The following is a 72,089-nucleotide window of genomic DNA, read 5'->3' on the forward strand; positions in this document are numbered from 1 at the left end:
CACGGCAAACCGGGAAGTGGTTAGTGTCATTTTATTGTCAACTTGATCGAGGTACTCTACGTCAAGCTAATAACGTAAAAGAAGCGCTTCTTGGGAGGCAACCCAATATTTGTGACTATAGGAATCCTTAGAAGTTAGTAACCTATCCAAAACCACAAAAAAATCAGAAAAATTGGGCAAGAAAAAATAGATGGGCGGCCGCTCAGGATGTTGGGCGCCCGCGCAGCTTTGCTGAGTGGCCGCTCAGCCCCCGACTGTTGAAAGAAAATTTTGCCTTCTAAAAAATCCAAAAAAATCAGAAAAATTCAAAAACAAAAATACAAGCCATAACCCACGATTACTTTTCCCATAACCCACATTTTTCTCCTCACAACCCCACTTCTATTCAATTTTTAACCCTAATTCCTACCCTATATATACATACAACTCCTCCATATACACTCCCACATATTTTCAACTTTAAAACTCTCTCCTACACTCAAAACACAACTCTTAAACACTTTTTCTCAGTTTCAATGGCACCCAAGTGATCCCGAACTATTGATAGCAGCATCACCGTTCCTACTGCTGATTCTTCGAGGGGAACTGCTGCGAGACCTCGTTTGTTTGATAGGGCTGCTGAGGAGGAGTATACTAGGCTTCTGGCTAAGCCGATTCTGAAGGAGAGGGGATTTTTACCATCGGGGAGGGATGGTGAGTTGTTGCCGATGATTTCTGAAAAGGGGTGGATTTCGTTTTGTGAATCGCCGGAGGCGGTTCCGATGAGCGTGGTTCACGAGTTTTATGTGAACGCAAAGGCTGAAAAGAATGGGTTTACTGTTGTTCATAGGCTTACAGTTGATTATCAGGCCACGGCGATTCGTCGTGTGATTGGACAGCGACAGCGGAAGTCCACGAAGGAGAATTGGAATGAGAAGACCCCCGGGGACTTTGATTTGGATTTGATTTGTGCTACTCTCTGTCAGCCGGTCATGGTTTAAAAGTTCAAGACTAAACTAACGAGTATCGTTCTTTTCCGGTGATTGTGATGAATAGGTATGCCCGTGCATAGAATACCTTTATTTGTGCTAATATTCTACCTACTTCACATGTACATGAGGTTATAGTTGAGCGAGCAAGGTTGTTATGGGATATTTTGAATGGGGAGTATTATGTGGACCTTGGTGAGTTCATCTACCAAGGGATTTTGAAGTTTTAATCCAACAAGTTTAGCAGCAGCAACTACTGTTACAGCAGCAATAACAAGGAGTGAACCAAAGTGTTAATCTCAACCTTGTCCAAGTAAGCAATAATTTTAAGACTGATTACACAAGCTATTTACTAAAGAATGAAGCGAATTACAGATGGCAGTTAACCAGAGCATTAGAATGAGAAGGCCCTGTTCTATAGGCTAGGTTTACCGAGTTGTTTTTGGAAAAAAATATTTCCCTCACTGTGTGTGGAATCAAGTGGAGATTGAGTTTCTAAAATTAAAGCTAGGCGATAGAAGTGTAGCTGAGTATGAGGCCAAGTTTACATAATTGGCCCGATTAGTTCCTGGGAATGTAGGTACGAAGATCCAAAAGGCAAGAAGGTTTCAACAGGGGTTGAATCCTAAGATTCGCAGTGGAGTTGTGGCATTGCAACTCAAGATGTATCCTTCCGTAGTTCTGGCCGCCTTAGTAATTGAAATTGATCAGAAGTTAGCCGTTAGGGAAAAAGAAGATAAGAAGCGAAAGATAGATGATGTGGAAGAAGCATCAGGTCAAGAAGGAAGCACCTAAGATGGAAGAAATCCAGATAGCAAGTGAAGTTCCAAAGGTTTCCCGAATGACTTAACAGGGTTACCTCGGAGCATGAGATAGAATCTCTCATTGGTTACTGTGCAGAGTCGGGCTGGTGTCAAAAACCCTGTATCATATAGCACAGTAGAAATTAAGTAATTAGTAAAGAAACTTCAGGATTGTAGGATGAAGGAATAATGAGACAAGGTGTATTCCGTGTTGTGCACTAATGTGGTTGATAGAAAAGAAGAAAAGGATGGATGTATGAAGTTACATACTGATTATCAGAAGTTTAAACAGTTGACGAATAGGAATAAGTAACCCCTGCACAAAATTGATTATTTATATGATTCAATTAAAGGGATGTGTTGGTTCTTGAAGGATGACCTAAGATCAGGCTACAATCGGCTAAAGGTAAGTCTGAGGTCATACTAAGGACTGTGTTTAGAGTAAGGTATGGACATTATGAGTTCTGGAGATACTAGTTGGATTAGCAAATACACCAGTCGTGTTTAAAGATTTATTGAACAAAGTGTATAAAGAGTACTAGTAAAAGTATAATTGTATTTATTGATAATATCCTCAGCAATTTAGAATGAAGAGAATCCATGTAGAACGCCCAAGGATTTCCCTACGAAGGTTGAAAAGGGAGCAACTGTAGGTTAAGATTTCAAGGTATGAGTTTTGGTTGAGATTACCAAAAGATTTTGGTTATCCTATTAACGAACACTCTAGAAAAGCCAGTGTAGTAAAAGATATATAATTAAGATCCCTGAGGAATTAGCAAAAGAATCGAAAAGAATGGAAAAGGAAGTTCAAATACCTGAAGGTGATAAGAAATGAGTATATGAGATTACTTTCCAGCCTTAACTGATGGAAATGAGTAAGAGGTGTTCGAATATTTGGAAACTAAGTTGAAAATGAATACCGCCTATCATCCATAGACGAAGGGCCAAAGCGAGTGAACAATTTAGACAATATAAGTTATCATGCTAGTAGGCGAACGTTACTTGACGAAGCCTTGTAAGGCCGTAAACATAAAACTCCGCTTTGTGGAGATAAAGTGGGAAAAAAGAAATTGCCAATCCTAAGTTAATTCAGCACACCAAGGTCACAGTGGTGTTGGTTTGAAAAAGAGTTGAAGCAGCTCAGAATAGACATAGAAAGAACGCGGACTTCTATCGAAAGGATATGAAGGATAGAAATAGAATTGGGGGTTTGTTAAAGGCGTTACTTTAAAAGGATTGATTAGGGTTGAACAAAAGGACAGCTGGGTCCTAAATATATTGAACCGTTCGAGCTATTGAGAAAGATAGGTAAAGTTGCCCATGAGTTGGTGTTGCCACCGCAGTTTCAGCAAATATATAGCGTGTTCCACGTGTCAATGTTAAAGTGATATATTCCTGATTCGAACCAAGTCGTTGATTAGGAGCCAATGGGCTCTCAGCCAGATTTGTTCAGCATGGAAATCCAAATCCTAGATCATAAAGAGCGAGCCTTTAGGAATAAGTTTATTCATATTAATAAAGTACTTGGAGAAGTCTTTTGATGGAAGAGTCTACTTAAGAGTTATAATAAGATATGCTTGACAAATGTCCTCACTTGTTTAGTTAGATCAGATTCCGAGGACAGAATCTTTTTAAGGGGTGAAGGATATAACGACTCTTATATTTTTACTATTTAAATGTATAATTATTGAATAATTAATTAAATAAAATATATTTATTGGTTTTGACCGCTATGTGTTATTTTATTATTATCTATGTGTGATTTTTGCTGTACAGGATTGTTCCAGTAATTAATTATTAGGCCGTATTATTTTTGTTTCACTTTTAAAAGTGGTTTTATGGAAGATTTGTTTTCATAAATATTTGCATTATTTCTAAAAAAATTGTATGGTTTTATAATTACAATAATTATTTTTGGGATTTTAAAAAATTTAGAAATCAATATTTCATCAATTATTTAGCCTTGTATGATTTTTTAATTATATTTAAGTATAAATTCCATATTAAATTCAGAAATATCTCAAAAATTACGAAACTCATATTTTATTAAGTTTGGAATATTTTTAGAATTTGAAAATTATTTTGGAAGTTTTTTGGATTAATTTCATCGCGCGTCGATTCGTTTAATTGATAAAAGCATGTATAAACTGCGTTTAAGAAATTGTTTTAAAATTTCAAAATTTACGTTTTTATTAACTTCAGGATATTTATAACATTTTAAGACTGTTTTCATGATTTTTTGAAACCGTTTTAAGTGCACCTAGGTTCGTATATGTCGAAACACGGAATAAAAAGCAAGGCTTGCAGTTAGAAACATGACACGTGTCATACCCCGGTAAATCCTTGAAAACGTGGCAATAGTTTAGTCTATTTGTATGCTATGTGTTAATTAATAAATAACTAAAAAAGAAGATAAATAACAAAAATATGCACAGGCATTTGTTTGTGCCCTGTGTCTTAATCTCTATATATCTTCGTCATCTGCCCTCTTCGCTTTCCTCTCTGTTTTCAGGTGAGCTCGGCCGCTGTGAACTCCGGCCATCATCATTGTTCTGGTTATTATCCCGATTGATTAGACTGAGTGTATATATATATGCTTGTGTGTATGATTATATGTCGTTTAATTAGTAGGGATGTGATGTTGTGGTGCGTTTATGTCCCTTTTCCTGTTCGTTGTTGCCGCCTCTCACCGGATTCCGGCAAGATGGTGGTGGTTCCGTGGGTGTGCATGTGTGGCGCGTGTGTGCACCTGTGTGTGCGGTAGTTCTGTTAACTCCAGTGTTTTTTCTTTGTTGCTTTGATTGAGTGTTCAGTTTATTCGAATACTCTGTGATGGTTTGAATTAATTGTTGTTATATTGCATATGGTTACGATGATTTACTGTGATTTTAATGAATTATGCGATGGATTAAATTATCTAGATTTGAAAATTTTGGCGAAACTCCGACAGAAAACCCGTACGGGCATCGACAGAGTTATGCCGCCGTCAGCGATGAACTCGCTGAGCTGAAGGATAAATGGCAATGATGATTCTTGAGCCAAATAACAATTTATATAATTATTCTACAATTTTTGAAATGTTAATAGTCAGATATAATTGTTAAAGTCAAAACTGGAATTGTGAATTGGCGTAGTCGGGTTGTGATTGTGGGTTTGTGAATTGTAATTGGGTTGCGTCGATTATGTTTCGTTGGGATAGTCCGATGAATAAAGGAAGGGCTGCCCGATTTCTGGGAAATCAAACTACGGAAATACGGGAGCGTATCCGGTAATTACCGGGACGTTGAGTGAATATATAAATATATTTATATATATTTATATATATATTTTATACGGAACTTGATTGTATGTTCTGGTGAAATATTTTTCCAAACCAATAACCCTAATTTCGTAAAATGACGAGTATACGTGTTTTCTGAAAACGAACACCGAACCGATTTTCGAGAACGTGAACCCTAATTGTTGCATGTGTTATTATAATATGTATAATTATGAGTCAGGATTTGATATCGAATGGGTAGGTTTGTCAGCGAGGATATGTCAAGCATTATCGAATGTCTAAATTAGGGTATTTCGACTTTGTAGGTTATAGTCAGAAGGCCCGAAAGTTGACATTGGACTAAAGATAATCTATCGATCAGTCGACAAGCTCAGTAAGGTTCCAAGCGAAGGACCTGAGTGTCGAGGATGTATCCAGGATAGTCTGATAGTAAGGCGATAAAGCCGAGCGTCCAAGTCAGTCCAAGGTCAATCAGAGTTAATTGTAAGCTCTGCAAGGCAAGTACCCCTGACCATTCTTTTATGGTTCAGTACATATGAATAGACTATTGTTTTATTCTCATAATGAAACAGAAACGTTTTAAGTTACGTATCCCTTGTAGTTATAAATCACAGTTTTAAACCTGTTTTGGGGAAAAGTAACTTCGAAAGGTACCTATCTCGAATGAAAATGATTTGTGAATCGGTTTTACGTGTGTTGTTAAAATGAATGGTTTTGAAAGTAGATAGGTACAAATGTTTTGAAAACTGGATAAAACGATCAGATATGGGTTACATAGGGGCCAGATTAGGCCTATTGAGGTGCCGTAAGAGGCTAATTCGGTTGCGTGCAATTCATAACCGATTAGTCCAGCAGGTCAGAAACCTACCTAGTCTCTGAGTTCCGGAACAGGTTAATAGGATGGCAGATGGAGCCGTCTGGTGTTGATAGCCTGATCAGCTGTCTTCACATATCCATTATGTACCTGATTTGGTTTTGTGGTTCCCGTAACGGAACAAGTAACTTATATAGTGGATTGGAAATTAAAATAGCATGCTAAAATTGGACTTTGGTATATATACACAGCACACAACTGATGTTATTATTTTACAGAGCATGCTAGTTGTTGATATCCAATTTATATATGTTTTAACTTGTTTTGTAACAAGTTATAATTTCTGTTCCGATAACTGTTTTATCATAAATTATTTTACTTGTTATTCATATAGTGGTACTACTGAGCAATTGATTGTTCACCCTTGCAGAATGTTTTGTATATATGTATTGCAGATTCCTAGAGGAATCTTTCGTCAGAGTCAGGACAAAGTTCTAGTTCCTTCTGTACCAGGCTCCTCTGAGATAGTTGTGTCAGACCAAAGATGGTCTCTTGAGTTGCTGTATAGATAGTATTGTTCAGAGTGTTTGTCGTAATTTGGTTTTGTAATAGTTGTAACATAAGTTATACTTAAACCTGGAAAAGGTCTTGGTAAAGGGGTCATGGTTATGCATTATTAATGATTTGGATTATATTATGTTTGTTATTATTGTTGTTGGTGACGTCAACTCCTGACCCCGGGGTTGAGGCCGTCACAGTTGGTATCAGAGCTACAGGTTTGAGTCCCTGATTTAGGTTAGGAGTAGAGTTAAAAGAGTGCAGGAAGGTTTATATATAGATGTAAGTTAGCAACTCAATCAGAGGAGCGAGTCTATGAGTTCAGTCAAGGGTTCAGAGGCTTAACCCTGACGTCTATCGAGGATTGGCTGGAACTATCGTAGCTTAGAGTACGTCTCCTTCCTATATGTATTATTGGTAAGCTCTGATATAGATTTCCAGTTCTCCCTTTTAAGAAGACGAATCTGATAGTGAAAGTTCAGTTTTGAGCGGACCCTTGATGTGTCAGCTGAAGAGACGCCAATGTTATTCCTAATGTCACATCTTTTGTGTCTAAGTATTGTTGCTGGACCGAGTGTGTAACCTCGGTGAGTTCGGATAGGACAATAATAGTCGGTGGATGTTATGCCGGCCAAGTTTTGTGGAGTATGTGGATTAGTATTATTGTTATATCTTAAACTCTTGTATGTGTTTCTTGAGACACATCTTATTTCCCAGAATGATTGTCTATGGATTAATAAGTAGCATGTTTTTCCCGTAAGAAAGTCAAAGCTTGAATTAAGCAACTTAAGGTTCTGTTGATCTCATCATAAATCAGATTTTCTCTCTCCCTATTTGTGAATTTTCTATCTAAACATTGTTTCTTTCCACGTTGATTCTATCGGATGATTGGGGCAAACAATGCATATGAGTTGACTATTTATCTGTGTGACAAAAGGGTCTGGTGGGATGCCACCAAAATATGTGTTATGAACTATGCGGTACTAAGACTGGCCATCTTATATACTTGTATGGTTGCTCTCAGTCATACCTACATCTTCTTCACTGTTCCTTCTTATTCGATTCCCTTGATTTTGAAATTTCATTTGGTATTCTATGATAATGAATTTCTTCAGTGATCTCTAAAATTAGACAGTCCTAATTATTGAAGCAAACAAAAGTTGACTGTCAGGAAGAATGAAAGTCCTATATCCAAATGTTATTTAAGAATAAGGGTAGCAGCGAGGGTTTAGTATCTAACGGTGGAGTTATAGCCTCGGGAAAAGTAATTCAGTGGTTGGTGAATTACTTGCAGGTGATAAGATATCATCCTTAGAAGAATGGTTGGTTGAAATTTGGACTACGGTGCCTAGTAGAGTCAGTGTTCCTTAGGTTTGACTTGAGTTACCAGTTTGCTCTATGTGATTGTGGCTAATATAGTCAGCCAAGTCTTGTTGCATATAAGATTAGTTTAGCGGTTGTAATTGAGTAGTGATGGGAAGTTAGTCAGTTGTTGTTGTATGGAGGAGCCATGCTACGATGTTTAGTTTCTATATAGTTCGGTTTTCCTATACTGTTGTTGATTCTGCTACTGTCAGTGTTGCTATTGTTGAAAGTGTTGTTAATCTAAATCTCTTTTATAAATGGACCCTGATATTAAAGACATGGGTATTTTGATTGGGCAACATTTTCCTGATATAGGTGCACCGTTTAAACTGGGATATTTTCTATCAATTATTCTTGTTATGTTTTGAATAAACTAATCTTTATATTTCGGGAAGATGCCACCCAAGCAAGCTACCCTGTCTTAAGAAAATAGTAGTAGTGTTTTTGTGGGTCCAGTTATAAATAAAATTCTGGATTTGTTGCGCCAGCAGCAACAACAACAGCAGCAGATAATCCAACAGGTTCAGCAGCAGCAACTACTATTACAGCAGCAACAACAAGGAGTGTACCAAAGTTTTAATTTAAAATCCTTCCAGAGTGGTAAACCTCCTGAGTTTAAAGGTGAGCCTGATCCCGTAGCTGCTGGAGCATGGTTAAAAGCGATGGAGAAAGCTCTCAACCTGGTCCAAGTAAGTGATAATTTTAAGACTGATTACGCAAGCTATATCCTAAAGAATGAAGTGAATTACTGATGGGAGTCAACCAGAGCATTATAAGGAGAAGGCTTTGTTCTATGGGATAGGTTTACCGAGTTATTTTCGGAAAAAAATATTTCCCTCACTGTGTGTGGAATCAAGTGGAGATTGAGTTTCTAAAATTGAGGCAAGGCGATAGAAGTGTAGCTGAATATGAGGCCAAGTTTACAGAATTGGCCCGATTAGTTCCTGAGTATGTAAGTACGAAGATCCAAAAGGCAAGGAGGTTTCAGTAGGGGTAGAAGCCTAAGATTCGCAGTGGAGTTGTGGCATTGCAACTCAAGCGTATCCTTCCGTAGTTCAGGCCGCCTTAGTAATTGAAATTGATTAGAAGTTAGCCGCTTGGGAAAAAATAGATAAGAAGCAAAAGATAGATGATGTGGAAGAAGCATTAGGTCAAGAAGGAATCACCTAAGATGGAAGAAATCTAGATAGCAAGTGAAGTTCCAAAGGTTTACCGGATGAATTAACAGGGTTACCTCGGAGCATGAGATAGAATCTCTCATTGGTTACTGTGTAGAGTCGGGCTGGTGTCAAAAGCCCCGTATCATATAGCTCAGTAGAAATTAAGTAATTAGTAAAGAAACTTCAGGATTGTGGGATGAAGGAATAATGAAACAAGGTGTATTCCGTGTTGTGCACTAATGTGGTTGATAGAAAAGAAGAAAAGGATGGATGTATGAAGTTACGTACTGATTATCAGAAGTTTAAAAAGTTGATGAATAGGAATAAGTAACCCCTGCATAAAATTCATTATTTATATGATTCAATTAAAGGGACGTGTTGGTTATTGAAGGATGACCTAAGATCAGGCTACTATCAGCTAAAGGTAAGCCTGAGGTCATACTAAGGACTGTGTTTAGAGTAAGGTATGGACATTACGAGTTCTGGCGATACTAGTTGGATTAGCAAATGCACCAGTCGCGTTTAAAGATTTATTGAACAAAGTGTATAAAGAGTACTAGTAAAAGTGTAATTGTATTTATTGATAACATCCTCAGCTATTTAGAATTAAGAGAATCCATATAGAATGCTCAAGGATTTCCCTACGAAGGTTGAAAAGAGAGCAACTGTAGGTTAAGATTTCAAGGTATGAGTTTTGGTTGAGATTAGCAAAAGATTTTGGTTATCCTATTAATGACCACTCTAGCAAATCCAGTGTAGGAAAATATATGTAATTAAGATCCCTGAGGAATTAGCAAAAGAATTGGAAAGAATGGAAGTGGAATTTCAAATACCTGAAGGTGATAAGAAATGAGTGTATGAGATTACTTTCCAGCCTTAATTGATGGAAATAAGTAAGAAGTGTTCGAATATTTGGAAACTAAGTTGAAAATGAATACTACCTATCATCCATAGATGAAGGGCCAAAGCGAGTGAACGATTCAGATAATATAAGTTATCATGCTAGTAGGCGAACGTTACTTGACGAAGCCTTGTAAGGACGTAAACATAGAACTCCGCTTTGTGGAGATGAAGTGGGAAAAAAGAAATTTTCAATCCTAAATTAATTTAGCACAACAAGGTCGCAGGGGTGTTGGTTTGGAAAAGAGTTGAAGCAGCTCAGAAGAGACAGAATAGACAGAGAAAGAACACGGAATTCTATCAAAAGGATATGAAGGATAGAAATATAATTGGGGGTATTGTTAAAGGCGTTTCTTTAAAAAGGATTTATTAGGGTTGAACAAAAGGACAGATGGGTCCTAAATATATTAAACCGTTCGAGGTATTGAGAAAGATAGGTAAAGTTGCCCATAAGTTGGTCTTGCCGCCGCAGTTGCAGCAAATATATAATGTGTTCCACGTGTCAATGTTAAAGCGATATGTTCCTGATTCGAACCAAGTCATTGATTAGGAGCCAATGGGCTCTCAGCCCGATTTGTTCTGCATGGAAATCCAAATCCTAGATCGTAAAGAGCGAGTCTTTAGGAATAAGTTTATTCATATAAATAAAGTACTTGGAGAAGTCTTTGGATAAAAGAGTCTACTTGAGAGTTAGAAAAAAATATACTTGACAAATTTCCTCACTTGTTTAGTTAGATCAGATTCTGAGGACATAATCTTTTTAAGGGGGGAAGGTATAATATATACCTTCCCCCCTTAAAAACTATATTTTTAAAAACTCGTATATTTTTACTATTTAAATGTATAATTATTGAATAATTAATTAAATAAAATAGGTGTATTGGTTTTGACCACTATGTGTGATTTTTGGCGTACAAGATTGTTCGCGTAATTAATGATTAAGCCGTATTATTTTTGTTTCACTTTTAAAAGTGGTTTTATGGCAGATTTATTTTTATAAATATTTGGATTATTTCTAAAAAATATTTTTATGGTTTTATATTTAAAATAATTATTTTTTGGATTTTATAAAATTTAGATATCAATATTTCATCAATTAATTAGCCTTGTATGATTTTATGATTATATTTAAGTGTAAATTCCATATTAAATTTAGAAATATCTCAAAAATTACGAAACCCGTATTTTATTAAGTTTGGAATACTTTGAGAATTTTAAAATTATTTTGGAAATTTTTGGGATTAATTTCACCGCGCGTCGATTCATTTAATTGATAAAAACGACTATAAACTGCGTTTCAGAAATTGTTTTAAAATTTTAAAATTTACGGTTTTATTAACTTCGGGATATTTAAAACATTTTAAGAGTGTTTTCATGATTTTCTGAAACCGTATTAAGTGCACCTTGGTTCGTATATGTCGAAACACGGAATAGAAAATAAGGCTTGCAGTTAGAAACAAGACATGTGTCACACCCCGATAAATCCTTGGAAACGTGGCAATAGTTTAGCCTATTTGTATGTTATGTGTTAGTTAATAAATAATTAATAAAATAAAATAAAAATAAAATAAAAAAATATGCACAGGCACTTGTTTGTGCCCTGTGTTTTAATCTCTTCGGCCTCTGCCCTCTTCGTTTCCCTCTCTGTTTTCAGGTGAGCTCCGACCGCCTTGAACTCCAGCCATCATCGTTGTTATGGTTATTATCCCGATTGATTAAACTGGGTGTGTATATATATATATGGTTGTGTGTATGATTATATGTCGTTTAATTAGTAGGGATGTGATGTTATGGTGCATTTCTGTCCATTTTCCCGTTCGTTGCTGCCGCCTCTCGCCGAATTCCGGCGAGATGGTGGTGGTTCCGTGGTGTGCACGTATAGCACGTGTGTGTGTGGCGCGTATGTGCACCTCTGTGTTCGATAGTTCTGTTAACTCCTGTGCTTTTGCTGTGTTCTTTTGATTGAGTGTTCGGTTTATTCGAATACTCTGTGATGGTTTGAATTAATTGTTGTTATATTGCATATGGTTACGATGATTTTCTGTGATTTTAATGAATTATGCGATTGATTAAATTATCCAGATTTGAAAATTTTGGCGAAACTCCGACAGGAAATCCGTACGGGCACGCAGAGTTATACCACCGTCAGCGATGAACTCACTGAGCTGACGGATAAATGGAAACGATGATTCTTGAGCTAAATAGAAATTTATAAATTTATTCTACAATTTTCGAAATGTTAATAGTTGGATATAATTATTAAGGTCAAAATTGAATTTGTGAATTGGCATAGTCGGGCTGTGATTGTGGGTTTGTGAATTGTAATTGGGTTGCGTCGATTATGTTTCGACGAGATAGTCCGATAAATAAAGGAAATGCTGCCCGATTTCCGGGAAATCAACCTACGAAAATACGGAAGTGTATCCGGTAATTATCGGGAGGTCGATCGAATATATATATATATATATATATATATATATATATAAATTACGAAACTTGATTGTATATTGTGGTGAAATATTTTGCCAAAACCAATAACCCTAATTTCGTAGAATGACGAGTATACGTGTTTTCTGAAATGAACACTGAACCAATTTTCGAGAACGTGAACCGTAATTATTGCGTGTGTTATTATAATATATATAATTACGAGTCGGGATTTGATTTTGAATGGGTAGGTTTGTTAGTGAGGATATGTCAAGCATAATCGAATGTCTAAATTAGAGTATTTCGACTCTGTAGGTTATAAACAGAAGGCCCGAGAGTTGAATTGGACTAAAGATAATCTATTGATCAGTCGACAAGATCAGCAAGGTTCCAAGCAAAGGACCTGAGTATCAAGGACGAATCCAGGATAGTCTGATAGTAAGGCGATAAGCCGAGCGTCTAAGTTAGTCCAAGGTCAATGATAGATAATTGTAAGCTCTGCAAGGCAAGTACCCCTGACCATTATTTTATGGTTCAGTACTTATGAATAGACTATTATTTTATTCTCGTAATGGAACATAAACGTCTTAAGTTATGTATCCCCTGTAGTTATAAATCACTGTTTTAAACCTGTTTTGGGGAAAAGTAACTTCGAAAGGTACCTATCTCGAATGAAAATGATTTGTGAACCGGTTTTACGTGTGCTGTTAAAATGAATGGTTTTGAAATAAGATAGGTACAAGTGTTTTAAAAACTGGATAAATTGATCAGATATGAGATACATAAAATGATCACTGTTTTAAAAATAGCATGCTAAAATTGGACTCTGGTATTTATACATAGCACACAACTGATGTTATTATTTTACAGAGAATGCTAGTTGTTGATATCCAGTTTATATATGTTTTTACTTATTTTGTAACAAGTTATAATTTCCGTTCCGATAATTATTTTATCATAAATTGTTTTACTTGTTATTCATATAGTGGTACTGCTGAGCAATTGATTGTTCACCCTTGTAGAATGTTTTGTATATATGTATTGCAGATGCCTAGTAGATTCTTTCGTCATAGTCAGGGCAGAGTTCCAGTTCCTTCCGTACCAGGCTCCTCTGAGATAGTTGTGTCAGACCAAAGATAGTCTCTTGAGTTGTTGTATTAAGATAGTATTGTTTAGAGTGTTTGTCGTAAGTTGGTTTTGTAATAGTTGTAACCTAAGTCATACTTAAACCTGGAAAAGGTCTTGGTAAAGGGATCGTGGTTATGCATTATTAATGATTTGGATTATATTATTTTTGTTATTATTATTGTTGGTGACATCAACTCTTGACCCCGGGGTTGAGGTCGCCACATTAGTTGCCTCTCTATAGAGGTTATTTATCTTTGTTTCCACTTACTTTGTGCAAGGTTATTCTTATATCTGTTTTCTTTCCTTCTTGTTTCAGCTGCTGAGGCTCTCGATGCTAAAGCCAAAGCAAGTGATGTTGTTACGGGAAGGATGGCCAGAGATGCTGCTAAGAAGGCCAACCATATTCCTAAGATTCCTGCCTTCCTTGAGGTGTTGGGATCTGGACAGAAGAGGAATAAAGATTTTTACGGGAGTGCTAGGACCCCTTATGGGCCAGGCTAGGGTATCTCTTCCAACGATTCCGTATTCGGTAGCCCGGGCATTGCCCTTGAGTGGTCAAGGAACTGCATCACTCCTCCTAACCTCCTATTCGTCTCTTCCGGTGAGACGCTTCTCGAGGACGAGATGCTGGGGGCTCACGCCCTCTATCAGGTATACTTCTCCTTGTGTAAATTTTCGTTTAAGCTCTCCTTTTCTTAGAACTTGGAAAGTATTATAGGAATCACTCTTTGGGGGCTCGGCCCTTCATACTTAAACTTTTTATAACTATACTCATATTTTCTTTGTCAGGACAATGCCTACTTCGCGGCGTCCTCCACTCAAGCTGTCAAGATGAGAGCTGACTATGCTGCATTACAGACTTCCATTAACCAGATGACTATCTCTGCGGGGGAGTGGGAGTCCAAGGCTCATGAGGTAGAGGGTAAGCTCGCTATCATGGAGAGGAAATATGCTAGCTCGGAGGAGAAGAGGAAGAAGGAATGGAAGACCTCGATGGAGCTTATCACAGATCCTCTAGGTTTACCATAATGATTGACGAGCATGGTGATGAGATGCGCCCTGTTAACCTGGAAACAGGTTGGAATAGGGGAATAAAAGATGCTCAGGGCGTATGGCCGGATGTGGTTGATCCAAGCCTTCTATCTTGCCCCTGAAAGCTACCTGTTATGGATCCATCAGGGAAAGCTTTTGGATCTGTGCCCTCGATACTCACATGTGGTCCCAATCGAGTTCCAGTCATAGGGGTTCCGGTTTCGGTTCTAAGGGTAAGGCCTCCTCCGGTAGCCCTAACTCTAGGGCAGCCCTTCGCGGGAAGATTACGGAGCCGATTCCAGGGAGCAATGGTTCTTCTTCTGAGGAAGGCTTGGACGGCGAGGGGGAGGATTCCTCTGATGAGTGAATGATGTGGCCTTGCATGGCTTTGAGTGCCGTATATGGCTTTGATTTTTAGAACTTGTTTATTTAAAAATTATCGGTCTATAACCTATTGGTCCTTCAGGATCTTTATTTATGTACTTTATTTGATTTCATTTCATGCTTGTCTTTTATTTTCGGTATTTGGTAATTCGGGACTTGCATTCTTTAGATGCTCATACTTAAATAAATTGGTAGACAAGATTATAGAAATAAACTTGCATAAATAGACAATATCTCTAAGAAACGGGTTCAACCCTTACATAAGATGGTTTCGTCGACCTTATTTATAAACTTAATACTAAGTACTATGAAGATGTAGTGAATTTCTTAAATAAAATAAACCTTCAGGTTTGAAGCATGCCAAGTGCAAGAAACTTCATCACCATTCAGGGTCTCTAACTTGTAGGATCCTCGTCCTAGTGTCTTCCTGACCTTATAAGGTCCTTACTAGTTTGGGGATAGCTTTCCTCTCTCCCCTACTCCTGATGCCTCAATCTTCCTTAGAACCAAATTTACATGTTGAAAGAACCTTTCTTTAACCCGTATATTATAATAGAGGGAGGCTCTTCGTTGATGCTCTGTATTGCGGGCGTTGGCCCCATCCCTGACCTCATCAATAAGATTTAGAGCGAGCCTCATGCCAACTTCGTTGGTCTCTGGCTCGTAAGCTTCGATCCTAGGGGATCATTGAGTGATTTCAAGGGGCACCACTGCCTCGGCTCCGTAAGCCAGCATGAATGGGGTAGCTTCAGTTGTCACTTTGTAGGTGGTACGATCTGCCCATAGTATAGGCATGTTAGGTCACACACACTGTAGAGGGGGGTGAATACAGTGTATAGCATAATCAAATCGAATTCTAATAACACAAGTAACAGAAAACAGACTTTATTCAAAGCAATAAATTCTGTTACAGTATGGAACTGTCCTCTCTCAGTGATGAACAAATATCACGAGAGCTGCTAGGGTTACAATGAATAATCTTCTCGATAATGATAACACTTATAGTATAAACCCTATGTCTGTGTTTATATACTACACAATTACAAGATAATCGCTAATTGATATGGAATATAATTCTGCTTCCTAAAATATATCAATCAGATATCTTTTCTTTCAAGTATTCTATTCTTCATAGAATTCCTTCTTCATGCATATCTCTTCTTACGTTTGTCTTGATCTTCTTTTCCTTTCAATCAGCCGCCTTGCTTATCTGAACGTTTCCTTTAAGTCCTGATATTATCTTCTGATAAATATCTCCTGAACCTTAAGTACTGATGACTTAAGTTCTGACTTCTGTATAAGTGCTAATTTCCGTTAAGTACTGATTTGTCCTGTTTAAGTAAGATCTGAAAACTAAACATAAATCATATTAGACATGACATTATCAAATATATCTAACAATCTCCCCCAACTTGTAAATTAGCATAATATACAAGTTAACAGATATTTGATGATGTCAAAAACATTAAGTACAAATGTATGAGAATTTGACTAGATAACTACAACTTACAGTCCTTAAAGCTTTACCAACTTTAACTTCTGATAACAACTTCAGTCTGTATTCATATCAGAATTTGAGCAGTTGTAGATCTTCACTTGGCTTCACTTTCTGATCTCTCTGATGTCAGGAGTTGTTCTGAGATAGTTCTTTAACAAACATCTTTTAACATATCTGAGTTCATCAATTATCCTCCTTTTAGCATCTTTAAGCTCTGCAGAATCTTCACCAGTTTGAAAGATTGCAGCCCTGAGATCATTAATTTTAGCTTTCCTTATGTCCTGATCCAGTCTGATCAAATACGCCTTGTCAGACTCAAGATTGAATTCCACAGCCTTGTAACCCAGAAAGGTAGTTATAATCTTAGCAAAGTTAGGCTTCATCTCAACAAAATCACCCTTGTGATCTCTGTACTTTGGAAGATATGTGCTGTCAGATTTACAGAATAAAGCCTTTTCTGTCTCTGAATTTGACTCTTCAAATAGTTTGCAGCACTTTCTGTTATTTTGTCATTCACTTGAAGTAAGAATAATACATGTTCCAATTCTTCAAAATACTTCAGTGGAATGGCATTTTCCCTTATGTGATAAACCCTACCATCTGTCATGAAGTACAACAAGATGTGTTCTCTCAAGTAGGTATGGTAAACCATCTGTATAGATTCTAGTTGATTCAATTCTTCAGGAGTTGCTCCAATACCTGGTTCACTTAAGGAAGTTGGATCATTGGTTGTGTACTATATTCTTCTTTCATCAGCACTACCCAATCCAGATTTATCTCTTTCTTCCTTTCCAATAACAACTCTTGCTTCAAAACCACTTACAGCAGTCTTCAAAGGTTGAGTCTGTTTGGCTTTGGTCAATCCTGGTAGGAGTAACTTTGAAGGTTTAACATGAGCAATGTCAGAGGTTTCCTTTGATTTATCTTCTGATATCAAGTTAACTTGAGCTATGTCAGAGGTTACTTACTTCTTTGAGATATCAGAACTAACTATATCTTGACTCTGAACAACTTGAGCCATGTCAGAGGTTGTCTTAGAAATTTTTCTTGAAGTCAGAGCAAGATCAGCATCTTCAACAGTAAATTCTTCATCCACAGGAGGCACATAAACCTTGATAGGTTCACCAACTTTCTCTTTGCCCTTAGACCTTGGATCTATCTGCAATTGTGATTTAGCCTTGGTTGCTTCAGGATTTGTTCTTTCTTTTGTCACAATGCCTTTGGCCTTTGGAAGTTTCTTTTTACCAACAGAAGCTTCAGATTTAGATTTGACTTTTTCTGACTTAAGTCTAGCTTCTTCTTCCATCATACTCTCAAAGTCCATTCCTGGATTTACTTTCAGAAATAGCTGTCTTGATATTTCTTCATCAAGATTCAAAAGTTCATCAGAACTTATCCTTTTACCAGTAGCAGAAGTAATTCTTTTTCCAGTATCAGAACTTGTCCTGTGACTTGTAATTTCAGCTCTTCTTGATGAGAAACTTTTACCTTGACCATGACCTCCACCCATTCCAGAGTTTCCCTGGTCATCTTTTTCATCATCCTTCCCCTTCAGTGTCTTAACAGTTTTGCATTTGGACTTAATTACTTTCTCCCCCTTTTTGGCATCAGCAGGTAAGAGAAGAGAGACAAGCAATTCCACTGAGGCTTGGATTTCATCGAGTTGAGATTGCTGAGAAGCTTGATTTTTCAAAATATCATTAATCTGAGACTGTTGCTTCTCTTGGGTCTTCTCAATGTAAGCAACTCTGTCAAAGGTAGGTTGGAAGAATTTTTTTTCTTATCAATTTTATGAGTCGTTTCTTGCTTGAGCAATTCTTCCTGAATTTTATGTAACTCTGCATGAGTTGTTGAATGGAGACCTTGAAGATGTCTAGTACTCAATGCAGTGACTCGAAGCTGTATCTTGAAATCATCATTAAATAACATTTCATCAGCTTTTGCCAAGTGCTCAGTAAGAATCTTTTCATATGGAACAAAGGTAATTGAGTTCCATTCCTTATTCCACTCCTGTCCTCTAGGAGTTTCACTCCAAGGTACTGGTGCTGCTCTTGTAACAAAGATCTTAACTAGTTCAGATTTATGAATAGTTTGTTAAGGTGCATGTCCTGAAGGACCAGCTTCATCAGCATCTGCATTAATAGCAGCATCACCAGTAGTATCAGCATTTGAAGCATCAGAACTGACAGAATCAGCATCTTCTGATAAAACAACAGTATGAGAAGCAATTGAGGCTTCAGCATCATCCTCTAAGTGCTGATCTATTTCCAAGTTCGGATCAACAGCCATATCCTGATGCTCACCTATATTCTGATCATCAACATCTAGATGCAGAGAAGGTGTTGTAGACAATTCTGGAGTTTGAGTAGCATCAGTAAAAGGTGTTGTTGATGGATTAATTGTTGTTGGAACTTCTAAGTAGAGAACCTCAGGAATAACCAGGTTGTGAATATAAATTTCAGCACTTGTGCCCGGGTCTATAGGAGATACAGTTTCATGTACAGGAGACACAGATGGTGTGTTTTCCTTGTCTGTAGCAGCTTCCTGAGTTGGGGACAATGGAGAGGGAGATGCAGTAGCTTCAGCAAATTCTGGTTCTTTTGAGATCGGAGATTCCTGATCTCCTTCCTTAGCTGCTTCCTCATCATCTGAAGCTGGCCTTTTAGCTCTCTGTTTCTTGTATCTCTTTGAAGGTGGGGATTCCTTGGGAAGTTCAGCATAAGTCATTCTTCTAAGCCTTTTGAGAAGCTTAGATCCCCAAATTCCAGAATCCTTATGAGAAGGGACCTTCTCAGCTTCTTTAACAACAGGTTCTGATGCAGAAACCTATTCCTCACTATCAGACTCATCTCTCAGAACAATCCTCCTTCTCTTATGTGGTGTCTGAGGGACAGTCTTTGTCCTCTTGGGCTTGGAAGATGAAGGCTTCACAGTATATGCTGATGATGAAGGTTGAGCTATCTGTGAAGGTTTGAGATGTGTTCTGATAGAGGATTGAGGTATAGATGTATGAGTGATATGTTCTGATGGTTGTTGTGGTGTTTGGGATGTGGTGGTAGGTTGTACATCAGGATAAACAGATCTATAGGTTTGAGGATCAGCATTTACCAGGATCTGTTTTACAGACTGAGGAATCTGTAAAGGTCTAACCACCGTTTTCTTAAGGTCAGCATTTACCAAGTCATTAAAAGCCCGTTTTGCAAGTTTAAAAGGTGGAAATAAAGAACTGGCTAGTTGAGGGTCATCAGCACAGCAAAAGGTATATATAAGCTGACATAATCTAGCAAAGTAAACTACATTTCTATCCTCTATCATCATATCCCCAATAAAGCCTAGCACAACACTTGCAAAATCAAAATGAGTTTGGTTAATAATAGCATACCCGATGTGCTGACTCATTATTGGAATGGCATCAAAGTTGGAACACTTATTCCCGAAGGCTTTAGTGATGCAGTCGAAGAAAAAGCTCCATTCCTTTCTGATATGTGCTCGTTTCAACTGTCCAAGCTTAGCCAAACTCTTCTCATACCCCAAATTGGCCATGAGCTGCTGTAGAACTGGTTCCTCCGGTGTTGAGAAAATGCAGCCTTCTGGTAAGTGTAGAGCTTTCCGAACTGTTCCAGGAGTTACCACATGTTCAATATTATTGACTTCAAAAACAATGTTGGGAGTACCAGTAGCACCACCATTATCAAAATGCCCAGTCCGCCAAAACGTCAGAATTTGTTGGCTGGAAATGACTTGAGGCTGGGTCAATGCATACCCAATTTCACTGTGTGCCAGAAGATCTTACACAAAGTGCAACTCAGATGGAGCTTCATCATGATTTAGGATTGCAGCATAGTTGTTGGGAACGAACTTGGCTCCATCTATAATCAAATCCTTAGGTGCCATGAGAAAGAAAAATTGAGAATTAAGGTTGCCTGTAAGGTATTTGATAAAATGTCTGTATGAAAACCAACGTCAGGAGATGAGAGAGAGTAAAAGTAAAGAAAGAGAGATAAAGTGTAAAAGTAAATAAAAGATTATATAATCTTCTCTCTCTCTTACTTATACATGGTTAAAAAAAATAACCGTTGGACACCTGTCAGACATGCAGCAATAATGAATAGTTAATGGGCACGGGAATACAGTAATCATTACTTATCACATGTAGTTTTTCAAGGAAAAACCGTTCCACTTACCAAGTAATCCCATTAATTGAGGTAAGTCAGTTTTAATTCAAAATTTAAACTGTTCCCACTTATTTAATCATTTTCACTACAAAACCAATATTCTATAAAAATATTCAAGTGTGAGAATGACCAAAAAAATAAATCAAGTAAACAAGTACTGATATTTTAAAATCAGAACTTAATTTATATCAGTAATTAAAATGGTCATCACAATATGGATATATCAGGATTTAAAAATGTAGCAGGATTTAAAACATCTCAGAGACAAAATCTTGCAAATATATAAAATTCCATTAATATATTAAGAGAATACATTCATGAAATTGAAATTTACATCAGAACATTACAAGACTGTCCTAAGCTACAAACTCTAACATCAACAGCTTTTGTCCTTGGCTAAGAAGCCGGACAAAGCTGACGATGAAGAAAAATAGGAAGAAGAAAACAAATTATTTCTTCTTCCGACTCTCTATAAAAAGAATAGCGAGTCGAATGATTCGCTCTTGTTGGCGAAGAGCTTCCAGCCTTTCTTCTTCCAATCGCTCCAGATGGCGATGGTAGTCCATGTAAAAGAACAGGAGGTGTATGAGAACCTCCTGGGGAACCGAGTCCAAAATCTCATCAGGAATGACAGTTACGTGCCATTCCTGCTGCCAGTCCTCACAGCTCAACTCCATGTTGAAGGTCTCATAGTTTAAAAACATATTGTAGTTGACCATGATTGTGTTGGTATGAAGGAAAAGAGAGTGAGTATGTGAGAAAAGAAATGATGTGTAGGCTGATTTGAGGTGTTGGTTTATATAGGCAATAGAATGCCAGGAGACGCAAAGAAATTTAATGCTGACATGTAGAAATAATTCTACCTCGTCTCCCTAGACTGGGAAGAAGAAAAACAGTAATTGGAAGTGTAAAACATGGTTTAATGCGCACAAGAAACAAGTAAATATTACTGTGCATGTATGTGTTCCACTAACCCTAACTGTATTGACTGTTAATATCTCACCCGTACATATTCTAATTTAAAATAAGACTGTTTCAGATTTTAACCACAAATAAGTCAAATAGAGGATCAGAATTTAATATCAGTACTTAGACTTATATCAGAACTTAACAGTCATCAGAACATGATTTCTTAACTCGAAAAATGAATGCCTATCTCTGTGATTCTTCACACAAATTCTGATTTCGGTTCTTCAGAACTTATTTATCAGAACTTCCATCAGAACTTGTCCTCAGAATTTATGCAATCTGACACATAAACTATTCATCTAAACCAATATTGAACGCCACAGTAATTTTCATCATTCATATGAAGTGTAAGTGTGTGCATTAAGCAAAATATCAGACAAAGAGTAAAGTCTGATTCACTTCAGTACATCTTAGAAATAAGGCATAGCTAAGAACTTTACTAAAAATCTGTCATTATTCTGAAGTTTACTTTTGAATGAGTTCATGCACGAGTCCACCTCAACTGTTTTGTGCTTATTTTATGCATCTTTTAAAATTCCATTTTATAGTGGCTTCTCAGTGTAAGTGAGTCACGACTGCTTATCAGAATTTATGCTATTATCAGAGTATTTCTCCAGTAATCATAGAGTGTGAAAAGTCACCAAGAAAATATTTTTATTTGCTTTTCTGATGCATATTACTTAATACCAGCAATGCACTTGGGTCGTCCCTTCCACATTTTTACTCTAGATCTCAAAGGAGTACCTGATTTTTATTCCCTTTTCTTTTACTTTTTCTTTTGATGAGTCAGGTTTATCAACACTTAGTACATCCATCAGATTTACTAACATCAGAACTTAACAGATGAGAAGCATTATTCTAGTTTTTGACTTAGTAATAAGATAGACAAAGTAAACGTGACTAAGCTCAATATCAGAATTTGTTTGTGTCAATAGATTTCCACATAAATAATTACTTCTAACATGGGATCTCTAGTATGTTAAAGACTACTAGGTCAGCATCTAGCACAGTTATCCTCATAGGATTGAATAGTCACAGAAACAGTCAGTTCACTATCAGAGTTTAGAAATTCACATCAAACAACAATCAGTACTTAAGCAATTTTCAATTAAGCACAGAATACACAAAGAGAGTAATTTCTGTAAATACTGATCATAAAGTGTGATGCATCAGAACAAAAGCTAAGCAGATTTAGAGAAAGAACCTGAAACCATTCCAAGTTCATTTACCAATCTTGTAAAAGTAGCTTCACACAGTGGTTTTGTGAAGATATCTGCTAGTTGTTGATCTGTTGGAACAAAGTGCAATTCCACTGTACCTTCATCCACATGTTCCCTTATGAAGTGGTACCTAATTCTGATGTGCTTTGTCATTGAGTGTTGAACTGGATTACCTGTCATAGCAATAGAACTTTGATTATCACAGTAAATAGGGAATTTAAAATATGTTAACCCATAATCCAGTAACTGATTCTTCATCCAAAGAATCTGTGCACAACAGCTTCCTGCAATAATGTATTCTGCTTCTGCAGTTGATGTGGAAATTGACTTTTATTTCTTGCTAAACCAAAAAACCAATCTGCCTCAAAGAAATTGGCAGCTTCCACTTGTGCTTTTCCTGTCAATTTTGCAAACTGCAAAATCTGCATCTGAGTATTAGTTTAAAATCTGATTCTCTGGGATACCACAATCCCAGATCAGCTGTTCCCTTAAGATACTTGAAAATTCTTTTCACAGCTGTTAAGTGAGGTTCTCTTGGATCTGCTTGAAATCTTGCACAAAGACAGGTAGCATACATGATATCAGGTCTACTAGTAAGATAGAGTAGAGAGCCAATCATACCTCTGTAATCAGTAATATCTACTGATTTACCAGTATCCTTATCCAGTTTTGTTGCAGTGGCCATGGGAGTGGATGCACTTGAACAATCTTGTATTCCAAATTTCTTCAGCAAATTTCTGGTGTACTTGGTTTGACAAATAAAAGTGCCTTCTTCATTCTGCTTGACTTGAAGGCCCAAAAAATAGCTAAGTTCCCCCATCATACTCATTTGATATCTTGACTGCATCAGTTTGGCAAACTTCTTGCAAAGTCTGTCATTTGTAGAACCAAAGATGATATCATCAACATATATCTGAACCAGAAGTAAGTCCTTTCCATAGTTGAGGTAGAACATTATTTTGTCTATAGTTTCTCTGTTAAATCCACTTTCCAGAAGAAACTGTGCTAAAGTCTCATATCATGCTCTTGGAGCTTGCTTAAGGCCATAAAGTGTTTTATCAAGCCTGTAGACATGATTAGGATATTTGGGATCTACAAAGCCTGGAGGTTGTTCAACATATACTTCCTCCTTCAATTCTCCATTGAGAAAAATACTTTTCACATCCATTTGAAAGACAGTAAACTTTTTGTGAGCAGCATAAGCCAAAAATATCCTTATGGCTTCCAATCTAGCAACTGGTGTAAATGTTTCATCATAATCAATTCCCTCATGTCGAGAATATCCTTTTGCAACCAACCTTGCCTTATTTCTTGTAATTATGCCATCACTATCAGTTTTTTTTCTGAATATCCACTTTGTACCAACAACAGATCTGTTTTTTGGTCTTGGCACTAGGGTCCAGACTTTGTTTCTTTCAAATTCATTTAACTCTTCTTGCATTGCTTGCACTCAATCAGCATCTTGAAGAGCTTCTTCCACTTTCTTTTATTCAGTCTGAGAAAGAAAAGAATTGTAAAGACATTCACTTGAAGTAGCTGTTCTAGTTCTGACACCTTCATCAGGATTTCCAATTATTAAGTCAGGTGTATGTGATTTAGTCCACTTCCTTGCAGATGGAAGGTTTTCTCTAGAACTGGATGCTCCCCCATGATCCATGCTATCTTCATCAACATTTTCTGATGTTCCCCCTGAAATTATGCTCTCTGAGTTGGATCCTTCATAATTTAATTTTTCAGAACTATCAGAACTTGGCTTATCAGAACTTGACGAATCAGAACTTGAAGAGCCAGTTATATGTTCTGATGCTTCTTGAGATGTGGTTGTATCTTGAGTATGTTCCCCCTGCATAGGTGCATCTTCCTTTGGCGTAGTCACCACAGTTTCAATAACATCAGAGTTTAATCCATCAGAGTTTGCAGTATCAGGATTTAGACTGTCAGGATTTTCAGTATCAGAATTTAAGTCTTCATTTTCAAATCTCAGCTGATCATGATCATTGAAATCTTCAAGTCCAGTAATCTTCTTATCATCAAAAGAGACATTGATAGATTCCATGACCACTCTTGTTCTCAAGTTATAGACTCTGAAGGCTTTTGTGGAAAGTGGATATCCAACAAAGATTCCTTCATCAGCTTTTAGATCAAATTTGGATAGCTGTTCAGAGTGAGTCTTAAGAACAAAACATTTGCATCCAAATACATGAAAATACTTCAGATTTGGCTTCTTTTTCTTCACCATCTCATATGGTGTCTTTCCTTGCTTGTTAATGAGTGTTGCATTCTGAGTAAAACAAGCAGTCTGCACAACTTCAGCCCAGAAATAGGTTGGAAGCTTTGCTTCATCAAGCATTGTACGTGCAGCTTCAATGAGAGTTATATTCTTTCTTTTAAGAACTCCATTTTGCTGTGGAGTTCCAGGAGCAGAAAATTCCTGCTTGATTCCATGGTTTTTGCAGAACTCTTCCATTATCAAATTCTTGAACTCAGTACCATTATCACTTCTTATTATCTTCACAGAATCTTTGACCAATTTATCCAGTTGCCTGACATGATCAATCAAGATAGATGCAGTTTCACTTTTTGTGTGCAAGAAATACACCCATGTGTATCTGGTGAACTCATCCACTATGACCATATCATATTTCTTCTTTGCAATAGACATGACATTTACTGGACCAAATAGATCAACATGTAGTAGGTGATAAGGCTCAAGAATTGATGATTCAGTCTTGCTCTTGAATGAGGATTTCTTTTGTTTAGCCGTCTGACAAGAATCACAAAGGCCATCAGGAGCAAATACTGACTTTGGCAGTCCTCTCACAAGATCTTTCTTGACTAGTTCATTTATATTTGTTAACATTTGCAGCGGATTTAGCATCAGAGTTTATGTTAACATTTTTCTTATCAGAATTTACACTATCAGACTTTGAATCAGAACTTACACTAGAAGGAACAATGCTTACTTTCTTTAAAGAAGGTTTTATTTGATAATAATCATAGTACAGACTATGATATTCCTTACAAGTATAAATGGAATGCCATAAACTACCACAATGAAAACAAGGATTTTGTGGCTTATATCTAACAGACTGACTCTTAACTCCTGACTTTGAAGGTAAGGAGTTTATGTTCTTATTCTTTCTGCAAAAAGAAGCCAGATGGTTAGAACTTCCACAGTTATGACACGTTTTTCTAGGAGCATCAGGAACAGGCTTATAATCATTGCTTTTATTCACACCTTCCTTTCCATTCCTATTTTTCCTAGGTGATTTTACCTTGTTTGCATTCTTAACATCTTTCAGCTTATGCTTAAGCTGCTTCTTTGTCATTAAGCCTACGTTTACTTCAGTTGTCTTTTCCAGTTTTAGTTTGTCAGAAGTTAATTCCTTTTTAACTTCTGATTTCTCATTATTAGACTTTACAGCTACAAACTTAACAAGCTTTAACTTAGATTTTTGATTAACAATTATAGGCTTAATTTCTACAGTTCCTTTATCATTCTTATCATCTCCATAACCTAAGCCCTCTTTCCAGTTTTCACTACTTAACAAATTCTGAGTTGTTCTGCTAGAGTTAGTCCAAGTCCTGATAATCTCTCTTTCCTCTTCTAACTCAGCTTTTAGAGATTCATTCATTTTAAGCACTTCATCCCTAACATAAAAATCATCATCTCTATCTTTCTGAGTTTGATGGAACAAGACTAACTCTTTTTCTAAATAATCATTCCTCTTTTTGTAAGCAAGATTTTCAGAAGTTAATCTTTTACATGTTAAAGTTTGATCTCTATAGCTAATGAACATGGTTTTAAGATATCTTCTCAACTCATTAATATCATCAGTATGAAAGGCATAAGTAGTTTGAGGTACCTTTAACTCAGCAGCTTCAGAACTGCTTTCAGCACTTGCCATATCAGCATTTGCCATCAAGGCATAATTCTCCTCACTTTTAGAATCTGATGTGTCTGTCCAGCTTTTGTTCTTTGTGACAAGAGCCTTGCCTTTGTCACTCTTCATTTTCTTGCAATCAGGAGATATGTGGCCTTTCTCACCAAGGTTGTAGCATTTGATATTTGTATAATCTCCTCTGTCAGACTTTCCTCCTTTGCCCTCAGATTTTCTGAAATTCTTCTTATCAGAACTTGCACCTTTCCTAGAAAACTTCTTTCCCTTCCTGAACTTCTTGTATGCAATCTTTGTGATTCCTTTCACCATAAGGGCACACAGCTTCATCATCTCTTCATCAGCATCCGTCTCAGGCAAGCTTTCAGATTCTGAGTCATCATCACTATCAGAACTTGATGACTCAGTATCAGACTTTGTGAAGAGAGCTTTACCCTTGCCTTTCCTTGAGGTAGCTGCCTTGGGGGATTCTTCTTCAGCCTTAAGAGCAACTGTCCTTGACTTTCCTCCTTTCCTCTTGCTTCTTTGTTCCATCTCAAGTTCATGAGTCTTGAGCATCCCATAAATTTCATCAAGAGTCGTTTCATCAAGATTATAGTTGTCTCTTATTGTTGTTGCCTTCAAATCCCAGCTTTCAGGAAGAGCCAACAGGAATTTAAGGTTTGAATCTTCAAGTTCATAATCCTTATCAACCAGTGACAAATCATTCAAGAGTTTGACAAATCTATCATATAAATCAGTCAATGACTCATTAGCCTTTGAGTCAAAGTGTTCATACTCTTGAGTGAGTATTGTCTTCCTGTTCTTCTTATCGTATCAGTTCCTTGACATCTTGTTTCCAAGGCATCCCATATCTCCTTTGCAGTCTTGCAGTTTATTACCCTGTTTGACATTACATTATCAATGGCACTATGCAGTAAGTGTCGTACCTTAGCATCCTTAGCAATTGATATGATATCTTCAGCAGTGTAGTCACTCTTCTCCTTTGGTACTGACTTTGCTGCTTCACCTGCAACTATAACAGCGAGCTTGGTTGGTTTGTGAGGCCCTTCCTTGATTCTATCAAGATATTCTGGATCTGTAGCTTCCACAAACATAGTCATCCTCACCTTCCATATGGGATATTCAGATGGTCTCAATATGGGAACTCTAATAGCCTCATATCGGCTATGGATTTGTGTCTTTGGAGGTTCTTCAGTTTTGGTGGACTTAGTTGGAGTTTCTACTTCAGACATGATTGTTTTTGGATCTTAAACTGTTTGTATGTTTACAGATAAGCTCTGATACCACTTGCTAGGTCACACACACTGTAGAGGGGGGTGAATACAGTGTATAGCACAATCAAATCGAATTTTAATAACACAAGTAACAGAAAACAGACTTTATTCAAAGTAATAAATTCTGTTACCGTATGGAACTGTCCTCTCTCAGTGATGAACAAATATCACGAGAGCTGCTAGGGTTACAATGAATAATCTTCTCGATAATGATAACACTTATAGTATAAACCCTATGTCTGTGTTTATATACTACACAATTACAAGATAATCGCTAATTGATATGGAATATAATTCTGCTTCCTAAAATATATCAATCAGATATCTTTTCTTCCAAGTATTCTATTCTTCATAGAATTCCTTCTTCATGCATATCTCTTCTTACGTTTGTATTTATCTTCTTTTCCTTTCAATCAGTCGTCTTCCTTATCTGAACGTTTCCTTTAAGTCCTGATATTATCTTCTGATAAATATCTCCTGAACCTTAAGTACTGATGACTTAAGTTCTGACTTCAGTATAAGTGCTGATTTCAGTTAAGTACTGATTTGTCCTGTTTAAGTAAGATCTGAAAACTAAACATAAATCATATTAGACATGACATTATCTAATATATCTAACAAGGCAGCAACTTATCCACCCAAGTGTTTCTCGAGCGTTCTAAGTGGGTCTTGATAGGGTCTATCCAACAGCTTGCCACACCAACCAATGCTATCAGATTTATGATATGAATAGTAGGGGTCTTCAAGACCTGGAAGTAAATACTTCTCAGATAGTTCTCGATTTTAGACGAGGCGAACTAAGACAAGGCATCCGCCGTAGTGTTTTCCTCTCTCGGAACATGTTCTGCGTAACTGAGTCAGTATTCCTTTTACGACTCTCAGGTACTTGGCCATGGTATCATTCTTGGCCTCACACTCTCCATTAACTTGAGCAACTACAAGTCTTGAGTCTCCAATGACCTGCAGGTTTTTGGCCCTCACGGCTTTAGCCAAGCCTAAGCCATCTATCAATGCTTCATATTCTGCTTCGTTGTTCGTAGTCGGAAAATCCAACTTCAAAGCATACTCAATCATAAACCCATCAGGGCTTTGCAATACTAGGCCTGCGCCACTAGATTTTGTTTTGGACGTTCTGTCAAAATGGAGAACCCAATATTCTTTCAGGGTTGTTTCTTCATCCTTTTCCTTCTCTCCTTCTTTGAGGGTTACTATCTCTTGCCCCCCCGACTTCTTGGTCGTTAATGGTACATTCGACCACGAAGTATGCTAAGGCTTGAGCCTTGATGGCCGTTCGAGACTTGTACTTGATATTAAATTCTCCTAACCCAATTGCCCACTTGATGAGCCTTCCACTGGCCCTTGGGCTATGAAGAATGTTCCTTACGGGTTGGTCCTTCAGAACTTCGATCTTGTGAGCCTGGAAGTATGGTTTCAACTTCCTCAAGGCTGTGATGAGAGCAAGCGCGAACTTCTCTGTGGTGGAGTAATTCAACTCTGCTCCATGGAGCACCTTGCTTGCATAGTATACAGGCTTCTGGAGCTTCTTCTCTTCCTTCACGAGGACCGCACTCACGGCTTGTTCAGATACCATGAGGTATAAATAAAGAGTGTCCTCCGGACTTGGTTTAGCCAACAACGGGGCTTCAGTCATGTACTTCTTCAGCTGTTCAAAGGCCTCTTGGATGTCAGCTATCCAATCAAAGTCCTTCACCTTCTTAAGAGTTTGAAAAAGGGTAGAAATTTATCTCCAGACTTGGAGATGAACCTCCCTAGAGCTGCGATTCTTCATGTCAGCTTATGAACGTCCTTGATGGAGCATGGTGGCTCCATGTCTAGGATGGCTTTGATCTTGTCGGGGTTGGCCTTTATACCCCTCTTAGAGACCATGTGATCCAAAAACTTTCCAGACCCAACGGCAAAAGCATATTTGGCTGGGTTTAACATCATCTTGTGGTACCTCAACACTTTAAATTCCTCTCTGAGGTGGCTAATATGATCGGCCTTGCTTAGGCTTTTGACTAACATGTCATCAACATAGACCTCCATGGTCTTCCCAATTAGATGGGAAAATATTTTTTTTACCAGTCCTTGGTAAGTGCTCCTGCATTCTAATGTCCAAAAGCCATAACAAGATAACAAAATACACCAAAGTCAGTTATGAAGGATACCTTGGGGGTGTCATCCTTATGCATTTTAATCTGATTGTAACCACTGAAGCCATCCATAAAGCTTAGTATCTCGTGTCCAGCAATGGCATCGATCAGGGTATCAATCCTTGGAAGGGGGTAACAATCCTTGGGACAAGCACCATTCAAATCAGTGAAGTCAATGCACATCGTCCACTTTCCATTGGCTGTTTTAACCATTACGGGGTTGGCCAACTATTCAGGGAATTGTACTTCCTCAATAAATCTAGCTTCTAAAAGCTTCTCGACCTCCTGCTTAATGGTTTCCAGCCTATCAGGGGCATGAGTTCTTTTCTTTTGCTTTACAGCCTTCCGAGTTGGATCAACATTCAACCTATGAGTTATAAGGTTTGGGTCAATCCCAGGCATATCAGTTGTTGTCCAAGCAAATACATCACTGTTTTTTTTGGAGAAAAGTTGTCATTCGACCCTTAAGGGCTTGTCCAGAGATGCCCCAATGTACGTGACCTTCTCTGGGTCTAAGGGATCTAAGGGAATTGGGACCAAGTCCTCGGCTGGCTTCCCTCATAGTTCGTCATTCTCTCATACATCCATGTCTTCTATGGGGAGGACCTGCCCCCTGGTTCCATCGGGCCTAAGTTCTGCAACATAGCAATTGCGGGCTATTTTCTGATCTCCTCTGGCTTTTCCAACACCATTCCTAGTTGGGAACTTTAGTACCATGTGATAGGTTGAGGGCACAGCCTTAAAAGCATAGATCCATGTTCTACCCATGATAGCATTGTAAGTAGAGGCTTCCTTGACAACCTAAAAGTTCTACTATGTGGCCTCCCTGGGCTCCTCCTGGATAGTTACGGGAACTTGTATTGCTCCTTCGACTTTGCATTCCACATGGTTAAACCCATAGATGGGTGCATCGGATGGAGTTAGTTGAGAATTATTGTAGCCCATCCTTATGAATGTGTCATGGAACAGAATGTCCGCGGAAGCTCCATTGTCCACTAGGACCCTCGTAACAGGACAATTTCCAATTATCAGAGTGATAACTAGAGGATCATCCTGAGGAAATTTCAAACCTTCAAGGTATGGGTCACCAAATTCAAGCGTCATCTCTGACTTAGAATGCTTAGATGGCTCTCCAACTATGCTCATTACTTCTCTTGCATAAGCTTTTCGAGAGTTCCTTGTATTGTCAGATGCTATAGGTCCCCCTGCGATTATATTGATTACTGTCATTACCCCTTCGATCGTCATATCTTCGATCATTATCTCTCTTTTGGCCTCCAGCCTCTTCACCCTTGGTGAAACGCCCGAACTTTCCCCTTCGGATCAGATACTCAATCTCATCCCGAGTTTCCTACAATCGTCAGTATCATGACCAACATCTTTGTGAAACCTGCAGTATCGACTCTTGTCTCTTTTCTCAGGGTCTCCCCTTGGTGGCTTTGGCCATTTAAAATCTTTTTCCTTCTCAATTTTCATGAGGATTTGTCATTCTCAGTGAACGTTGGTTGCTGATTCTTCTTAGAAGAGAAGGAGTCAGAGTTTTTATCAATTCGTGGATACTTGTCCTTAGCGTCATACTTCTGATCCGTCTTCCTCTTCTTGTTTCCAGTAGGCTCATTATTCACATCCATCTTCTTCATACTCTCCTCCACCTTGATATATTTCCGTTCTATCTTGGAGCTGCAGCATACTTTCGGGAGGGCGCTTAGCTAGGGACATCTTAAAGAACTCGTCTCTAGTCCCTTGCTGTAAGGCTATCATAGCTACCTTGTCATCAAGATCAGGGACCTTCAAAGCCTCCCTCATAAATCGATTCAGATATTCTGTCAGGGACTCCTTTACTCCTTGGATTATGCCCATGAGAGAGGCTGAACTCTTCTCGTGCACTCTGCCACTTATGAACTGCTTGATAAAAGCTTGACTTAAGTCCTTAAAGAATCCAATAGAGTTTGGGGGCAGGCGGCTGTACCACCTTTGAGCCATGCCTGATAGGGTTTGGGGGAATGCCCGACACTTAATAGCGTCATTCATAGGCTATAGCAACAGGGCGTTAAAGAATGTTTAACGTGATTATCAGGGTCCCCAGTGCCATCATATGTTTTGATGGTGGGCATCTTGAACTTCCTTGAGATGTGGGAATTCATTATCTCATCAGTAAATGGTGGGTTTGGATCATCAGGATCTCTTAGGGGCATAGGATCACTTGGATCAGCCCTTGGGGCAACCTCCCTTCTTGGTTTGGACCATCCAGGTCTATGATTAGGGGAGGACCTCTCCGTCTTGGAGCAAGTGGGGGTCTTAGAGTTAGTTGCGTCTCCAGGTCATGCTTTATCCTTTGGATCTCAGCTTCATGAGCCTTGATCCTCTCTTGAACATCTTGGGGATTCGTCCCTTGAGTGATCCTGGAGCATTGTTCAGTATCATCCATCGGTTCTTTGCCAGAACGGCTCCTTCTTGAAGCAACATCATCATCCGATGATTCGTAGTCTCTTTCAGTATCAGGTCCAGAGAATTCTTGATCCTTCGGAATAGGAGCCAAGCCACGTATGTATTGGGGCGTCCGCCCTTGTGCTTCACCCTTATCAGAGTATCCACTCCCTCCATCTTTAGGGTATAGAGGCATCTCATAAGGGGGGTTAGTGATCACAACCGTCGAGTACTCATACCCAACGGGTTGAGAATTCACAGGTGCATGTAGTTGCTGAAATTGAGGATTCGTCCCTTGAGGAGCCGGGGGATTCGTCCCTTGTGGCTGAGCCTCAGTTTCCCCTACCAGGGTTCCTCCTTGAGTGGAGGCATAAGTTGAGTGATGTGGTACTTCCACCGTTGATGTGATTGTTCATGCTGGAACAGGAGTGACTGTTCCACTATTGTTTCTTCTCCATTTATTCACCATGATTGTTGTAGTCTTCCCACAGATGACGCCAAATGTTGTGGAATAAAAACCTGAGTGCATTAGTATTTAATGCTAGGGTTTGTAAGTTTCGACCTTTAATGACTGCTCTTGCGTTCAGGACTATCGGTCCTTGCAAGATGCCTATGTATCTCTGTGTTGTATAGAATCAAGCCAAAAATGTAGTTCTAGGTTGAGGGGTAAAGCCCTTTATATAGAGGTGAGTCTAGGGTTATACTTCTGTTGAGAGACTTGGTAGACAAGTCTCCAACTTAGATGGTGATTGTTAGGGCTAAACACGCGCTAATAATTCACGCAAGTATACGTGTTCGCAAGTAATATAGAATCTTTTCTAGTTCGTTCCCACAGAGACTGGCGTTGGTTAACTATGTAATTTATGCACCTATGCACCGATGATATGGTTATTATCCAATGCTAAGACGATAACAATTTGGGTTGTTTATACTACGAATTAAACTAATGATTATAACTAAGATGATAAAGAGATTTGTATATTATATGAGATAAATATGGGATTCTAACTTCATTTAATACCTCATTCAATAGCCTTATTATTCTTAACCTTAGCATGTAATGGTGATGAAACTAATCATATAACACGAAACTGCTAAACGCCAACTTTCATTGCACGAATAACTTACTACCAGAAATCCACAAAAGAGATAGAAGCTGAATAGACACCAATTATATTGAGACCCTATATGTCTATAGAACTGGACAACATAATGGTTTAAATTACAAGTATCTATCATGATTACACATGGCAAGTAAGATGGATTAAATTACCTACGAATCATGCATAACAATAACACATGAACCTATGCTAGCATGGCAAGTTCTAAATCCTTAAATTCACTATTGTTTCATTAAGAATTAACACGCTATCTTACAAGTTCATGACTCTTATAAGATGAATAAGCACAACCAATACTAGGTTATCATACAATCACCACACACTAAGGCATATAAACAAATTAACTAAAGATATCCAGAATTAAATCCGCTAGAACCCCACGATAACGATTAGCCCATAATCGAACTCATCATCAACGTGGGTTCCGATGAAAGCATGGTATAATAAACGTAGTCTTTATACTTAAATAACAAAACAAAGTATGAAATAAGAGTAAAGGTTCACAAGTAAGAAAACTAGCATCCAAGTTACAACTTAGAACAAAGATTCACAAGTAAAAACAAGATTTTCTTCGTCTTCGTTGAATCCGTGCTAAAACGGTCTTCTGGCGGCTCTCCTTGCGCTCTGGTACGTCTCTCCCTTGAAAACGTCCTTATTTGAATATATATAGCATCCCTTTGCAATCTGGAAGTCTCCCCAAGTAGAATTGAATTAGAATCAGGATTCATTATTTTCACACCGGCGCGGGCGCGCGCTATCACAACGCGGGCGCGCTATCTTTCTGTAATCCCCGCGCGATCGTGCTATCACAGCGCGGGCGCGTGTCCCTCTGGGAAAAACTTAAATTTCATCTTTTTCCTTGCTACCTCGAGTCGGCTTTCCACGAGCTTTTATTCCAACACCACCTTGACACCAAATTAGCACCAAAACAATGCTAATTCACCTGATTACCTAGATAATGCCTGAAATGCAAAAACACTAGAAAACACATTAAAACACTTAACAACTTGAGCATAAATGCATCAATTCCAAGCTTATTAGAGCATAATAAAGTGTCATAAATGCCACTCAACATACCCCCAAACTTGAATCGATGCTTGTCCTCAAGTATAAACAGACTCAAAGAACAAGAAACAAAAATGCATGAATGCAACGATCCCAATAGAATAACTCAACCACTCAACAAGAAACATATCAACAAATGCAGTTACTCGCATAAAGATCAATCAAATCATACAAATCAACTTACAAACTAGAGACGTGCGTTTGTGCAGATGCGTACAGATATACTATCGCAACTAGATCAATAATCACGACTCACTACTCATCAAGGCAATCGCAAGGTTATAAATAAAATAAAAAGCTAGACTCAAAATAACTTATAACACTTCAATTCTTATATTGGAGTTTTATACGGATTCATGCTTTTATTCAAAACAAAACAACACATATATGTTTATTTGATCGTGCAATGAGTGAGTTCCACAAAAGACTTATAAAATAGTACCCATGTAGCGAGCGTTAGGTTAGCGGATCCCAGACTATAAAAGCCTTCGGTCACTAGGCACAAAGTCCCCTAAGAACTTAATAACTCGAGTACTAAAGAGCCCACTCGTGATCATTTATACATAACACTTATTCTTCTTTTTTTACTTTTTTTCTTTCTTTTCTCTTTTTTTCCTATTCTTTTTTTTAATTTCTGAACGAGTGTGTTTTGATCCATCTCGTTCAACCCTAGACTACTCATATAAATATGAGCTGGCTACTAGCCATTTGACACCTAGCCAGAACAACTAGCAATGAAATCCAATTATTCTCCATTTTATAAAAATCCATGTTATTTTATTATTAAGAGAATATCCTAAATTTTAAATATAAATATAAACAAGCGATTAAACCTCGACAAACAAACAAACCATGATCATGATCTAGCACTTAAGCAACCTATAAGACTTAGTGAATTACAATTGTCTCTAGCATGCAAATTAACTTAATACGACTTAACATCTCTAAACACGACATCGCTACACTAGCATCAATATCACAAGTCAACTGTAAAAATTATCTAAGGGATCATCTTATAATGCAAATGCATGAACTATATGAACAAACTAACTTAAAAACTACATGATAAAATATGCAACTATATGAACTAAACTATCATGAATATGCAACTATATGAGACTCACACAAACATATTCCTTTAACTACTATCCCCAAACTTAAAATATTCACTGTCCTCAGTGAAGGTAATAGTAAGAAATTCAGGCATACCTAATCAGAATCAGGTTCCTCACCCTCAACGGGTGGAGTGTCAGGTGTGTCCGGAGGTGGATACACGGAATCCTTAACAAAAACTGGCCATTGGATATCAACACCAGTGGCTCTAAAAGCTGTCCCCAATGCTTGGGTGAGATCTCGTGCGAAGCTGCTGTGGATGTCATGCATCACATCCATCCTCCTCTCCAGACACCTGTACTGCATCACACTCATGCCAGCTCCAATATCAGCTCCTTCCTCCTCCTCGTGCGCCTGCTGCGATGGTCCTCCCTCATCTCCTAGCTGAGATCTCCATGTAGTCCTGCTTGCCTGAGTGGCACCAGCAGCTGGCCTCCCACTAGGTAGGTGGTCAAACGAATACCCAAGCCCCTTCAAATCGGGCTTACCTCCATCCCATTCCTGCATCATAGCCAAAGTAGTGTTATTGATAGGAGCACTCGGGAGCTGCAACTGCTCGTGTGCGGGCCAACGAACACCAACTGCCACGCACAGCTTCGTCACCACGGACGCATACGGAATAAACCCCGTAGTACTCCCCCTCAAAAACTTCAGAATACCCTGAGAAATCACCATCCCCAAATCTATGTAATCGCCCTGAAGAATGCCCCATAACAGCCGTGCACGCTCCACAGTAATCTCATGCACATGCAAAGATGGCATGATGTTAGCACATATAAAAGCGTTCCATGCAAGGGCAAACCTGTTCATGCTGGAAGCCGGGAACGTAGAATACTCGTTCGTGCCCCTCTTGATCTTTTAGTGAGTATCGGGCTGGCACAGAGTAGCAACAATAAGATCCAAATCAAAGACCTCTTCTCGGCCTCGAACCACCGTGATCGTATATGATTAAGTGATACATGTGGTTGTGATCGTATCAGCAATAAAAAAAAAATTATGAATATTATATATAGATTTTCTGTAAAGTTATAAGTGAATAATTTTCCATAATTGCGGTTTATATGTGCCATAATTGTAAATTTGGATTATTAATATTCTCGGAATGAGCCATATATTATTTAGATATTTTACAAGTGAAATATTGATTGTTATATGATTTGATAAATGATTTGTGGAATTATTTGATAATTTTTCTAATTAAATATAAATTATTTGTGATTATTCGGAAACCCGCAACTTCAACAGTGTGGGGAATCTACAAACCGAAATATTTCCAAAAAATGATTTCTAGCCTAATTTGATTATTTCAAACACTTTTCATGTTTAGAGTTTTTCGATTCGAAGTACGATTTTATCGGTAAAGATTCTGGGTCGGTTTTACGGGTATTAAAATATAATTTTATCTCGATATACGTGCAATCTCGATAGTATCGTCATCCAAGATATTTTGATTAAAATATAATATTATCTTCTCGTAGTACGTGCAATACTATCTTATCTTTTTGTAATACGTGCAACAAAAAGCGCTGAGCCCCAAAACTGTATTTAAAAGTCTGGTTTTGATGTTTATCCTAAAACGGGGACCGTTTAGATCAGTTTTATTTATTCTTATCTATTAAGTATTGGATTTTTATATCTGACGTGATCCAACGGGGTCCTAATTTCTCGTAAATATAAATAGCCTTCATCGGGCCTTATTTTATACAGATAAACATTATTATACAGTAAAATCTTATAACTATCCAGAGAAACGAATAGTGTTCTTCGTGTTCTTCGCAATCAAACGAGGATTTGAGGAAGTTATTGGAATCTGATGGAGGCTTATGAATAGTCAAATCAAAGCTCTCGATGAGACGATCGTATCCGTATCAAAATCTTCGAATAAGGTTAATTATTTTTCAATTTTATATTTTCATATTATTCTTTTAAATTCGGTTTTGAATTTCAAGCAATTATTTGAATTATTTGGTGTTAGAATATGATTATAGAGGTCATGAGGATCATTTTGGTATATAGACTTCATGATTTTGGTTAAGATTCGGTTAAAAGCGAGTTTTAGGTTCTTCCCAAATTTTAATTCGAATTTTTAAATTGTTCTTGAGTTTATGTGTGATTTTGATTATGTGAAAAGATTGGTGTGGATATTTATTTTTCTGTTAATAACGAAGGGGGTATTAATATAGATGATTGATGTTGACTGCAGTATGGGATGTTGTGAGCATCAAAGTTCGTATTGATATCTAATTTGATGTGACATCAAAATAAGTATTGATATCATGATGGTTATTGATTGAAATGGAATTACAGGGGGATAATCTAATAAATAGAGGAGATAATGTCATATTTTTGATATGGTCTAAACTCGTATTGATTTATAGAATAGTTGTGATATAGTCAAAGAATGATTATGTGTTAAGGGTTTATTCGTGTATGTGGCATGTATATGAGATGGGTTATAGATGCGGGGTTTGTCGATTATAAGTTAAAGTCGATAGACTATTTAGTGATTATAGTATTGTGTTATTCTCGTAAAGGATCCAAATGAGACGCGCAATATCGAAGACGTATAGAAGGTTGAATGGTGTCGCAAAGCGAATAAGGAACAAGTCAAGAAAGCAGCGATGTGCTGTAAATAGACAATAGTCAGAGGTTATCGGGGAGTTGATATGCATAGATTGTGAAGTATAAAGTACGAGACTGAGCTGTGAGTTGAGAATTGAATTTAAGGCATCCCTATCTTCACTTATCGTTCAAGTGATGTTTATTTTGAACCCTATTATGCAAGTTCCTAAATCCTTTCTTCCATATGTTGCAAAGATTTGATTATCAAATGCAATGCTGCTTTTAAATGTTTTTACAACTGTGGATTATGATTCAGTTAAGAATATTGTTTTATTGAATTGAATTATTAGAATTGGATTGTTTTTGTAAAATATATGGACTAGATTCATGGTCAGACCAGATTCATGGTCAAATGTAGGCCAATGTGTGCCTTGGATCCAGTATAAAGAACAAGGCTATGTGCCATGTTCGGGGTTAGTACGTGACTGATCAGCAGTCTAACCTTCAGTTTTAGTGAAATGATGTAAGTACAATTCAATAATTCCTTTGAATGATTGGATTTCCCAGTTTCAATTGAATCAAAGATTGGTGAATCTTTTTTATTTACTACCCCGAGATTGTGAACTCTTGATGAACTATTTCAAATTATTATTGCTACATTAGTACTTGCTGACCATTGTTGCTCACCCTTGATTTTCTTATAACCATTTCAGAAAGACTTAAAGATAAGTTGTTCAAGTTCGATAGCTAAGTCTAGACGAAGAGTAAGAATGGTTAAGTTATCCAAAGGTCAAAAAAGGTATCCAGGGGATTGTTGAAGAAGGTTCGAGTTAGAGTTGTTTATTGAGATTTAGTTGTAAATCAGGTTTGTAAATAGAGTAATCATGATTTTTCTTATCGAAGATGACTTGAAGTTGTAAAAAAATGTTATTTATTAATAATAGTGGTTGATTCTAATTTCAATGCTGTAACCTGTATGTGATCCTGTTTTAGGGGGTTTAAATTGTTTTCATGTTTAAATTCTTTTTAAATGCCCAGTTTTTTAAATTCTTGGATTTTTATTATCTTATCAAAAATACAGGTTTTCGAAAATGTTTTATAAAGGGTTTTGTGTTAGTGACGTCAAATCCAGACCCTCGGATTTGCGGGACATCACAGTTGGCATCAGAGCTACAGATTATAAGTTATTGAAATTAGAATATAGGTTGTGTGATAAGCCTATTAAAGAAGAAGAATATTGCGTAACCTCGCATAAAAGTATAGTAAGACTAACGGGGAATAGTTTATAGGTGTGAGAGTAATAAAATTAAGTTAGACGATTAAGTTAAGAAGCTAAATGGTTAGGTTGGGAATGTGAGAAGATTAAGTTGCGAATGTTAGATAGTGAAGTTGTGAATGTTAAGCGCTTAAGTTGAGTGTCTATCGTTATAGAGATTGTGATTCCTAATTCTAGATATCCCAGTATCTAGTAAATGGATCAAATTTTATTAATATTATTTTGAGAAGGTTAGAGTTAGACCCATTTGAATGGTTTTGATATTAAGCGGTTGAATCAAGATTCGTAAATATTCTTGTGTGGCCTAGAAAGGCCTAGTAATATTGAAATATTGGAAAGTTGGTTATTATTATAAAGAGTAGACGTAAAGAGTTGAGTGTGTGTTGAGTTTGAGTAGGAAGTTATGTAGATGGACAAGGAGTGAAATGATAAAGTGTATGTAGAGTTGAGTTTGATTGTTAGAGGTAAAATCTACGAATATGTTAGAATGTTAGTTCTCGATGGCAACGATTTGGTAAAGATGGACAAGGCATCAGTTCCCGTCAAGCTAAATGGTACTTCAAATGATATGAAGGTGGGCCAGATTTCTTGCGAATGATAACACCTATAATGAGATCTTACAAGGAGATTGTGAATTAACATTAATTGATTGTTAAAGATGCGAAAAAGAAGACATGTACCGGACAACAATTTATTGAAGGGGAGCGGGAATTTGAGAAAACCTTGGTAATACTTTTCTTTAACTAAAAGTTATTCTGGTTATTTTTTTCATTAGTGAAGTATTATAATACTTGTTCTACTAAAGGTTTTGATGATATTTTTCTACAAAAGTTTTGATAAATGAGATCTCCTATTTCTCGAATGATGAGATGATATTAGTATTGATTTTCTGTGTGAATGTGAAGGTAAAGGTGGGTAATACAAGCTTGTTTATGGAAAGACAGTGATATTCAAATTCTGAGAAATTCTTTTGTTATTTCATTAATCCGATTGGGATGAACAACCCTAATTATAGGGGACACAAGGTATACATGTCTGTGTGATAGGAGTTGGATGGGACGCCATCACTTGTGTGTGTTGTGACTACAAGAAGGTTAACAGCCTTTAATAGTGTCTTAAATTAGACACGCAACACCAAGTTCGTTTGATCATATTGATCTCTCAGTCATTCTTTTATTCAAATATAATCTATCCTAAAGACATCTTGTCCTATTATCAAAATTCTGAAAGATTGATTTTGGGAGTTGAACTCTCCATTTACAAAAGTTTTAAGATTCTCATTTCTTTAAATGTGAAAGCATGCCAAGGTTGATCAAAAGCAGATGACGATGCGATATTTCGACACGTGTAATAGAATTCTTATTTATATACGTCTTAGTTCTCTTCGTTGATTCCGAGGTCGGAATCCTTATAAGGGGGATATGATGTAATATCTTGGTTTCTAAATTGTGTGAGTCTATAAATCTTGTGATTGACCTTAAGTGATTATTATTATGACAATGTGAATAGTTGGTATGTGATTGATGAGTGGAGTAATATGGATTAACTCATATTACACCCTCTCTTTCTTTCTATGATTCCGAGGACGGAATCCGTTTAAAGAGGGTAGATTATAACGACTCGGACTTTTCAAAATTTATTTATTATTATAAAAGTAATTTTCCAAAATATAAAGGAATAAAATTTAATATTTTATTCCAGCTTGTATAAGTTTCAAAATGTTAACCGGGTTATTGTGTTATCGATGTGTAAATTTTTTCTAAACCAAAGTTCATATATTGTTTATAAAATACATATTTATTATTTATGTGAGTATAATTGTTATGTGATTAAGTGATACATGTGGTTGTGATCGTATCAGCAATAAAAAAAGAAATTATGAATATTATATATGGATTTTCTGTAAAGTTATAAGTGAATAATTTTCCATAATTGTGGTTTATATGTGCCATAATTGTGAATTTGGATTATTAATATTCTCGGAATGAGCCATATATTATTTAGATATTTTACAAGTGAAATATTGATTGTTATATGATTTTATAAATGATTTGCTGAATTATTTGATATTTTTTCTAATTAAATATAAATTATTTGTGATTATTCGGAAACCCGCAACTTCAACAGTGAGGAGAATCTACAAACCGAAATATTTCCGAAAAATGATTTCTAGCCTAATTTGATTATTTCAAACACTTTTCATGTTTAGAGTTTTTCGATTCGAAGTACGGTTTTATCGGTGAAGATTCTGGGTCGGTTTTACGGGTATTAAAATATTATTTTATCGTCTCGATATAAGTACAATCTGGATAATATCGTCATCTCAGATATTTTGATTAAAGTATAATATTATCTTCTTGTAGTACGTGCAGTACTATCTTATCTTTTCGTAATACGTGCAACCAAAAGCGCTGCGCCCCAAAAGCGTATTTAAAAGTCTGGTTTTGATGTTTATCTTAAAACGGGGACCGTTTGGATCAGTTTTATTTATTCTTAGCTATTAGGTATTGGATTTTTATATCTGACATGATCCAACGGGGTCCTAATTTCTTGTAAATATAAATAGCCTTCACCGGGCCTTATTTTATACAGATAAACATTATTATACATTAAAATCTTATAACTATCCAGAGAAACGATAATGTTCTTCGCAATCAAACGAGGATTTGAGGACGTTATTGGAATACGATGGAGGCGTATGAATAGTCAAATCGAAGCTCTCGACGAGACGATTGTATCTATATCAAAATCTTTGAATAAGGTTAATTATTTTTCAATTTTATATTTTCATGTTATTCTTTTAAATTCGGTTTTGAATTTCAAGCAATTGTTTGAATGGTTTGGTGTTAGAATATGAATATAGAGGTCATGAGGATCATTTTGGTATATAGACTTCATGATTTTGGTTAAGATTCGGTTAAAAGCGAGTTTTGGGTTTTTCCCAAATATTAATTCAAATTTTTGAATTGTTCTTGAGTTTATGCGTGATTTTGATTATGTGAATAGATTGGTGTGGTTATTTATTTTGCTGTTAATATCAAAGGGATATTAATATAGATGATTGATGTTGACTTCAGTATAGGATGTTGTGATCATCAAAGTTCGTATTGATATCTAATTTGATGTGACATCAAAATAAGTATTGATATCATGATGGTTGTTGATTGAAATGGAATAACAGGGGGATGGTCTAATAAATAGAGGAGATAATGTCAGATTTTCGATATGGTCTAAATTCGTATTGATTTATAGAATAGTTGTGATAGAGTCAAAGAATGATTATGTGTTAAGGGTTTATTCGTGTACGTGGCATGTATATGCGAAGGGTTATAGATGAGGGGTTTGTCGATTATAAGTTAAATTCGATAGACTATTTAGTGATTATAGTATTGTGTTATTCTCATAAAGGATCTAAACGAGACGCGCCATATCGAAGACGTACACAAGATTGAATGGTGTCGCAAAGCGAATAAGGAACAAGTCAAGAAAGCAACGATGTGTTATAAATAGACAATAGTCAGAGGTTATCGGGTAGTTGATATGCATAGATTGTGAAGTATAAAGTACGAGACTGAGCTGTGAGTTGAGAATTGAATTTAAGGCAAGTATCCCTATCTTCACTTATCGTTCAAGTGATGTTTATTTTGAACCCTATTATGCAAGTTCCTAAATCCTTTCTTCCATATGTTGTAAAGATTTGATTATCAAATGCAATGCTGCTTTTAAATGTTTTTACAACTGCGGATTATGATTCAGTTAAGAATATTGTTTTATTGAATTGAATTATTAGAATTGGATTATTTTTATAAAATATGTGGACCAAATTCGTGGTTAGACCAGATTCGTGGTCAAATGTAGGCCAATGTGTGCCTTGGATCCAGTATAAAGAACAAGGCTATGTGCCATATTCGGGGTTACTGATCAGCAGCCTAACCTTCGGTTTAGTAAAATGATGTAAGTCCAATTCAATAGTTCCTTTGAATGATTGGATTTCCCAGTTTCAATTGAATCAAAGATTGGTGAATCTTTTTTATTTACTACCCCGAGATTGTGAACTCTTGATGAACTATTTCAAATTATTGTTGCTACCTTGTTACTTGCTGACCATTGTTGCTCACCTTTGCTTTTCTTATAACCATTTCAGAAAGGCTTCAAGATAAGTTGTTCAAGTTCGATAGCTAAGGCTAGACAAAGAGTAAGAATGGTTAGGTTATCCAAAGGTCAAAAAAGGTATCCAGGGGATAGTTGAAGAAGGTTCGAGTTAGAGTTTTTTATTGAAATTTAGTTGTAAATCAGGTTTGTAAATAGAGTAATCATGATTTTTCTTATCGAAGATGACTTGAAGTTGTAAAAAAAATGTTGTTTATTAATAATAGTGGTTAATTCTAAATTCAATTCTGTAACCTGTATGTGATCCTGTTTTAGGGGGTTTAAATTGTTTTCCTGTTTAAATTCTTTTTTAATGTTCAGATTTTTAAATTCTTGGAATTTTATTATCTTTTAAAAAATACAGGTTTTTGAAATTGTTTTATAAAGGGTTTTGTGTTAGTGACGTCAAATCCAGACCCCCGAATTTATGGGACATCACACAGCCCATCTCAAGAATCATCTCCAACAGCTGACCATCCTTCCCTGGTTCCATGGAAATTGATTAGAGAGAATAAGAGTTGTGTTTGAGAGAGAATTTGTGTTTGAGAAGTTGTGAATTGGTGAAGAAGTTTGTGTATGAGGTGTATATATATATAGGTGATGAAAAGAGAATTATATATGGAATAGAAGTGGGATTTGATTATGGGAATAATGGGAGTAATGGGTTTGATTTGGAGAGGGAATTATGGGATGTGGGGGAGTAAAATTCGGTTGGGAATTGATTTTGGAACAAAATTTCCGTTTCCCCCCCTAACTGCCTTTAATTTTTTTCTAGAGTCGGGACACGGTGCGGGCGCGCGCTGGGACGGCGCGGGCGCGCGCTACTTCTTCCAAACCGGCGCGGCCGCGTGCTGGAACACCGCGGGCACGCCGTGTTTCTATGTTTTCAGCGCGGCCGTGCGCTAGGACAGCGCGGGCGCGCCAAGCTTCTGAAGTGAGCCCTGATTTTTTTTTCTTTTTCTGATTTTTTTATGATTTTCTCTTTTCTACTTGCTTCCTCTACTTACTAATATACAACAAACTTGGGTTGCCTCCTAAGAAGCGCTTGCTTTACGTCGTTAGCTTGTCGTAGAACTTGAGATCAAACGGACAAAAAAACGGCACTAACCACCTCGCGGTTTTCCGTGTGACCATAGTAATGCTTCAAACCTCTGACCATTACCCTTGAATGCTTGGCCCGAATCATTCTCAAAAATCTCCACCACTCCATATGGAAACACAGTTTTGACAATAAACGGCCCTAACCATCTTGACTTTAGCTTTCCAGGAAAAAGACGGAGATGAGAGTTGAACAAAAGAACTTGTTGCCCCGACACAAATGATTTGAGAACTAGACCCCGATCGTTCCACCTCTTGACTTTCTCCTTGTACATTTTGTTGTTCTCATAAGCTTGAAATCGAAACTCATCGAGCTCATTCAATTGAAGCATCCTCTTCTTTCCAGCTGTATCCAAATCCAGATTCAATTTCTTCAAAGCCCAATATGCCTTATGCTCTAGCTCCACCGGTAAATGATACCCCTTACCATAAACCAACTGATACGGTGATATCCCTAAAGTGGAGTCTTGTATGTTGTTCAATAAGCCCAAACAACTTCATCAAGCTTCAAAGATCAATCTTTTCTCGATGGACACACAACCTTTTCTAGAATGCGCTTGATCTCTCTGTTAGATACCTCGGCTTGACCATTTGTCTGAGGATGGTAAGTCGTAGCAACATGATGATTCACATTGTACCTTTGCATCATCGCAGTGAACTTGCGGTTATAGAAATGCGACCCCTCATTACTGATTATGACTCTTGGAGTTCCAAATATTGTGAATATCTGCTTGTGAAAAAAATTAAGCACTACCTTTGCATCGTTAGTTGGCAACGCCTTAACTTCAATCTATTTCGACACATAATCAACCGCCAACAAGATATACTGATTGTTACAAGATGAGACAAATGGCCCCATGAAGTCAATTCCCCAAATATCGAAGACTTCGACCTCGAGAAGCACATTAAGAGGCATCTCATCCCTTTTAAACATATTCCCCACTCATTGACATCGATCACATTTCAAAATGAACTGATGAGCATCTTTAAACAAAGTTGGCCAAAAGAAACCTGCTTGAAGAATACGAGATACTGTCTTTTCTCCACCAAAATATCCTCAATAAGCCGTTGAGTGGCAATCTTGCAAGATCCCCCCCCCCCCCCGTTTTGCTGTAAGGAATACATCTCCTGGTGATTTGGTCAGCTCCTTGGCGAAAAAGAAATGGCTCATCCCACATATACCACTTCACTTCATGTAAAAACTTCTTTCTTTGAGCGAGAGTCAACTCTGGAGGCATGACGTTACTCACAAGGTAGTTCACAATATCTGCAAACCATAATATTTCTGCTTGCACTCCAATTAACTGCTTATCGGGAAAAGATTCATTAATCAAAGACTTATCTTGTGAAGTAGCAATTGGATCCTCTAAACTTGAGAGATGATCGGCGACTTGATTCTCATCCCTTTTATGTCCTTGATCTCTAACTCAAACTCCTGAAGTAAAAGAACCCATCTAATCAACCTTGGCTTCAAGTCCTTCTTTGAGACGAGATATAGAATTGTTGCGTGATCAGTGAAAACTATCACCTTTATCCCAAGGAGATATGATCGAAATTTCTTAAAATCATAGACGATAGCGAAAAGTTCTTTCTCAGTAGTGGTGTAATTCAGTTGAGCACCATTAAGAGTCTTACTAGCATAGTAGACTACATGAAATATGTTTTTCTTGCACTGCCCAAGAACTGCTCCAACTGCATAGTCGCTTGCATCACACATCATTTCAAATGGTTCAGACCAATCAGGTGCAGTTATGACAGGTGTCGTAATCAAGCTCTTCTTCAATATCTCAAAAGCAGCAAGGCACTCGTCATCAAACTTGAAAGGAACGTCTTTCTCTAGCAAGTTGCACAACGGCTTCGAAATCTTCGAGAAGTCCTTAATGAAACGCCTATAAAAACCCGCATGACCAAGAAAACTGTGAAATCCCTTAACAGATATGGGTGGAGGAAGATTTTTGATCACCCCCACCTTGGCTTTGTCCATCTCAAGCCCCTTGCTAGAAACCTTGTGCCCAAGAATGTTGCCTTGGCGCACCATGAAATGACATTTCTCCCAATTAAGAACCAAGTTGGTCTCAATGCACCTTTTCAATACTAACCCCAGATTATGCAAGCATTCATTGTAGGAAGTTCCAAAGACCGAGAAATAGTTTATGAACACTTCTACGTTATTTCCAATCATGTTAGAGAAGATTTCCATCATACATCTCTGAAAAGTGGATGGCGCTCCACATAGCCCAAAAGAAACTCTTCGGAATGCAAAAGTGTCGAAAGGACATGTGAACGTAGTCTTCTCTTGATCTTCTGGAGCGATACAAATATGATTATATCCTGAATAGCCATCCAGAAGACAATAGTAATCATGCCCAGCTAATCTATCAAGCATCTGATCAATGAAAGGAAGAGGTAAGTGATCCTTCCTTGTAGCCTTGTTCAGCTTCCTATAATCCATGCAAATTCTCCACCCTGTGACTGTTCGTGTCGGAATAAGCTCATTTTTCTCATTAGCCACCACAGTGATACCACCTTTCATTGGCACACACTGAACTGGGCTTACCCATGAACTGTCAAAAATAGGATAGATAATTTCTGCATCTAGCCACTTGAGAATTTCATTCTTCACAACCTCTTTCATGATCGGATTTAGCCTTCTCTGTTGCTCAACAGTAGGCTAGCTTCCTTCCTCTAACAGAATTTTATGCATACAATAAGAAGGGTTGATTCCCTTAATATCTGCTATAGTCCAACCAATTGCCGATTTGAACTCTCTAAGAATCCTCAACAGCTTTTCCTCATCAGTACCTGAAAGGTCAGATGCAATAATAACATGCAAAGTAGATGCCTCACCTAAAAATGCATACCTCAAGTGTTTAGGTGAAGGTTTAAGCTCAAGAGTAGCAGCTTCCTCAATAGATGGCTTGAAGCATTTCAGATAACTTTTCAACTCCTCTAATCCAAGAGATTCAAAAGGAATATCCATCTTTCACTTCCAGGGAGAAGCGTTCAAATATTGCAAGCGCTCGTCGCCCTCGTCAGCTTCACTATCAGAATTCCCCAATAAGGCCTTCTCTAAGGCATCGGACTTTAGCAAACGATCGAGTTCAGAATTAACCACAGTATCAACCCTTTCCACCTTAAAAAACTCCTCATTTTTTGTAGGGAATTGAATACATTAAAATTCATATCCTGATCCATCACTCGCATGGTAAGCTCACCTTTCTGCACATCATCAAGGTTCGACCTGTAGCCAAGAAGGGTCTTCCCAAGATTATAGGAATCTTCTTATCCTCCTTGAAATCAAGAATTACAACATCAGCAGGAAAAATGAGTTTATCCATCTTGACCAAGACATCCTCCACAATACCTCGCGGATATGCAATAGAATGATCGGCCAACTGCAAAGTCATGTATGTAGGCTTTGGATCAGGCAAGTCCAACTTTTTAAAGATTGACAATGGCATCAGATTGATGCTAGCTCCCAAGTCGCATAGACATTTATCAAATGACACCTTTCCAATGGTGTAAGGAATAATGAAGCTTCCAGGATCTTTAAGCTTCAGAGGCAATTTCTGTTGCAGCACAACACTGCTTTTCTTCGTGAGAGCAACGGTCTCTAAGTCATCAAGCTTCACTTTCATAGAGAGAATACCTTCTATGAATTTTGCGTAACTAGGCATCTGCTCAAGAGCTTCAGCGAAAGGTATATTAATGTGAAGTTTCTTGAACACCTCCAGAAACTTCGCAAACTGCTTATGCAGTTTCTTCTTCTGTAGCCTCTTAGGAAAAGGAGGTGGAGGATAGATCTGTTTCTCCCCTGTATTACCCTCAGGAGGAGTGTGCTCAACAGTAGTCTTCCTTGGTTCCACCTCGGCTTCCTTCTGCACTTCTTCTTCATCAGCCTCCACTTTAGAAATTGGAGTTTTGGCTACTTCAGGATTCGCACCCTTACCAGACCTCAATGTGATTGCTTTGACATGCTCCTGAGCTTCCTTCTTTCCTAGAACTTCGGTATCGCTTGGAAGCGTTCCAGGTTAGCGGTTTAGTAATGCATTCGTAATTTGCCCAATTTGATTCTCCAAGGTCTTGATAGAGACAGCTTGCTCTTGCACATGAGTCTCAACTCCTCCAGTTCAAATTTTTCAATAGCTTGAGGTAACTGCTGAAGTAGAAGTTGTTGTTTTGGGGCATATTACGGTTGCTGAAAACCAGGAGGGTTATACTGCCTTGCTGTATATGGCTGATAAGATTGTTGCACCGTATTCTGATTGTTTCTCTAACTGAAGTTAGGATGATTGCGGTTGTTGAGATGATAAGTGGATGGAGCTTGTTGTTGTGATCTCTGAAAGTTGCTCACAAATTGAGCTGATTCGCTAGAAATAGCACACTGCTCAGTTTCATGTGCTCCCGCACAAAGTTCACAAACGCTAGTAATCTGATTAACTCCATAATTAGCCAAAGAGTCCACTTTCATCGTCAGAGCTTGTAGTTGAGCAGCTATAGCAGTAGCTTGATCCACTTCCAGAATTCCTGCTACCTTTCCTTGCAACACTCTTTGCGTAGGATTCTAGTATTCATTGGCTGCCATTAGCTCAATCAACTTATAAGCTTCATTGTAGCTTTTAGCCCATAAGGCTCCACCAGATGCTGCATCAAGCATAGGTCTAGAATGTGCTCCTAGACCATTGTAGAAAAAGTTTATGATCATTCAATCAGGCATGCCGTGGTGTGGGCACTTCCTTAGCATCTCCTTGTATCGATCCCAAGCCTCACACAGAGATTCACCAGTTTGCTGAGCAAACTGAGTAAGAGCATTCCTGATTGCAGCAGTCTTCGCCATAGGAAAGAATTTAGTGAGAAACTTTTGAGTAAAATCCTCCCATTTGGTGATAGACCCCGGTAGTAGAGAATGTTACCAACACTTCGCCTTGTCCCTCAAAGAGAATGAGAATAGTCGCAGCTTAATGGCATCTTCAGACACATCATTGAACTTGAAAGTGTCATAGATCTCGATAAAATCCCTGATGTGAATGTTTGGGTCTTCAGTAGGATTACCCCCAAACTGAACTGAGTTCTGTATCATCTGAATCGTGCTCGACTTGATCTCAAAAGTGTTAGACTTGATGGATGGCCTGATGATGCTTGACTGAATGTCATTGATCTTAGGCTTAGAAAAGTCCATTAAAGCCTTAGAATTATCTTCTTGATCCTCCATCTCTAATAAAGGTAATTCTTCGATTTTCTCTTCTTCAGCTACTTTCTCTTCGTCCTCAAAATCTTCCCTACGATCTACTACAACTTCTCCCTCGTCTTTTTCCAGAATTCTCCTACGAACTCGTGAACTCGTTTGCATAAACGATCGCTAGATTACCTGAAATTCAATAAGAAAAAAAGAGTATGTAAGTAATAATGTCTGAGTCAATGAACTTTAACAATCACTGATCACAAACACATAAACTAAAAGTTAACACTGTAGTCCCCGGCAGCGGCCCAAAAACTTGTTAGGGCTAAACACGCGCTAATAATTCACGCAAGTATACGCGTTCGCAAGTAATATAAAATCTTTTCTAGTTCGTTCCCACAGAGACTGGCGTTGGTTAACTATGTAATTTATGCACCTATGCACCGATGATATGGTTATTATCCAATACTAAGACGATAACAATTTGGGTTATTTATACTATGAATTAAATTAATGATTATAACTAAGAGAGTAAAGAGATTTGTATATTATATGAGACAAATACGGAATTATAACTTCATTAAATACTTCATTCAATAGCCTTATTGTTCTTAACCTTAGCATGCAATGGTGATCACACTAATCAGATAACACGAAACTGTTAAACGCCAACTTTTATTGCACGAATAACATACTACCAGACATCCACAAAAGAGATAGAAGCTGAATAGACACCAATTATATTGAGACCCTATATGTCTATAGAATTTGACAACATAACGGTTTAAAGCACAAGTTATCTATCATGATTACACAGGGTAAGTAAGATGGGTAAAATTACCTACGAATCATGCATAACAATAACACATGAACCTATGCTAGCAAGGCAAGTTCTAAATCCTTAAATTCACTGTCGCTTCATTAAGAATTAACACGCTATCTTACAAGTTCGTGACTCTTATAAGACGAATAAGAACAACCAATACTAGGTTATTATACAATCACCACACACTAAGGCATATAAACAAATTAACTAAAGAAATCCATAAATAAATCTGCTAGAACCCCACGATAACGATTAGCCCATATCGGACTCATCACCAACGTGGGTTCCGATGAAAGCATGGTATAATAAACGTAGTCTTTATACTTAAATAACAAAATCAAGTACGAAACAAGAGTAAAGGTTCACAAGTAAGAAAACTAGCATCCAAGTTACAACTTAGAATAAAGATTCACAAGTAAAAACAAGATATTCTTCGTCTTCGTTGAATTCGTGCTAAAACGGTCTTCTTACGGCTCTCCTTGCGCTCTGGTACGTCTCTCCCTTGAAAACGTCCTTATTTGAATATATATAGCAGCCCTTTGCAATCTGGAAGCCTCCCCAAGTGGAATTGAATTTGCAATCTGGAAGCCTCCCCAAGTGGAATTGAATTAGAATCAGGATTCATTATTTTCGCACCAGCGCGGGCGCGCGCTATCACAGCGCCGGCGCGGGCGCGCGCTATCACAGCGCGGGCGCGCTGTCTTTCTATAATCCTGGCGCGGTCGCGCGCTATCACAGCGCAAGCGCCGTCCTTCTGGGAAAAACTCAGATTTCATCTTTTTCCTTGCTGCTTCGAGTTGACTTTCCACGAGCTTTTATTTCAACACCACCTTGACACCAAATTAGCACCAAAACAATGTTAATTCACCTAATTACCTAGATAATGCCTGAAATGCAAAAAATACTTGAAAACACATTAAAACACTTTACAACTTGAGTACAAATGCATCAATTCGAAGCTTATTAGAACATAATAAAGTGTCATAAATGCCACTCAACTGTGATTAGGAGTCTTATAGAGAAAGGAGCTCCAAAACCTTTTGTGTTGGACTTTGAGTCCGTTTATAACACATGTCTCTGCTCTTGCAGCCGTATTGAGCCTAGTCCGTGAACAACTTGTGTTCGTGGACCTTGACGACCTCAATTAATGGGCCTTGTCTATATGGGCCGTCTTGAATCTGCTATGAGTTCGGACCAGACAGGTCTGTACAGGACTTTTAGACAAGAATCCCAAGTGTAATTAATGCGATATTTAATATGTTTTAGAATGTATTTTGTATCCATGTCATATTCGATTTTACTACACTATTATAATTTAATATAATTTAGACTTGTTTATATCAGGCAGCTTTATTCTTATAAAAGTTGTGTGTTTATCTTCCTAGTCCTAGCCACAAAGTGAAGAGAATTCAAAGCAAATGGTGTAAAATAACAAGGCCCCGGTGCATTCTAACGGGTTTCTTTCCTATCCGTTTTGTTTCACACTCTATAATACTCCCTCTATATCATATTATGTGTCATGTTTTGACTAGTTTATAGGCAATTTTATAATATTTTAACCGTAAATTACACTTAATTTATTATGAAGTAAATTTAGAAAAATACACGATTAGAAAATATATTTAATTTTCTTTAAAATGTATTTTTCAATTTTTTAAAATGATATATTTTTCTTAATTATCAATCAAAAACTAATCAATTTGACTCCACAAGCAAGATGAATTTGGCAGTCGTAGGCCTTTTCTTCTATCCTTGTGTTAGCAGCGCTTATATTTTGGGGGAGGGAGCTTTGCTTATATGAGAGTCCTCGGGAGAAGTGACTTGATTATTAACGAAATTGTAATTGTATTAAACCAACTAACGTACCAAGGAAGATTAATTTGAGCAGACTGCCGTGGGGGAGAGCAGGGCTATATATGATCGGTTTGGACGGGTCGGGAGAATTTAGCAACCCAATCCAAGTAATTCGGGTTTTCAAAATTTCAACCCAACCCAAACAGTTTAAATTTGTAACTCAAACCAATTTGTATACTTCGGTTTGGATCGGTTTGATCGGTTTATTAAATATACAAAATTAATATAAAAAATTATAATAAAGCATAAGGTTTCAAAGTCTAAAACACTTGAAAATAGTTCAAAACAATATTACAATTCTCCATATTGAATAGTTTTAAGCATCTAATTTTCGACTCCAAAAGGACTAATAATATTGCTTACGTTTTAAATATTGGAATGAATCATAAATGCAAAAAACATAACATTAATCAAACATCTATTGTTATTACGAAATGAACTATGAATTCGGAGGTTATAAGTTACATTTAGAGTTCCAGATAAATGGATCTATGTAATAGGTCTAAATATAATTTTGGATTAACTTATTAGCATGTACTTATATATTTTAATCGGGTGGGTTGAATTGATTTAAAATTATCGAAAACCATATTCAATCTAATTAAATCGGGTTGACATTTTTTCAACCCAACTATATATCAGGTTGAAAAAAATCGGTTTGGTTCGACCGAAATAGGGTCGGTTCGATTTGAATTGATCGGGTTGGCCAAACCGTGTACACCTGGTAGAGAGTCAACAGAGTCGTGCTGTTAATTGAACGTAGGCGTGCATCTTGTGCGATTGTGTTTAAAGTATACATTTATTAAAATAATTATAATAATAATACATTTATAAAATTAACTCCTAAAATTAAGGAATGGTCAATCATACTACCAATAATTAAACTATATTTTACGTATTACTAGTACCCATACGATTTACGGGTCTTGATTAGTATTTAAATATTTTTATTTTTATTTTATTTAATTTTAATACAATTTTATATAAATAATAAATACTAAATAATAAATACTGATTATATTAGTATAATTTTATTATGTATAATTTTAAGTAAGTTCCAATAGTATAAGTATTATTTGATTGATGGGATCTTTCTCACAAATAATAATATAAATGTTTGTTATTTGTGAGATTAGAACCGAAAAATTTATATGTATTTTTATGAATAATAATATAAATATTTGTTGTTGAGGGGATTCAAATATGAGAACTTATATGTATCTTTATAAATAATAATATAAATATTTGTTATTGATGTGATTCGAAACTGAGAAATTGTGGAGTGTATTTTTTTAATATTTGGATCTAACGGCTATGGTCATCTCATGAAAAAGATCCGACGAACGTGATTGAAAGAAATAATCAAAATAAGGAGTTAACCAAAATATAAATTATACCTAATTCCGGTCATTATAGTATAGTATAGATATAACTCGTGCGATACAAGGTGATTTTTATCAATATATATTGTAACGTATAGTTTTAATATATTCATGTTAAGATTCGAACTTTAGACCCCACTATATTAATTTCGCAATACATCACGGTTATTTTTATAATTATATATATTATATATTATAAATTGTAATTTTAATATATTGCTGTTATGATTTAAAACTTATATTTTTTGTATAATAATTATTAAGATTATACCTAACGATTCACATCAGTGTGATCCGATGGCTCCGTATTAAGTGACCACTGACCAACAATCAAATTTTTAATATTTCGTTTTTAATTTAATAACCAGCTTCTTAACCCGTGCAAGACACGGGTTTGTTTAAAATACGAATAAACTGTGTGATAAATAAGTTATATGATTATTGATTTTGGAAAAAATATGTATTATGAGAATAATTATCTTTAAGGAGTTTGTGTCATACGATTAATAATTCTACACATTTGCTCAACTGTTTTCTTATATACATGAAAGTTGAATATTTGTTATATAAAAATATGTTTAAAACTTTTAGCATTATATCACATATATCATCCGATTTAATATTTGTGTACATTTGGTTTCAATCGTATGATGACAACTATGCTTTCTTATAATAGTTCTTATAACGTTCGCATAAAAATAATTTATACTCGTCACCCTGAAATCTTCGTATTGTGTGATGAATAATCTCCGAAGAGTATGTGTCGTAAGATTAATGATCCCGTAAATTTGCTCAATTGTTTTTCTTATATACATTAAAGTTCGATATTTGTTACATTTATATATGTTTAAAACTTTCAGCATTATATTACGTATATATTTCTATGTAATATTTGTGTACGTTTAGTTTTGGTCGTATGATGACAACTTTGTTTTTTTATAATAGTTTCTCGTACCATTCATATAAAAATAATATGTGCTTTTCACACTAAAGTCTTACTACACTAACCTATTTTTCTCTTAAAAAAAAATAGTCTTTGTATTTAATATATTCACTCAAAATAATAATATTTTAAAATTATATTAAAATTATGTTCAGTTTTAAAATATATTAAGATAGATAATCTATATATACAACTATGTATTGTTTTAAATGATGAAATAGTAATAAATATATGTCATAATGAGTTATACTAATAAATACATTCACATTACTCGTAATTAATACGTGTATATTAAATAAAAAATTATTAACATATATAATTATGAGGGGTATTTTAGTAAATTTATAAGAATAAAATGTCTAAATAAATTCTCTAATTCCTCTATTATATATATAATAAATAGATGTAAATAATATAAATAAAGATATAATAAATTCAGAAAAAATAATTCAAATAACGGCTCATAGCACATCTATCTTTTAGCAACGAATCTGCCGCCCTCCGTTATTAACTAAGCTTGAAGAGTACGGCCGTAAGGGTGATATACATGTCTCGACAAATCCATTTTAATCAGTTTTGTCCAACTATATACTTAATTTTAAAATAATATGATAGGAACTTAAAAATATTATTTTAATAAATTTATTATTTTATTTTAAATTAAAAATATTACGAATATATTGTGATAAAATTGGAGAAAAATATTATTTAATAAAATTATTATTTTATCAATTTTTTTATGGGGATTCAACTTATCTAAAAACACCTATGTTCTCTCATTTTTGTTTGAATTTCCTAACTTAAAAGAGAATCTAAAAATTATACTAGTAGAATTTCATTTGCCAAATTATTTTTAAAAATTTAGTATACTAGATATTCGCTTTATATAATATAAAATTTAATTGTATAGATTTAAATATCAAACAAAAATTAAAAAAAATCTATTAATTTAATAATTTGAATTAATAAATTTTAATAAGAAAAATATTATGTTAAAAATATAATAATAGCTTGTAATATTTTATAACTCAAATATTTAATAAAAAAATTAAACAACGATGTTTTGAAAATATTTTTCCGTTATTAGAAGTGGATCATCAAAAAACCATTATTATTAGAATGGTTTCATACTAGTCAACTACTTTTTGTGGAATTATTAGGAGTTCAGTACCATATCATATTAATTTGTTTATTTTATGTGGCAGCCAACAAAAACTTCACGCGCCTTCTAATTGCTTATTACAACTTACAAGCAGTGTTGTGAAAATCTGTGAAAATCTGGAATCGGAAAAAATCGGTCGAACTACTGATTTAGGATTAATTGAAAATCGGGGATTAATCAGAAGAATTAATTAGAGTAAAAATCGGATATATTAGAATATTAAATTATATTTAATATATTATTATGATTATATTAGTTATTTATTAACAAATATATATTTATTATATCATAATTTCTATAATTATTCATTTTTAAATTAATATAGTATTTTAATTTTAATAAATAATTATATATACTGCAATAAAGAAAAATTCGTAAAAATAAATCGGATTTCAAATATCGAATCGGTCCGATACTTTGTAGTGGATTAATCGGGAATTTTTTAAAAAATCGGGGATTTTTAGAACACTGCCTAAATGCTAAAAGTAATTATCCTATTTTGTATGCATACACTAATTAGTTTCTTTATTTTCGAACAGAGTTGATAAATAAATATGTAAATAGTTAGTAAAAGTTAAACCTACAAGCACGTAATTTCGTTGAATACCAACAAGCACGTAATTTCGTTGAATACCAAGGGCCATTTTAGAACATAAAAAGTCCAACATCAAATTCTTGTTATCTGGCCTTTATTCTCTAACCAAAGCACCATTCTCTCCACATATCATAGCTTCCTTCTCCGCAGTCGCACCACCATTGTGTTGTATTTTACCATGGACAGAGAACAAGAAGATATGCAATTTCTTGGGGTCTTTGGGATCTACAGAGAAGGCTACAAGATGATAGTTTCATGTCGAAAAATCATGAGCCAGATAACCTTAGCCCTCGTCCTCCCTCTGTCCTTAATCTTCCTAGCTCACATGGAAATCTCCACTCGCCTCTTTCGACATATACGTTACACAGAGTACCAGTTACATCGATACAACCATGACTCGAACCGTTACAAAAGGCTCTCCGATGTTTTATCTTCCGAATGGACAGAATATCTCCTCTTCAAAATCTCCTACTTCACCGTGCTACTTGTTTTCTCTCTTGTTTCCACGGCTGCAGTTGTTTATACAATAGCATGCATCTACACGGCCCGTGACTTGAATTTCAAGAAAGTCATGAGCGTTGTTCCCAAGGTTTGGAAAAGACTCATGCTCACTTTCCTCATCATCTTCGCTGCTTTCTTCGTCTACAATTTTATTTCCATCTTCATATTGATTTCTTTTTTGTTCATCGGAGGTCAAGCAGCACCGTTCTTAGTCATTATAGGCTTGATCGTATACATAATAGGGTTCGTGTACATGACAATTCTCTGGCAATTGGCTAGTGTTGTGACCGTTTTAGAAGACTCTTATGGAGTCAAGGCCATGATGAAGAGCAAGAATCTGATAAAAGGGAACATGTGGGTAGCACTCATCATATTTTTCAAGTTGAATTTCGCTCTTTTCGGGATTCAAATTTTGTTCCAGATATTTGTTGTGCACGGTTATTCGGTGGATCTGTGGAAGAAATTATTGTTGGGGATTTTATGCTTTTTGCTACTTGTCAAGTTGATTCTATTCGGGCTTGTTACTCAGACTAATATTTACTTTGTCTGCAAATCTTATCATCACGAAAACATCGATAAATCAACGTTGTCCGATCATCTTGAGGTTTATCTAGGAGAGTATGAGCCTTTAAAGTCCAAGGATGTGCAGATGGAGCATTATCAAGTTTAATGAATTGGCATCTTCATCACATCAGTCCCTTGTGAAATAGCTGGGGGCCTGTCTGTATTTACTTATTACTATCAATATATATTTGCTTCAAATTTTACGTGTTATAAAGAAATTTTGGGTGTATTCGTTGTCGACATATACACAAATTCGCTCATTGTCTCAAAAAATAGAAATGACACGGAAAGTATAACAGTAAAAAGTAAAATTATATGGAACCAGGTGACCAGCCCCCAGTTGTTTTGTATTGGTTACTGTTCGGCGCAAATTTCCCATCCGTTTTGTGGAATAATAGTCCCCTTTTGAGAAATTTTAAAATAAATAATTTATAACTTAAAATGAATAATAAACTTATAAGTGATAAGTAGATAAATACATATAAGTTAAATAAGTGTTTGGTTAAATATCAAAATTTTTTTTACTTAACTGCGCTAAAATAAATAAATTTCTAATATAATTATCTTAATTCATAAATCTTTAATTAGAAATACATATAAAAACATAATTTTTTTAAAAAATTAATAAAAAACAAAAAAAATCAAAATAAGTTCAGAAAAAGTAAATCGTTGCTAACATTCAACTTATCAAGTTATAAATTGTAAATTCGATTTATAAATTGCATCAACAAACACTCGTCAATAAATATTTACGGGTTTATAAGCAAATAAATTGTTTATTTTGTTGGCCAAACATACCCTTAGTTTCTTGACTCAACTAGCAGAAAGTCGGTCTCCGATATGTGTAATTTACAAGCTTATATGATTTAGCAAAAACAAAGATACAATATTCAGTTCAATCTAAAAATGACCATATATAAATTAAAAATATAATATATTTATTTTAAATTAAAAGTTATATTTTTTTATTCTAAATTCAATATATTTGTCTATGTAATTCTTTTTAGAGTTACTTCGGACGAACACTATAAATATCTGATTGTGAATCACAGAAATCTTTCACATTTCACAAATGTATTTGTCATGAAAGATTAAACTACCCGTTATTTTTTTTTTTTGACAAATGCAGAAAACTTTCATTAACTTCAATATAATACAGTCGGGACAAACCCCCAACTGTCGATACAACCAGGTGGTAAAACAAATATCATACTAAAAACAATTAGATGATTTGTTTCCTGATCGTTTAACACATAGAATTTAAAAATTCTTGAAATTAAAAACGAAATAAAAGACATCCCGAGCAATCCAAATTGTGCCAACATCTCTGAAAATAGCAACATCGCAATTGACCATATCACATAAAAACCATTGTTAGCCCAATGTTCAAAAACACCAATCACTGAGATTGGAAAAACGACACCACAGCTATCTACTTGCCGGACACCGGCTATAGACATGCCGAAAACACCCCAGCTATCTACATGCCGGATACCAGCTATAGACATGCCGAAAGTGTAAACACGTGAAAGATGAACAATCTTTGGTTGTGAAAGGTGAGCTCTTGCAATAATTAACACCGCTCCAGATTCGACGCAGGCTTTGCAGACCACCAAGAATATCAATAAACTCGTTCTCAACCGATTCAACACCAAATAAACCCAATCATAATTAAACAAAAACATAACAAAACACTCCAAAAGGAGAGACAAAACACACACTCCAAAAGGAGAGACACGCAAACACCCAAAAAATTGGGTTTTATTGAAGGAAAATTAATAAGGATAAAAGAGAATGAAGGGTTGGGGCTTTCCACCGGAAAAAACCAGTGGAAGCCCCTTGATTTACTTGAAAATAAACAAACCCTAGGAGAGGAGAGAAGAGGAGGGAGGCGCAGGTCATAACACCACAATAATGTGATAACTGTCCATTTGGGATCAAACGTGTCCATTTGTTGGGTCATCGTGGAGTCTCCGTTACATTATAATTTGAAACTATACACTTTGGACTGTGATTATACAAATTTATTTTTGTGTACATTTTAAAAAAATTCTTTATTCGATGTGTTAGACACAACCGAACACTAGCAATTTAGTTTATTCAAATTCATACAAAAGTGTTTCTATCTGCTCAGAATTTTATACGAGTTTTTATATCAAAAACTATTCCGGCCTTCTTAAATGACCTCTCCGGCGCCAGTTAAAATTAACATTTAAGAGAAATTATCACATAGAAGTTTATATATTTTATAACTCTAATATAATTATAATTTATTTTATACACTGCATTTTGTGCAATATATATAATTTCTTTCAATAATAGAATATATTTACAAAAATTAAGTATAATTAACCCTTTCATATCAAAAATTACTTAATAATTTAATAATACAATTTATTTGGATAAACATCTTCTAAAACACGAAGATCACAACTATGATCACGAATAGTTTAAAATTTGTTAAACAAGAATTTATATCATAAATTATAATGAAAATTTATATTACATATATGGATGGTATATAAAATTGTGTATTTAATCAAACATGGCACTTTATACGATAATTGGGATTGATTTTTAACCCCACAAATTTTTGACAAAATATAAATTTTCATGATAGATGAATTATTAAATTTAATATTGCAACTTAGAGAGTATAAGTTTAGAGGTGTGACAAATAAATTATATTTTTGAAATTATTAGTTCATCATGCATCTAATAATAATTTAATTTAAAATACGTAGGTAAGTACACCTCAGGAATCACTAAATTCATTTTTAAACGAATTTTATATCAATCATTTACGATACTTAAACTGTATAAGCAACCTGTATAAGCAATGCGGAAGAATATAAGGATTAGGATAAGGAAATCTGGCATTGATAACGGCAACTGAGTGGGGAGAGCCAGCTGACAATCTTGAACAAGTGTGCCGGGTGCGAATAAATTAACTTTCTCGATAACATAGTTTAATTGATTAAGAGTTTATTTTCTCTGATTTCAAATTCTGATTTCGATCTTGCTCTCCCAAGAATTTTATATTTATAAAAAACAATAACCTTCTCAAATCAAACCCCGCTTGTCTGATATTCTCTCCGTCCCTTTTAACATTTGAAATAAAAAGTTTGACACACATTTGTATTACATATCGGTAAATGATTTATCGGCACATTGTTGTTGACTCGTATGATCTTTGTTAGACTATTTTGAATAAACATTCACTTTGTTTTTATTGGGTTGATTTTGTAACTTATAAAAATGAATTTATAACTCCTTAATAATGACACAATATTTATTATTCATTATTTTATTATTCATTATTGTAACTCATTATGTCATAAGTTAAAATTTGACTTTATTGATAAGTTACATAATTTTATTCTTATTGAGAGGGGACTTGAACTTCTTGGTTTTGATAAGGACAAAATATCTCTCAATCATTTTTATATCTCTTTCATAGTACTCTTAAAGCTCCAGGTTCTATTTTTGTGAGATAGAAAGTCATGTTCATTCAGTTCGTAGAAGGTGGATCTTTTTGTACTTAAGGTCGCCTTTCTTCGTTGTATCCTGGGAGACAGAAGTCACAACACCTTCAAGCACCACGAGGAAGGGGCTTATCTGTTTTAAGGAGAGTGTGGTTTTCACGTGACTCGAACATTTTCAGTAATTTCGTTCTTGTAATCTCTATTTCAGATATACTCATAGCTAATACTCCCTACAATCTTAAAACAGATAACTTAATTTTTATAAATTAGTTTAATGGATAAATTAATTTATTTAAATTTTTCTGAGATATGATATTTGTTGTGTCTTTTGCCTACATGTTTGGTTCGATATTTTAATGGAAGAGTTCTAGTTTACCATGATTTTATTTTGTCGAGAATCATAATTTGTAGTGGAAGGTTTCATTTTCCCTATGCATGCTTGTTTGAGTATGTGCTAGATCATGAATTATAATATAGATGTGTATGTTGGAGTTTGAGATTCGGGGTGCTATTTTTTTTCGTTTGACATATATTTCATTTTGTTCATCTTATGGATTTGGTTGATATTTTATGTTGTGTGATGCCTTTGCCATGTTCATGTGCGTCTTTTTTCTCAAAGAAAATAAGATTAGATGACAAGTTTAAATATTAGTATACACTTGCTTTTCAATATGGTGCTATGTGCGTGACTAGATTTGTTTTGTTACTAGTCAAAGTTTTTTTTTTGCATGTAGATCAGCGTCTCATGAGAAAAAAATAAATAAAGGGCCTTCATATCTCAATGTTAGATTTACTCGGTTTTGTGGCAACGTTTATAGGTGTTGGGTGTGTTAATAAGCCTAATAAAATTTGTAAATTTGTTGTCATTGGAAAACATTATTGTCGAGATTTGTTTTAGGTGCTAATTAGAATAGTTAGCACATTAGCATACTATTTGGTTGGCTTGTTTTGTTTAATTAAGGCTATCTATTTAAATTTTTATATTCATGTGCGTGATTGCCATCTTTAGGCTTTATAAAATTTCAGAATTATACAGAGTAATTCTGTATATACGTACGTGATAAGGAAAAATACTCAACCAAATTATGTTATGTTCATAAATTTGGTATTTGTTTTGTTCACATGCTATTATAATAAGTTTGATTTTTGTCTCTCATTAATATTTTGGGAGGTAAATATTTTGATATATTAAATTGTTTATTTAAGAGCCTTAATTGATGTGTTTGTAATGTTTGGTAACTATGCATACGCACAAGTTGTTATACGATAATGTGGTGAGAGGATTCACCACTTTTGGGAGGCCGGGTCTACTTTTAATTATTGGTTTTAGTTGATTAATTAATTAATCACTTGTTCTAAATAATATGTGAAATATTGGGGGAAAAAACCTCATTAAACTTGGTACTTAAAAAGTACAGGTTTGAGGTCGGCACAAAATATTAATTTTTCTGGCTGGATTTGTTTTTCCGGTTAAATTATTATTTTTTTGTGTTTGTGTCAGTATATTACAACAGTGACACATGAGTTTATTATGGTAGTCTAAGAGATATCTAATAAAGCAATATTGATATCAATTTTTGTATGTTGAAAAATGAATTCAACATGTGGTTAATTAACCCTAACGCATCGGATGATCGAGAATCATCGAATGTGGGTTATTTAATATTATATTTCTTCTGTGCATTTGAGATTTGATAGAGTTCGGAGTCAGCTTGTCTGGTGAATGGCCTAAGACTGATGAGGCAGTGCCAATTACGGTGACCCTTGCGGTGCCAAATACGGCTGTGTCGGTAACCGCTCATGCGGAAAAAATAGGAAAATTCAGTCAGTGGGCTAAATTTCAGGAGGTGGAAAAAAATTATTGTTATACTTGACCACCTTGAACCTTATGAGGTTCTTAATCGAGGCTGCACCTAAACTGAAAGAAGATGAGAATGATGTTCAGCTTATTAGTGTAATCCAAACGGGGAACACTCGAAATTCTTATGAGCGTGGGGATGCCTTGCAAAGGTTCTTGTACCAGAACCAAACAAGGTAAAATTAAATCCAAAGACAATGGATTGTAATTATATTGGGTGTGTGTCTGACAATATGTCATATAAGTTTCTTGTGCACGAGTCAAAAATCCCCGACATACACAAGAATATATTAATGGTGTCGAGAAATATTTCAATTTTTTGAATATATATTTCCTCAAAAAAATTAAAGGAAGGTCCAGTTCGTCGAATCGGACAAGTGAGAAAAGACTCAGATTTGGTGAAAAATGCGTGAGTCTAAATGGGCACCAAAATCAATGACTTCAAAAATTACGGTTCAGTTGCTAATTGGAGGACACTCAAATTAAGTGACTAGATCAAAATGAATTGCCAATTTGAGGACGCTCAAATTTGGTAAATTGGTGAATTGATATTTCTAATTTTTGGGACGCTGAAGATTAGAAATTTCAATTATGAATTGGAGCATTGATGTTTGGTAGAGTATGTAGTTCTTTTGAATTCGTACAAAATCAAACATAATGACAAAGAATGGAAAATTGGACTTTTGGAAGAGACTTGTATGAAATGTCGAGGCATATTTGTCGTTGACTTAATTCTATAAGAAAACAACTTCAACTAGAGTTATCATTATTGACTATATCAAGTCAATATATAACACTGCGGATTCGCTAACCAAATGGTTAACAAGAGAGTTAGTTGAAAATCATCGAAAGAAATGAGACTAAAGTCCATATGAAAAGTCGTTACAAAGGAAACCCAACCTTGTTGACTGGAGATCCCAAGATCTTGGTTCAATGGGACAACCTAACTATAAAGACTTAGTGAGATAACTGTAAATATGTTCTTCCAAAGGAAGGTTCAAGGGGTAACACCTACCTATCCTATGCCGATTTCTACCGTGACTTTCTATCTCCGTGTAAAAGTATCATTTCGCAAAGTCAATTTTATTCAATTGGGGGTTTGTTGGACTATTTTGAATACAAATTCACTTTGTTTTTATTGGGTTGATTTTGTAACTTATAAAAATGAATTTGTAACTCCTTAATAATGACACAATATTTATTATTCATTATTGTAGTTCATTATGTCATAAGTTACAATTTGATTTTATTGATAAGTTATATAATTTTATTCTTGTTGAGAGGGGACTTGAACTTCTTGGTTTTGATAAAGATAAAATATCTCTTAATCATTTTTATATCTCTTTCATATTACTCTTAGAGCTCGAGGTTCGATTTTTGTGATATAGAAAGTCGTGTTCATTCAGTTCGTAGAAGGTGGATCTTTTTGTACTTAAGGTCGCCTTTGTTTGTTGTATCCCGGGAGACAGAAGCCACAACACCTTCAAGCACACGAGGAAGGGGCTTATCTGTTTTAAGGAGAGCGTGGTTTTCACGTAACTCGAATATTTTCGGTAATTTCGTTCTTGTAATCTCTATTTCAGATATACTCATAGCTAATACTCTCTACAATCTCACTTCAATTCTTTAATATTTAACGGAATTCGGCACGTATTTTAGTAATTTAACGCTTTATTAAAAAATGATTTCGTAAATTATTTTAATATATTAAATAAAATTTTAGTATCTCAAATTCATTATTAAAAATATTTGAAAAACAAATTATGATATGATATTTAAACTCAACTAAAATACGTGTTTATTATTGAAAAAGAACCATATAAAGTCTATACTATATTATAATAACCGGAATTTAAGTATAATTATTATTGAAAAAGAACCGTATAGAGTCTATACTATACTATAATAAAGGTTATTGCATAATTTTGATTACTAAAAAATTAAATAAATAGTCACTACTACAAGAAACATGTCTATCAGCGACCGCACTACATTTATATTCATATAATCATATAACTCATCTTTCAGATTTTGAAGTGTAGATTTCAGAGCTTCCCCAATATATGAATACTTTTATGCACATTCCATGAGGACTCTTTTCTTTAATGCATCATTAGTATTGACACTCTTAATAACTTATACTCTTAGGCAATTATTCTTGCAAATGTTAATGTCATCAAAACTATTTTTTAGCTAAATGCCATCTAAACTTTTCTGAAATGGTCAGGTATCATGTATCATGTCCTAATTTGTTAAAATGCAGAACATGTTAAATTCAGTTTAAACCCCATAAGTTATTTTATAAAAAAGTAACCTGCAATGTGCATACACAGTAGTTACAAGAGTAGTTACGTACGTGGTATTTGGTGCTGGACGAATATGAATGAGAGTCCGATCTTCTCGGTTTGCAAGTGCTTTTGGGACATGGTTGGGCCCCCTACCCATACAACGCTTTATCTTTTATGTTGCTTGTGAAGCCATCTGCATAAATATATTTAAACATAAACTAATTCAGAGAAAAAGAGATAAGTAAGAAAAGTATTAGGCATTTATGAGTTTTCAGAAAACTAGTATACAACTTTTTACCTGAAGAGAAGCACAACTCAAAAGGACTATTTACCTTAAGTAAAAAAGTCACTTCTATATTCAGCTACATTTACGAGTACAAGTTAGAAACAAAACAGGTCAAAGAGGCATTAATATTCAACTTTTTATCTTAGTACCTCAAAAAAGCATTTTCAGGTCAATAAGGTTTTCCCCGTTGCTTGTTAATTGCGTCATATATAAGAATATAAATTACAGTAAACAATGAGCTGATGGAGACTAAAATATTTGAACAAGTTATACCATTTTATTAAAATGTTTAAAATAAAATGTCAAGTCTCAGTTTCTAAATCAGAATCATCTTGCTTAGATTCATAACCATCTTCTCCTCCAGACTCAGACTCAGAGTCAGTGTTGATCAATAATTCTTCTTCTTTTGTATCAATGTCATCTGGCACCAATATTAACTCGGGATCTATTTCATGTGGTTCATCTCCATCACTGAATTACTTCATTATCTTCCACATTTATTACATCCGGCCTACGAAGCATCTCCTCTTGGTAAAATTCCCCATTAATAACTTTTTCACGTTTGCGTGCGTGAGTATGAATTATAGTTTGCCAATTTGAAGGCGTCATATCCCTCCTTTTACCAGGACTAGGATTGTAGTATAATTGTTTTGTTTGAGTTGGTAAAAAAATGGCTCGTTGGAGTAAGCAGACTTCTGGACGTCAATATCAACAATTTCATGTCTATCAACACGTATCCCTTTTTCTGAATCGAACCACCGCCACTTGAACAAGTTAATATAACCCCCTGATTTCCTCCAACTCCCCGTAAAAGGCATGACTAAGCTCATTATAACAATCTCCTAAAATACACAAGCCTTTGTTTGTAGTCCTTTTACCGCGCCCATATGCCTTGATATGAAATTCATAACCATTTACTTTGTAACCATTACGACTTACTTGGTCCATGTCTGGTCCCATAGCTAAGCTTTGTACATTACCTAGAAGTGTAGACCCCTCAGTCAAAACCTACAAATATATCATATTATTATATTAATTTAAGTAAATAGTTAATACAAATTGTTTGTATTGTGCTTAATTAAATTGAACTTACTTTGTCCTTTATCCATCGTGAAAATTCTTATAACGGTTGATTTGAATATCTTTATCATTTATTCCAGGACACTTCACTTTTAACTCGTCATCATATAATCTAGACAATAAAATATTAAAATATAAATCATATGTCATTGAAAGGCTAATTTGGTTATAAATTTAAGAGTTTATGTGATGTGTACCTCACAAATTGGTCAATCTCCTCACAATTGAGAAGAATATATGTGTGTGCAGCATGTAAATCTGTCTCGGATAGGAAAATACGCTTTCCTTTTCCACAAGCACGACCTGATAGACCAAATATAGAAAGCCTACCATTTAGTTCAACATTTCACCCATCATCATTTCTTGAGACGCAGTTGGCCTTTGTCAAGAAATAGTCCGAGACAAACATAGATATCTCACTAAAACTGTATGCCTCACATATCGAACCCTCAACACAAGCTCTATTCTTGACTACCCTCTTAAGCATTCCCATCAACCTCTCGAAAGGGTACATCCACCTATATTGAACCGAACCCCCAACACGAGCTTCGTAGGGAAGATGTATTGTCAAATGCTCCATAGAGTCAAAAAAACCAGGTGGAAAGATTTTTTTCCAGTTTATATATGATCTCTATACTATTTGTTTCAAGTATGGACATGTCCTTCTCATTTAATATTTTTTAACATAAGTCATTAAAGAAACGACTAAGTTCCATCAAAGCATCCCATATTAGTTTATAAAGATGATCTCGAAATGCTATAGGCAAGAGTCTTTCCAAGAACACATGACAGTCATGACTCTTCATCCCTTTCAGTTTCCCATGCGGTGTCTTATCCATCACACACCTTGCAATGTTTGACGCATATCCATCTGGAAGTTTCAGGGACTTAATCCACGTGCACACATCTTCAACTTGCTTTTTGGATAAAGTGTACCTTGCATGCGGTTTGACAGTCTTTACCATTAAAGGACTGCCGAAGCTCTAATGCAGGACGCTTACAAATATCTTTCAAGTTCAAACGCGCCTTATCATTATCTTTTGTCTTTCCTGTAGCATTCATCATGGTATTAAACACATTATCGAACACATTCTTCTCGACATGTATTACATCTAGATTATGACGGATCAAATTTGTAGACCAATAAGGCAATTTCCATAAGATACTTGTCCGAACCCAATTATGTGATTCACCAAACCCACTAATTTTCTTATCATTCTTACCAAATGGGACAATCGGAAGTCTCATCACACGAGTTCGCATCTCCGCTCCTGACAGTCATGGTAAAGGCTTATCATTTTCCACTTTACCTTTCCTAAAGTTTTCTCTATTTTTTCGAAATGGGTGATCTGCAGGTAAGAACCGACGATGGCAATCAAACCAACAAGGTTTTCTACCTTTTTGTAGAGTGAAAGACTTCGTATGCTCCATACAATACGGACAAGCCAACTTCCCATGTGTGCTCCATCCGGATAACATACCATAGGCTGGGAAGTCGCTTATAGTCCACATAAGCGCTGCCCTAAGGTTGAATTTTTTTTCGTTGAAACATCCCAGGTTTGTACTCCATCTTTCCACAATACATTCAGCTCATCTATTAGAGGCCTCAAGTAAACATCTAAGTTCTTTCCAGTGCTTGTAGGACCAGGAATCATGATAGAGTGAAATAAGTATGGTTGTTTCATACACATCTAAGGAGGTAGATTATAAGGAGTAACAATAACTGGCCAACATGAGTATGGAACAGCTGAAGGCCAAAGTGGTTAAAACCATCGGTGGACAAACCAAGCCTTACAGTTCTTGGTTCTGATGTAAATTGAGGATGTGTTTTGTTAAACTCTTTCCAAGCCTTCCCATCTGCATGATGATTTAGTTCTCCATCTTTAGACGAAGATTTCGCATGCCAACTCATATGTTCAGCTGTTCTTGAGGACATGTACAATCTTTTAAGCTAGTCTGTTATTGGAAATACCTTAGAATTTTTTACGGTATAGACGATTTTTTTAAATCACCCCCTCTTTATTAGGTTTAAACCAATCATGACCACAAACCGTGCATTTTGTAATCTTTTCATTTTCCTTATAAAATAGCATGCAATCATTGAAACATGCATCAATCTTCTAGTATCCAAGACCCAACTTCTTCACCATCTTTTTGCAATAATAATAATTATCTGGTAATTTTTCATTATCGGGAAACATACTCTTAATAGCCTTCAGGAGGGACTTAAAACACTCATGACTGATGTTGTGATCAGCCTTGATGTTCTGTAGTGTCGCCGCTACAAATAATTTAGTTTGTTCGGTGTAACCATGCCACAACGACTCCCTCCCCTCTTCTAACAACTTTTCGAAGGCCTTGGTATCAGAATTTATAGGTTGCTCTCTAACTTGTTCCCAATCAAAATCTTGCCATGCAATATCATGAATTATTTCATCCATATGATAAGTAGTACTACTCTCCGAATAATTAGTTGTGAAGCCACCATCTCTTTTCTGCCCATGTGCCCACCGACATTCTTCGTAATTTCTCATGAACCCATCAACGAGTAAATGGTAGTTTACCACGTCTCTGTATAGATAATTATTATTTTTACATTTTCAACATGGACATCGAATTTGATTTCTTTCATTCACAATTTTCGGGTGACTGTACGCATAATCCAGAAACACTTCACAGTCGTCTCTAAATTCAGTGGTAGCACCTATCTGAGTATTTTACTTCCATCGTGACATCCAATCCGAGAAAAAGTCCATGTAATCACAATACCTATATAGATACAGGTGCATTTGCATTGCAACTAATATACTTAAAAAACAAGTTCCATATATAGGACATTTAAAAACTTTCACGATATTGTTAGAGATGTTAATGCCACTAATATTGATGGAGAAAGAGGTGTTTAACATATAAAATGATTTGACACCCACATATTAAAGTGTTTGTAACTTTTTAAAAAAAAAAGAGGGAATCTACATTGTAATGTTGTATTTTGAACCTTGGTTAATTGTATCCTTCATCAGTAACTTTATTTTTAATGGTCAGCACATAATGTCCTCTGGTCAATGATGCCGGGTTTGGTGGATTGTTAGCTCCAACTAGTTTTAACATTATGAATTTTAATGGAATATTTTTTTAGCTTAGGTTGGGTTGCTGAAACTTTGTATAGGATATGACCAGTATGAAACAAATGTCTAATTGTCCCAGTTGCTTCTTTTGTGGAATTTTATTAATCCTCCAACATCCAATACAGATGTTCAAAACCCAGTGATATTCGATAGACATGATTGAAGTAGATAGTTGATACTTGATCCTGCCTAGTATGATATTACCTTATGCATTGATTAAGATATATGGCAAAGGCTTGATCCAATTTTCAGTCTTGTGGAGAACTAAGTACCTCAAACAAAGATATAGTTTGATACTATCAGAGTATGTTTTGATAATGTGTTACTAAGCAATCAGGCTAGAATATCTAAATGATTTTTATGAAGGATTCAAATTTAGATTCTCTCAACTTTACACTAAATTATAGGTACTGATTTAAGCACACTTAACTTGAGCTAATCCTCAGGGACTTGGATACTTAAATGAACGTATATTATTGCTCAGCTGTTGATAACTATTAGTTGGCTAATATGATACAATTATGAATGAGATCCAGTGGTTGCTGCATTTCACATTGGGTGTTTTTAGATAAATAAATAGAAACTCTCTATTTTAAATAGGTTATTCAGATTTAAATATACTGTATAATGACTTATCAGTGCAAGAATTCAATCCCATTAAAAGTAGTACTACTGGCAGACTATATATTTAATATCATTAAAATTATCATATTTTACCATCTTCTCAACTATCTTAAATCTAGATTACACCACCATATTTAATCATATGCAGATTGTCATGTACTATACCAAGCTTAAAAACTAATTGGCACCAATCCCATTAAATTTACAAAAACAAACATGTGAGCAACTTCCTCCAAATTAGCATAGTTACATATACATCAAACAAAAAATGATATTAAATATCAAACTATTCTCTTATGATATTTTAACCTATACTTTGATAAAAAAAAGTACCAAACGTTAAACACACAAGTATAAACAGAGAAGATTAAACACACAAGTATACACAAGTATAACATATATATTTTGAAACTGACACAAGCATATTACAAGTATTATCAAGTATAACACAAGATAGACAAAGATTACACACCTAGAAATTATAATTGGTAATCAAATCGGTTGTAATCTACACATATACATGTTGATTACACATAAATATCGATAGCATTTATACAGAGAGAGATGAAGAGTTAACTAATAGAATACACAACTGAAAAATCCGTTACCTGGGAAAGCAGATGGGGGTATGCAGATGTGGGTAGGGATGAGCATGGTTAGGTTTGGTACGGTTTCGACCGAAAACCAAACCGTAACCAAATTGATTTGGTTTCTAAATTTAAAAACCAAAACCGAACCGAACACCGTTGGTGTGGTTTTGGTTTTTAGTCGTGGTTTCGGTTTGAGATGGCGTGGTTTCGGTTTTAAAACCACACAAAATTAAGCATTCGTAGCACGCACAAGTTGTTGTTAAGAATATATATAACTTCTCATTTATAAACATAGTCAAGTGTTCAGTCCTAACCAATAAGAAAATCCGAAAAAGTTTACTCATTAAACACCCATGTATGTTAACGTGCCACCAATTTTTGTCTGGGTACTTTTTTGGAGCAAAGTCCTTGAGTGCTACCTGGGTTGGAGACATAAAATCCAGACTTTAAATTAATAAATTTCTTCATTGCTGAGAAACAAAATACGAGAAAAACACAATACACTGAACTACTAAACTCTGCCTGTTATAATGTTAAAGCCCGAAGAGCGTGAACCAAATTATCAAAGCCCGAAGACACTGAATTACTGGACTCTGATGTTACATTACATTTACTGGACTCTGATGTTACATTACATTTACTGGACTGGTGTTCCGATTCAAAGTTGAGCCATATATAAAAAAATTATAATATTATTTATAAATCTATATGAAAATATTGTTATTCATATATATATAATATAATTTAAATAAATATAAAGTTAATTTTATTTGGTTCAGTTTGGTTTCTATTTGGTTTAAAAAAATTAAAACTGAACCGCAATCATATTATTGGTTCGGTTTTTATTCGATTTTGGTTATTAATTGGTTCGGTTTTTAATGGTGCGGCTTCGTCCGATTTTTAACGGTTTTGGTTCCAGTTTC

General features: G+C 35.8%; 2 protein-coding genes and 1 non-coding gene across 3 annotated transcripts; 2 read left to right on the top strand and 1 right to left on the bottom strand.

Moving 5' to 3' along the window:
• Positions 1 to 28,640: 28,640 nt before the first annotated feature.
• LOC141700998 (uncharacterized) lies at positions 28,641 to 30,412 on the bottom strand. The gene is made up of 3 exons (XM_074504651.1): positions 30,257 to 30,412; positions 29,183 to 29,568; positions 28,641 to 28,989 (listed from the first exon to the last, which is right to left on the bottom strand). Exons 1-3 carry the CDS (start codon positions 30,410 to 30,412, stop codon positions 28,641 to 28,643), a joined length of 891 nt encoding a protein of 296 aa, XP_074360752.1.
• Positions 30,413 to 49,536: 19,124 nt separating this feature from the next.
• On the top strand, positions 49,537 to 49,643 carry LOC141701000 (small nucleolar RNA R71). Its single transcript, XR_012566626.1, has one exon. It is a non-coding gene; the product is annotated as a small nucleolar RNA R71 (small nucleolar RNA).
• Positions 49,644 to 56,940: 7,297 nt separating this feature from the next.
• Positions 56,941 to 57,933, top strand: LOC141700999 (uncharacterized). Its single transcript, XM_074504652.1, has one exon. It carries the CDS (start codon positions 56,941 to 56,943, stop codon positions 57,931 to 57,933), a length of 993 nt encoding a protein of 330 aa, XP_074360753.1.
• The last annotated feature ends 14,156 nt before the right edge of the window (positions 57,934 to 72,089 follow it).

This window comes from Apium graveolens, unplaced genomic scaffold (assembly GCF_009905375.1).
Source record: "Apium graveolens cultivar Ventura unplaced genomic scaffold, ASM990537v1 ctg3170, whole genome shotgun sequence".
Taxonomy (NCBI): Eukaryota; Viridiplantae; Streptophyta; class Magnoliopsida; order Apiales; family Apiaceae; genus Apium; species Apium graveolens.

Bases quoted from the DNA above. Each gene is read 5' to 3' on its own strand.
- LOC141700998 (XM_074504651.1), bottom strand. From the start codon at position 30,412: ATGCCTGGGATTGACCCAAACCTTATAACTCATAGGTTGAATGTTGAT. The intron at 29,569-30,256 runs GTACAATTCCCT...ACTCTTAAGAAG, and splicing joins AAGCTAGATTTATTGAGGAA to GTGAAGGACTTTGATTGGAT. The intron at 28,990-29,182 runs GTTAGGAGAATT...CCATTTTGACAG, and splicing joins CTCATCAAGTGGGCAATTGG to AACGTCCAAAACAAAATCTA.
- LOC141700999 (XM_074504652.1), top strand. From the start codon at position 56,941: ATGGACAGAGAACAAGAAGATATGCAATTTCTTGGGGTCTTTGGGATC.